The 72,089-nt window shown below is 43.0% G+C and overlaps 1 pseudogene; it reads left to right on the top strand.

Annotated features, from left to right (window-relative positions):
• Window positions 1-14,668: 14,668 nt before the first annotated feature.
• LOC117521202 lies at window positions 14,669-46,665 on the top strand (annotated as a pseudogene).
• Window positions 46,666-72,089: the final 25,424 nt, after the last annotated feature.

Genomic DNA, 72,089 nt, shown 5'->3' with positions numbered 1-72,089 from the left:
TGTGGATACTGAAGTCAGCATTAAATCAGCAGTTAATGAGTAACTGGTGTAACCTGCGTGTGCCAGTCAGAGGTTTTGATGTTTACCTGAGATAGATTACATTATTTTAGTGTTATGTATTCTGTATATTTTACTGTTTGTACACTTTTCTTTCTCTCTTTCTTTCTCTTGCTGCTGCTGCATTTCCGCAATTATTTATGACTAAAATGGAAACAGTTTTATTGATTTATGCATTTGTATTGAAGATTTTAAAAAACCAACCACTTGCTTTTGTTGAAAGTTATTCAAATCAAATCATCATCAGAACCATGCCATGGTTGTGGGAGGAAAAGTTGAAAATTGATTTGTTGAAAATTGATTTGTAATGTCTCAGTGGAATATTTGAGGATCACTTGCCATAAAATAGTCAAAAATCATTTTATAATCAGGTTATAGGTGTTTTGTTTGTATAGGTGTCTTGCTGCCTAACTACCATTTTTGTTTGAATAGGAATGCTAGCATCTTTTAGTTGACTGTGTCACATGTCTGTATGCATGAAATAATGTTTTCTAGCTACAGTGGGCGGCGCCGAGTGGTACCACCCAGCACTGCAAATTTACTCCCAGGTCTCGGGTTCAAATTTCCTGTCCCACCCAGCACAGATTTTCCAAAAAATGAACTGAAATGTTGCTGAAAAAATGTACCAATTTGGTGGTATTTCAGGCTTATAGTGTTGTACTTTTGTTTTATTTTGCAATTTCAACCAAATAATTAAATAAATAAATAAAACTTCATTAAAATGTTTCATTAAAATAATCCAGAGTGTCAGTGTCTGTAGATGCTGATACATTCAGAGTTTCTGGTTTATTTTACAGTTTAAAAGCTCCCATTTCCAAAACATTTGGACGAAAACTGCATTGACAGTGAGAGTGAGGAGGAGGGAGGGGCACGAGATGGCTTGCACGAGAGAGAGAGAGAGAGAGAGAGAGGGGAGTGGGGGCAGCCTCATTCAGCTCTTGTTCAAACAAGACTATTAGTGGTTATATTTTTTGTTGTTATTGTTGTTGTTTGTTAAAAATGTTGGGAAAAAAACTCTCATGGCAGAAAAACTCTGCCTGCTTCACTGGAGGAAAGACGACAGAAGAAGAGCAAATGCTATAAGTAAATAAATAGCAAGTGTAGTGCAAATGCAGGCGAAGTACTGTGGTGTCTCATGATACCTGGCTCTGACAGGTGCAACAGATCAATCAGTACAAAATGATAAACGATATCCCCACTTGGTCAGTGATAAGACTAGTCAATACCAATCAAACCGTATCAGCTGCCAACTACACATGGTCATATTACTTAACCACCTTGAATTACAAAGAGGAAAAAAAAGACATTTCTATACAGCTTAAAGGTGTTTACCTTAGTGTCAAAGCCGTCTGGGGCACTGACGTTCACTGGGACATTACAAATCAGTTGTTGAGATATTTGGTTTTACAGAACAGAAGACAATATAATGAAATTTTGTCTAATGTACTGCTTGCACATAAACTGGAGTCTGATAAATTGGTTTGCTGATATAGGCTAAAAGAAGCCTTTCACGAATGTATGTTATTTTTGCCCATATTTTTTTCATGGTATTATTTGCAATAACGATATAAATGATGATCTGAAGAAAATACTGCCATTGATTACACTCACCTGCAACCAGAGTCCACTGGATTTCTATAAAGAATTTGTGTGAGGTGGAAATGGGTGATACCATTGTTGAAACTAAGGATGGGGCCAATCCAATCCAGTATTGGTATCGGGGTCCAATACCAACATATTTCACGGATCAGAAATTTCCAATGTAACCTGCAGAGATTTTCGATCTATGAGTCATGTCTGTGCTTTAATGTTGTCTACTGAAATTACTCCACAAGTGATTTTTCTGCCAGCTGCTCTGCTAGCTGACTATAAACTGTGGAATGGATTTCCGGAACGGAGGCGTGTCTCAATGAGACACACCACCGTTCCGGAAATCCATTTTACAATTTGCAGCCAGCTAGCAGGCGAGCATTGAGCAGCACGGTGGCTAACCAATTTTTCATCACAATGCGTCTGCTTTGTGTAAATATTTTACACTAGAAACACTGCAAAGCAAGACAACAATGCGCAATGTTTACGAAGCCATTGTACCAAGAGGTGGAAGCTCCGTCGCGACCTACAATACAATGAACTTAAACATTTGCAAAAGCACCACATTAAAGAAAGAGCATGAGGGATTTTTTTTAGCCAAGGAGCAGAAAGACTAACGGAGCTGGCAGGAATCACTTCTGGAGTCATTCCAAAAACAAAGTAAACTTCCACCAGACAACGTAAAAGCGTTAAGCTTTATCCAGGTCACCTTCAATGCCGAACCTCTTACTGGACTTGATTTGTGCTGTTCAGATGCACAGTATTTTATTGATAGTGCAAGTGTAAGATGTTTACACTTATTGCACTTTTCTTTTATTTCTGATATTTGACATTTAAAAACCTTGATTTGTTGTTGCTACAAGAGTCAGTAAATTGAGCTTTGTAGCTTCACAAGCAGTTAACTCTGGGAATAACTTGACAGAGGCTGTTAAGGTTAGGGACCAGGAAGTAGAATTAGTGAAATTCCAAAAACAGGCAGCCAGGACTCCAAAACTTTAGTGCAAAAATCACAAGTGATTTAATGAGGCTGATGGATACAAAAAAGATAAGCAGTCCACAAATACTGAGAGTAAATACTTAACAAAATATGAAAAAAGAACCATGAAAATACTCACTAAGACCGAATATGTAGACAATCGTCAAAGAAATAATGAACCCGCACTGAACCGAAAATCAGGAGTGGCTTATAAGGAAACACTAATGAGACGGCAGGTGTGGAAAATTGAAGACAGGAAAAACCAATATATATAAACGTGAAATAGCAAAACCAAAACACAAGGGGGCAGCAACGACACAAAATACTAAGAGACAAAGTACAAACATGACCTCAATGAGCAAGTGTGAATATTATCATGAAAAATAGACAATGGACTGAACACCAAAATAAACTGAGCTAAGACCACCACACAAAAAAACAGTAATGGAGATTAACAAAGACTCCGAAAACCCCACAAGAGAATATCCAATATTTGTGCACCGGAGGCGGAGACGTCAAAACATAATTGAAGGGAGAAATAATGAATCACAGCGAAACACAGAATCACGTGCAACAAGCAAATACAACACAGAGAACAGACTAGGTCAATCACCATGATAGACACAGGACTCACACGAAGATAGCTTGACCCACAAGACAAGGAGGAAAACGAGTGCAAGGAATACGTCCACTTCCACACATGAAACAGAGGAGATCCACAGACACACACACACACACACACAGAGTGAACTTGCAGGCACACGCAATACAGAGACACGCACGCTCATACATTCACCCAAACACACACACATGCAGAGGGGATTCACAAGCCAACGCAACCAACAGTAAGGAAGGGGCGTGCACGACCAGAGACCACTTACTGACAAGCAACAGAAGACACACCCACAAACAGGCGAACAGGAAGGCGAGTGCACACAAAGAGACACTGACACCTGACAGACGTGATACACACTATAAACGAAGAATATGAGATAAATAAACCGGATTCAACCTATACAGAAATACATCAAATACCTGGGACTGGACAGGACACAACAGAGGCAGTGATTCCCTTTAGCCTTTTCTGGCATATTTATTTAACCAACGTCTTGACCATGCGCTCTCTCAGTCATGGCAGGGGAGAAATTCTTCCTCGAACAATAAAAAAACAAAACAATAGAAGCCCCTGGCCCACAGGCTCACACTATGCTTTCGGTTTGTCCTGTAGCAGAGAAGACAAAAGGACACTTTTATCATTTGTTCAGATATAGTGCAATCGGAAGCGTTATTGTATTAAAAAAAAATCAGCAGCAGTGGGATTTGAGCGACTGCAGAGAGAAATGACAAAAATAATCCTTTTTGTTCTGGAGCAGACGCTACCACCTTGGTGAAAATATTTGGAACTGCTGAACCTGCTGCTTTGTTTGAGAAGGTGGTATGTCTTCTTTTTATGGATGGGACATTTTCAGTATCAATATGTTGTCCACTTGAAATGGCTTTCCAATAATATTTCAGAACTGTGGGAGTTTGTGTAATGGTGTATACAAAGGTGTAACCCCAGTGCAGAGAACAGCAGATTATTTGAGTCCAGAGTTCTTCATTGTTATACAGGTGACAATCCAAGGTCATTCACAGGGAGGCAGCAGAGGATCATGCAAAAACAGGAAAAAGATCAATAACTAAGAGTTCTCATCCCAAGTGATCACTGCAAAATGGCAAAAAAAAAAAAAGAAATCAGGAACACAGAACGGCACCAAAGATCTGCACCAGGAAGGCAAACCCTTGAAACACAACAAGGAACACTAGAAACATGGGGAAGAAATGCTTTACAATCCAGCGCTGGGATAAGACAAGGAGACACTAAATAAAATACATGAGACCTGGAATAGTGCAAAAGGAGGGCTCCAGAGGGAGCCAGAGACCAGAAAGAGACAGGGAGAGAGGATGTGAACCCAGAAACCAGAGAATAACACCAGAAAAAAAACAGTCCCGAGATACCAAAACGTAACCTATGACACTGGATTAAGGCCTGCCATTTGATTTGCCAAGTCCAGGACTTTCTACTTATTCCCCCCAGATCAAGTCCTTTGTTGGGCAGGTGCTGTGTTTTGATCATGTTCTTGATGCATAAAGTTTTTCAAATTAATTTGGATGCATTTTTCTGTAAATCAACAGGTAAAAAGCATTCCTGCTGGTTTGTGCATTCATTCTGCTGCTCCAGACATGACAGACATGATATCGTCAAACATTAGTGAGCCTTTTCCAGAAGCAACCATGCAATCGCAAACCATGGCACTGATGTCACCATGTTTTACAGATTATCTTGCATGTTTTGGATTACAAGCAGGTCAGGGCATGAGAATTCCCCAGGGATTCATGGATATCCAAGTCTGATGTCCTGCTGCAATCAATAAAAAAATGAAGTGTTATGAATACTTTCCTTATGCACTGTAATTACTACAACCCCAATTCCAATAAAGTTGGGACATTGTGTAAAATGTGAATAAAAACAGAATACGATTTGCAAATCCTCTTCAACCTATATTCAATTGAATACACCACAAAGACATGATATTTAATCATGTCCTCCGTTAATAATCCTCCGTTACTGCCCATCATTTCTGGAATAGGGAGTCTTATTGAGCCCCTTTCACAATTTGTTGATTTCTTTTTGGCAAAGTTTGTCCGCAAATTACCCTCGTATCTTGAGGACACCACTGATGTTCTAAATCTTATCAATAATCGAAATTGTACAAGTGATGATATCCTTGTGTCTTTGGATGTACAGTCTATATACGTGCATACCTCACCATGCAGGTTTAGAAGCTATTTCTTTTTATCTTGCCGAACGTCCCATTGATGTGCTGCCACCTTCAAACTTTTTGATTAAACTGGTTGAGATTGTTTTATCGAATAATTTCTTTAAATATTCAGACAAATATTATCTACAACTACAGGGCACTGCTATGGGGAGTGCTTTTGCTCCATCCTACACCTGTTTAGTGATGGGTTTTTGGGAAGAGAAATATATCTTTAGTACTGAAAATAACCCTGATTATGGCGTAGATACATTGATGACGTCCTCCTAATTTGGAAGGGCGCATATGATGAGTTACATCAATTTCTGAATTATATTAATTCCACTACAGATTATTTATCTTTTACTATGAACTATAATTCTCATTCTATAGATTTTTTAGACCTCATTATTTATAAGGATGTCAATAATTCTTTGCAATCAACTATCTATCGTAAACCTCTTAGTAGAAATACTTTATTGAGAGCTGATAGTAATCATCCACCCCATTTAGTTCAGAACATACCAGTGGGTCAGTTCTTGCGAGTTAGAAGAAATTGCTGTTCTACCATGGACTTTATGTTAAAAGCAGCCCATCTAGCAACTCTGTTTGAACAACGTGGCTATAGTAGAATTAACATTGACAAAGCATGGGACAGAGCTCTAAATACTGATAGTGCCTCTTTACTTAAGAAAAAATCTAAATTGTTTTTTTTCTACCAACTATACTCCATTTGCAGGAAGAATAAAAAAAATAATTTATGAATATTGGCACATTCTGAAGAGTGATCCGACACTTAAAGACATCTGTGCTGAACCGCCCAAATTTATATTTAGGTGTGCCCGAAATATTCGTGACAGACTTGTTCATTCAGATATGATCAGTCCCGCCTCAACTGCCTGGCCCTCCAGCTCACCAACAGGTTTCTTTAGGTGTGGTAATTGTGCACATTGTTCAAATTCTACTAATGCTTCATGTTTCTCCCATCCTCGCACTGGTAAGCAATATCCTATTTCTTCATTTATCAATTGTAATACCACTCATGTAGTATATATTTTAAAATGCCCCTGTGGCTTGGCATATGTTGACCAAACAAAACGTCAACTTAGATTACAGATAGCTGAACATAAAACAGCAGTCTGTACTTAGAATTTAACTTATGCCATGGCAAGGCACTACAAACAGGCCAGTCATGGCTCTCCAGCATCTTTAAAATTTTGGGGGATTGAGAGAATTTTAGTTCCACCCAGAGGTGGTGACATCATCAAAAAACTCATATGTAGAGAAGCATTTTGGATTTATACTTTAGGCACTTTGGAACCTTTTGGTTTGAATGAAGATCTAAAATTTACTTGTTTTCTTTAATAATTGTTTTTAGTTTGGTTTTAGGCATGTGTGTTTTGGGACAGTGTGTTTCTAATCATGAATTGATTACTAATTGAGTGAGTGTTGTGCCCTTTGAGTGATGGTCAGGCCCTTTTGAAAGCACCTGCTTCTTATTAGTATTTAAGCTGTACCATCTCTGTTTGTGCAGGACTCTGAGGAAGATGTGACTCTCACATCGAAACGTCAGTCCCTTTGAACATTTTTTTTCAGCACCTTATTAAAGACTTTTTGCACTTATTTCTGTGCTGCACCAGTTATTTCTTCTTTTTTACAAATTGGTCCTGCCTGGTTGCACCAGATTTGTTTGTGCTGTGCAGAAGCACGGTGAACTCTTTGTCTTTGCTTTACATGATATTCAATGTTCAAACTGATAAACTTTATTGTTTTTGTGAAAATATTTGCTCATTTTGAAATGGATGCCTGCAACACATTTCAAAAAAGTTGGGATGGGGCAACAAAAGACTGGGAAATTTCAATTTCAATTTATTTCCTTTATATAGCGCCAAATCACAACAGAGTTGCCTCAAGGCGCTTCACACAGGTAAGGTCTAACCTTACCAACCCCCAGAGCAACAGTGGTAAGGAAAAACTCCCTCTGAGGAAGAAACCTCAAGCAGACCAGACTCAAAGGGGTGACCCTCTGCCTGGGCCGTGCTACAAACATAAATTACAGAAATAATTCACAGAACAATTCACGGACAAATATACAAGAATTGCTGTTGCTGCACAGGACAGGAAAGTTGATGAATGCTCAAAGAACACCTAATTGGAAACAGGTGAGTGTCATGATTGGGTATAAAAGGAGCATCCCCGAAAGGCTCAGCTGTTCACAAGCAAAGATGGGGCGAGGATCACCACTTTGTGAACAACTGCATGAAAAAATAGTCCAACAGTTTAAGAACAATGTTTCTCAATGTCCAATTGCAAGGAATTTAGGGATTCCATCATCTACAGTCCATAATATAATCAGAAGATTTGCAGAATCTGGAGAACTTAGGTGCAAGGTGCAAGGTCGAAAACCAACATTGAATGCCCGTGACATTTGATCCCTGCATTAAAAACTGGCATCATTGTGTAAATGATCTTACCGCATGGGCTCAGGAACACTTCAGAAAACCGTTGTCAGTTAACACAGTTTGTCAATACATCTACAAGTGCAAGTTAAAACTCTACCATTCAAAGCAAAAGCCATACATCAACAACATCCAGAAATGCCGCCGCCTTCTCTGGGCCCGAGCTCATTTGAAATGGAGAGACGCAAAGTGGAAAAGTGTGCTGTGGTCTGATGAGTCCACATTTCAAATTGTTTTTGGAAACCATGAACATCATGTCTTCCAGACAAAAGAGGAAAAAGACCATCCAAATTGTTATCAGTGCAAAGTTCAAAAGCCAGCATCTGTGATGGTATGGGGGTGTGTTAGTGCCCATGGTATGGGCAACTTACACATCTGTGATGGCACCAACAATACTGAAAGGTACATCCAGGTTTTGGAGCAACACATGCTGCCATCCAAGCAACGTCTTTTTCAGGGACGTCCCTGCTTATTTCAGTAAGACAATGCCAAGCCACATTCTGCATGTGTTACAACAGTGTGGCTTCATAGTAAAAGAGTGCAGGTACTAGACTGGTCTGCCTACAGTCCAGACCTGTCACCCATTGAACATGTGTGGCGCATTATTAAGCGCAAAATACGAAAACGGAGACCCCGGACTGTTGAACAACTGAAGTCGTACATCAAGCAAGAATGGGAAAGAATTCCAACTACAAAGCTTCAACAATTAGTGTCCTCAGTTCCCAAACACTTAATGAGTGTTGTTAGAAGGAAAGGTGATGTAACACAGTGGTAAACATATCACTGTCCCAACGTTTTTGAAACGTGTTGCAGACATTCATTTCAAAATGAGCAAATATTTGCACAAAAACAATAACGTTTATCAGTTTGAACATTAAATATCTTGTCTTTGTGGTGTATTCAATTGAATATAGGTTGAGGAGGATTTGCAAATCATTGTATTCTGTTTTTATTTACATTTTACACAACGCCCCAACTATGGGGTTAAAATTGTCTCATTAATATTTGTAAATGCACACAGGGTGATCTACAAATAATAATTGATTTGCAAATGTGTTCACATATCCACAAATGCAAATTTCATATTGTTACTTGTAAATTGGCCTTTGCAAATAATGTATTTGCAAATATATAAAAAAAAAAAAATACATTTGTAAAACTGGAAATTGCATTTGTGAATTGAGTTTCAGCATTTGTGGATCACCAATTACATGCATTCATCGCTTTCCTCTGTGACATAATTTTGAGACATTCTTTTCGCGAAATCCACACAGATCCACAAACAAATTCCTACTGATTCGCAAATACACACTCACGCACACTGGATATCCACTAGATGGCAGTGTGGTTCCATTCATTGATGTGGCTGAAACTATATGCTCCCGGATGAGAGAAGACCTACATGATGACAGGTGTTTTACCAGAGCCTGATGCTAGCTAGGTGGCTCTGGTAAAACACCTGTCATCATTTTATACAACAACACATCATAATTTTAAAAAATAATTGACCTTGCAGACAATATCACCACATACATACCCATCCATCAGACGCCTCCATTACGGTAATGTGAAATGATTTATTCTGAAATGTAGGTCTTCTCTTATCTGGGAGCATATAGTTTCAGCCACATCAATGAATGGAACCACACTGCCATCTAGTGGATATCCAATGTGCATTTGCGAATCAGTAGGCATTTGTTTGTGGATCTGTGTGGATTTCGCGAAAAGAATTGTCTCAAAATTACATCACAGAGGAAAGCGATGAATGCGTGTAATTGGTGATCCACAAATGCTGAAACTCAATTCACAAATACAATTTCCAGTTTTACAAATGTAATTTTTTTTTTTTTTTTTACAAGTTAAGTTTTATATTTGCAAATACAACATTATTTGCAAAGACCAATTTACAAGTTGCAAATATGAAATTTGCATTTGTGGATATCTGAACACATTTGCAAATCAATGATTATTTGTAGATCACCCTGTGTGCATTTACAAATATTAATGAGACAATTTTAACCCCATACCCAACTTCATTGGAACTGGGGTTGTATATAAAATATTTAGATTTTCATTTCATTAATTTTATTTCTTTAATAGTTGCTTCATTAGTCAAGACTTTAATATGGAATACATTTAATTAAAAAAAACACTAAACTGTGTATTTTTCTTTCACTGCCGGTTTTATTCAGAGACTGCATTATGTTTTAATGTTTTATGAGATAGCCACAGCCTGTGATGGCCCATAAAATTTCTACAATCTTAGTGTTGAGTACTCCATGATTCCACTGGCCTATATGCACGTAGCACGTACTCTGTCTTCTGACACAAGTACACACACGACATGTTTTTGGACTAGAGTCGTAACTTTAGAAAATGTCTGTTCCTGGTTGAATCTGGTTTTATTGTATTTACTTTGTGTTTTGTTTTTTGTTTTTCCCAATACTTAGACTCGTTTTTATTGTCATTCAGTAAAAACATCACAGATGCTGCAACAGAAACAAAATATCGATGCACTGCACAAATAGATAAAAAACAGAATAGAAGTCCAAGGTGTGTGATAGTGATAAATAGGGTATAAAAAAAGCCAGTGTGTGAGCCTGCCTTTAGTGGGAGAAGGCCACTGAACTCTGGCATAAAGAGTGCAAAGATGAGTCAGAGCTTTGCATCCTGTGATAAACTTCACAGCGATGTGGTGCACAGTAGTCCGTGCAAACATGTATCAGAGGCATGCATATACAGTCAATCGCTGTAATTAAGAAAACAAGAGGAACATTGGCTCCGCTAGTTTTTTCTGAAGACAATTGAAACAAGACCTGATCCTAAAATTAAAAACCCAGTTTAAGTCTTAACTTCATTGGTTTCTAAACTTCTGAATGTTCCACTGAGTACTGTGGGCCCATAATGTGTGTCAGGTCTGGACGACGGATTCGGCTGGAAGCAAATGCAGGACTCAAACATCTGGCTCTGTAGGTAAAAGCAGTTTAATAGAATAGTAAACGGGGTCCGGTACACAGTAAAGCAGTCCAACAACAGTAACACAATCAGAATCATCAGGCAGAAGGCGTGGTCTAGGATACAGGCAGGTAGTCGTAACACACTTGAGGCTAGCAGGTCGAGAATACACAAACAGAGCTGGACAGAAGGCACAGGCGCATCAATCTGGCAAAGAAATGAGGCAAATTGAAGAGCTTATATACACCCAGGTGATGAGGTGCAGATTGAGAGCAGGTGTGTGTGGAACGCCCCAGAAAGAGGGTGTGGCCAGGGAGAAGGAAACGCCCACCACCAGGAGACAGAGACAGACCCAAGCAGGAAAAACCCCAGCAAGAGACAAAACAAAATCAAACCAAAACCAGGAAAGCAGCAAACAGAACCCAAAGCCTGACAATATGAAAGGGGAAAGAACATCATTTTACCATAAATTGGCCAAAGAATTATCAGAAGAGTTGCCCAAGAGCCAGGGGCTGTTTCAGAAAGACCTGGAATTATCAGGTAAATGGTTTCAAAGAAAACAATAAGTAATGCACTCAACCGCCATGGCCTGTATGCACGCTCACCACGCAAGACTCCATTGTTAAATAAAAAACCATGTGGAAGCTTGTTTAAAGTTTGCTGCACAACATTTAGACAAGCCTATGAAATACTGGGGGAATATAGTCTGGTCAAGTGAGATTCAAATTGAACTCTTTGGATGCCATAAATACCACTGTATATTACCCCAAAAGCACCATACCAGCAGTGAAGTCTGGAGGTGGGAACATCATGGTGTTGGGCTGTTTTTCAGCATATGTCACTGGCAAACTTCATATAACTGAAGGAAGGATGAGTGGGAAAATGTACAGAGACCAGGATGATGAAATTCCCACAGCAAGTAATCTTCCTGTATTGACACCTGTTTGGAAGGAGCTGCATCTACTGTGTGATGCATCCCAAATTTGTACATATTTGTGTGTGTGATATATTGATTTGTTTATTTATTTGTTTGTTTTTGTTTATTTTAATATTCTTTTTTTTTTTTTTCTATCACTGGCAGTTCTGGAGACTCAACAGCACAGATCTGGAACCTGAGTGAGAACTTCACAGGTGAATCCAGCCAGCTAGTTCTGAGGCACTGCATCCAGGAAGGTGCCCAGGATGTACCCAGTAATAAAGATGTCACCGCAGTAGAATGGAATGTGAGTTTGTTTGAACACTATAATATTGTATGTGCATTCCACTGAGTACAGTTCATATATATAGTAAAACTTGTGTAAACTGTCATTGTATAAACCGGATACTTGCACTCAATGGACAAAAGCAAAAGTCCCAATGATTTGGTATGTTTTTCCATGTAATAAAGACTGTATGTAATGGATATTCGCGCGCTTCGGCCAAAATGCCGTGTCCGATCCCAGTGCATTTCCATTAAAAACTCCTCCCATGTACTGGACAGAGCAGTCTGGTCATGCCCAGTCGCAACAGAGATACAAAATTAAGTTCAACATTGACACTTGCCATTTCGAGGAAAGTGGGTAGTGTATTTCCTGGATTAAAAGCCTGGGTGTTAATTTTTTTTCAAATCGTGCTCAGACACAGCACCTAAACAAGGCAGGCTATAATTCAAGGCTAGTGATTATCAACAAAATGCTGCTTGTTGCCTGCACTGTAATATGGTATTAAGTTTCACACATATCCCTGGGTGTGACAAACCAAACCGCTTTAGGTCAGAGCCCTCTCCATAGCCTCACATGCACCTGCTAAATGACTGAGACCACAAGGGCTGTGATTACTCACTTTTACGTTTTCACTCCTTCCTCTCCCGTCATAGTTTAACAGGTTTTATAGTGTCTCCGCTGATTACGTTTCGATCGTGGATCAAATTTATTTGGCAGAAAATTCCGCAAATATGACCAACTTTACAACAAGGAGTCAGAAAAAGACGGTCAAATGACCTGCAATTGATGGAGGAAATTGTACATACCATACCGTTGGCTTGGAGGTTGATGATTGTATAAAGAAGTGGAGCTCGTGGAGGGACAAATTAATCCAGAAAAACCTGCTGTTCCTACTGTAAATTGCATAAAGACGTGACGTAGAACTTTAAAACAGTCACGCGCACATTGACGTCAGTGCATGGCCATGGAGTTAAAGAGCTGGAGAAGCATAAATTAGGCTTTAGGGTTTTAAGATACCACTCCACAGTGGACTTAGACAAAAGAGTGACTCAGCCAAAAGCAATCTTTTTAATGCACATAATGCCTGGCACTGACGTTTTGACCCATTGAAGTTTTGACCCATTCATTCAATGAGGCAGGCCCCTATTCAAGGTGAGTCGGTTAATCAAGGAAATGCGTATGCCTGATTGGTGCTGGGGATTCCCCATAGATTGCTCGGCGCCTCCTGACTGTAATTAATCCGTTACATACATGTAACAGATTTTGTCCGTTTTATACATTTAGCGAATGTTGTCTGTTTTATTTGTACAACGGAATTTTGTCCGTTTCATGCAAATAGCGGATTTTGATTATAAAGGATAAAATTCGCTGGTTCACCTGAATCCATTGTGTGTGTGTGTGTGTGTGTGTGTGTGTGTGTGTGTGTGTGTGTGTGTGTGTGTGTGTGTGTGTGTGTGTGTGTGTGTGTATATATATATATATATACACAAATATATATATATGTATATGCTAGTTAGCTGTAAGTCAATTTTTACATGAATTTTAAAAAAAAATCTTGATCGTCTTATGGTGCGTTTACACAGGCAAGATGCATTACGAATATCATATTTGCGTCATTCCTGACACATACCTGACATTCTTAATGTGACTTAATGCATCTGAATAGGTTTCTTAATAATGCGTGTTGGTGCGTGATTTTTGTGGAGCATGTTTTTGGTCGTCAAAAAATCTTCAACAAATGTCAGGCACTACCCTCATTTCGCCTCATGTCGTGGAGGTCGCAACTGAGCATGTTGATCCGTCTTGATTAGTGATGATCCTTAACATAGTGTGACAGCGTTCTTCTCTGACACACGCACAATTAAACCCTGCTGCACCACATTCAGTTTCATTGCTGCAGTATGCTGAAAAAGGACAGTGACACCAAGTCGGCTAAAAGCCTTGTTCCAATGCTCCTCAGTGTGCTCCTGCAGGTGTTCCACCTGCTGCATGTGCCTGATGTTTGGGAAAATGAGCAAGACAAGAGCCGTGTGGAACCACACATCTGGCTCTGTCTGTCTCCTCCTCCTTTCTGCGCCGACTCCATGACACAGAGCCCAACTAAGCATGCAGTCACAAAGTTATTTTGCTGTGGATTTTAAGGAGCAAACTGGAGGGATCTGAATTGTTCAGCAACTGACAGTTGGATTAATATGGGGGTGTGTGTGCATGTGTGGAGACAATTAGCCTCATTCACAACGTGACAGAACTTAACGATGCGCTGTTATGCGCAATAGCGCACAACAACGTGGAACATTATTCTTGAGCATGCGTAATGGTTGCTGATAATTCTCCAGGAACATGTGCCATTAATCGTAACACGTGGTAACAGGTTGCAGCAGTTCCTGAGGACACCTGATGCCTCTGCCTCAAATCATCACATTCGTGATCAGCGGCCAAGAATGTAAACTTCGTGGCATTCGTGACTTGTCGTCGTTATGTGTAAACGCAGCATTAGGCAGCTGCCCAGGCTAACTACACCAAAAAAGGCTCTGTTAAAGCAGAATATACTTTTTGGGAAATATAGTAGTCAACCTTTAAAAACAATGTAAATGCAACTAAAAACAAGGTCATGCAAGATTTCCACAGCTAATGAGAAACGTCTTTGCTAGAATATGAAGAAAGGATGGTAAGTCTCCGAGCTGTTCCACCCCATCACTTTGTAAAGATCTGTGCATGTTCATGTAGCAAAATAAATGCTAAAAAAAAACCTCTGAGCTTTAATTTGGATTAAAGTTTGGTTTTTTTTTTTTATTAATTTATTAATTAATTTATTTTATATTTTCAGGTAGCCTGGCCGGTACTTTAGGACAGCATAAGGGTCCAATATTTGCACTCAAGTGGAACAAGAAAGGCAACTTCATCCTTAGCGCTGGTGTTGATAAGGTAAGTTGCATTAATTTTTAGCTTTTTTTTTTCTTTCTTTCTTTTTTTTAACCTGTTGAAAGATCGTGAGAACTTTGCTTATAAAGGCTCGTTTTCGCTACTCTTCTGTTACATGCACGCATCTAGACTGACGTGCCTGTTTGCTCTCCTTTACCATTCACCGTCCCATCTGGGAGTCTAGTAAAGCCTAGGTCCCACCGAATAATGAAGGATGAATAATGAGCCACGCAGCATGATTTCTTTGCTACGAGAGGGTTTTTTCAACTATCGTGGTAGGTTCATGGCTCTGAGTGGCTCTTAGAGGCATTATCTTCAGTTAACGAGGCTCCTCTCTAAGCGTGGCGCTAATTTCAAGAAGTTCAAAATTTAGCAACAACAGCGTGGCGCAGTTTGTGTTCGAGTTACTGCGACAACCCAGGCTTAAGACACCATCTTCCTCACTTCTGAGAGATTGCCACAATAACCATCCCCCACTAGGGGCAGCGCCACATACAGTACCATAAAGTGCACTCTAGGAGTTTTCAGCCTATCAGTGTAGCATAACGTCTTATTTCTGTGTGCTGAAATTCTGCAAGGTTTTTTTTTTTTTATGTTCAAAGTAAACCTTGAACTACCTCATTCTCTTTGCTATTTTCTCACAGTTCAAGCCCACAGTGTCTCAGAAATGGTGCACTGTTATGAGATGGTGGAGGTGTGAGTCAGTGCACCAAACATTTTGACTTCTCCTTTTTTGTTTGAGTTCATGTCAGTGGATCCGGTATGGATTTGCATGATGTTTACACAGGATGCCATTCTGGCACAATTTCAGATATACAAGGTTCAAGTGGCCTTGAACTGGGAACCTTCTTGTTGGGCTGCAAGCTTAGTGGTTAGCACTGTTACCTCGCAGTGAGAAGGTCCCAGGTTCAAATCCAACCTTTGAATTCTTCCGGTGTGGAGTTTCCATGGTGTTTCTTTGGGTTCTGTCTGGTTGCTTCGGCTTGCTCCCACTTCCAAAGACATGCAGGTTAGCTGAACTGCTGACTCAAAGTAATCGTAGGTGGGAAGAGCCCCGCTGTGACCAATAACCGGGGTTAGAAAATGGATGTTTTAAAAGGAGTCCAAGATAGATTCATTGACTTTGAAATATCATGTTGTCATACTTGACTTGTATTAAGAAAACTGAATGTAGAAGTTGTGATTTGTATTTTATTTATTTATATTTACTTACTTAAGTTGTATTTAGCTGGTCTGCTCTGTGTAAGCCTGATCCCATCAGCAGTGAAGCTAAGCAGTGCGGGACCTGGTTAGTACTTGGATGGTAGACCTCTTTGGAACACCAGCGACTGTGTGTGTTTCTCCAGGTTACACTGGAGTTGCGTCAGGAAGGGCATCCGGCGTAAAACTTGTGCCAAATACCAATGTGGATCTGGCTGTATCCGCTGTGGCGACCCCGAATGAAATGGGAGCAGCCGAATGGACAACATTTAAGTTGTGTTTAGTTTGTCTGATTACTTGTGCCTTTTGAAAAGGGAGGCACTGTGTAAACAAATGGTTGTAATTCCTAAATGGTTAATGTAATATTTTTGTTAAACCCCTTGAATTAAAGCTGAAATTATATATTACAGGCATATTTTGAGTGTTTTATTTCAACTCCATTGTGGCAGAGAAGCAAAATTACAAAACATCTCACAGTCCAAATACTTATGGTCCTGGTTTTGTGTAACTTTATTTTAGGATCTGCATAATTAAAAATGACCGACAGACACAAGTTAACTGACCAAAAATGTGACTTAATGCATCTGAATAGGTTTCTTAATAATGCGTGTTGGTGCGTGATTTTTGTGGAGCATGTTTTTGGTCGTCAAAAAATCTTCAACAAATGTCAGGCACTACCCTCATTTCGCCTCATGTCGTGGAGGTCGCAACTGAGCATGTTGATCCGTCTTGATTAGTGATGATCCTTAACATAGTGTGACAGCGTTCTTCTCTGACACACGCACAATTAAACCCTGCTGCACCGCATTCAGTTTCATTGCTGCAGTATGCTGAAAAAGGACAGTGACACCAAGTCGGCTAAAAGCCTTGTTCCAATGCTCCTCAGTGTGCTCCTGCAGGTGTTCCACCTGCTGCATGTGCCTGATGTTTGGGAAAATGAGCAAGACAAGAGCCGTGTGGAACCACACATCTGGCTCTGTCTGTCTCCTCCTCCTTTCTGCGCCGACTCCATGACACAGAGCCCAACTAAGCATGCAGTCACAGTCCAAATACTTATGGTCCTGGTTTTGTGTAACTTTATTTTAGGATCTGCATAATTAAAAATGACCGACAGACACAAGTTAACTGACCAAAAATCACTTATAGAACTTTTGTGTGACTGTCTGTTGTTCAGTGTTGCCATCAAGTGTATTTAAGGTTAATGACATGCTGTGTAAACTGTGTTGATGTTAATAATACTGGAATACGACTATGCAGGAATAATAAAAAGATGAGGATTTGTTTGTTTATATGTTTTTCTGAGAAGTTGTACAAGTTATTCATGGCAACCTGGTGTGACTTTATTATTTTCAAATGTGGAGAAACACATGCAATCTATATATTTTTTGTGTCTACATATTGATTTTGTGACATGACTGAAGGCAGTTGTGTGGAAATGATCCAAATATCTTTCTTTTCACAGACGACAGTTATTTGGGATGCCCGCACAGGAGAAGCAAAGCAACAATTTCCCTTCCACTCAGGTGAGTGACAGTCGTCAGTGCGGTCAGGAGTTCCCGTAGTCCATCTGCTGATTGGCTGAACACCCGGTCCAACTGGTGACTGGCTAAACTCTTCTGACCCTGTTTATAATGTTTGCACAGTGGTGAGAAATGGAAAACATGCAGAACGGCTATACACTGTGACCCAGTTTGGCTCAGGTGCATAAATATATGGACAGTGACAATTTTTATTATACTTTTGAAGGTTGTGGGGAGTTTTTTTGTTGTTTTGTTTTGTTTTGTTTTTTTAGCCTAAGGTATATGTACATTTATCTAAGGAATTATAGCTTAAAATCAACTGGTTTGTCTGTTTCTTTCATTTTTAAAGTCTCTGTTGTGGGCTCATGGTCACTTGCTGCTTGTTTGTGTTTTTTCCCCAGTTATTAGTGTTGTATTTTGCATGCTTTTGTTTTGTAATTAACACTTTTTATGTGAGTCTCGTCACTGTGGGGCCTCGTGTTTGTGGTACTGAACACATCAGTAAAACGTAGCATTGTGGGGTAAGGAACAAGAGAAGATGAGGGAAAATGTGTCCTCAAAACGGCAGAACTGAAAGTATGAAGTTAAAATAATGTCTGAAATCAATACTGGATAGGTTTCAACTCTAAGTTTGAAAATTCACTTCATTTTTGAAGGATTGTACAACCCCAATTCCAATGAAGTTGGGACGTTGTGTGAAATGTAAATAAAAACAGAGTACAATGATTTGCAAATCCTCTTCAATGTATATTCAATTGAATACACCACAAAGACAAGATATTTAATGTACCGTGTGTGCTCAGGAACACTTCAGAAAATCATTGTTAGTTAACACAGTTCGTCACTACATCTACAAGTTCAAGTTAAGACTCTATCATGAAACGCGTAAGCCATACATCAACAACATCCAGAAATGCACCCGCTTTCTCTGGGCCTGAACTCATTTTAAATGGACAGATGCAAAGTGGAAGTGTGCTGTGGTCTGATGAGTCCGCATTTCAAATTGTTTTTGGAATCATGGACATCGTGTCCTCTGGGCAAAAGAGGAAAAAAACATCCAGATTGTTACCAGCACAAAGTTCATAGGCCAGCATCTGTGATGGTATGAGGGTGTGTTAGTGCCCATGGCATGGGCAACTTACAAATCTGTGATGGCACCATCAATTCTGAATGGTACATCCAGGTTTTGGAGCAACACATGCTGCCATCCAAGCAACATCTTTTCAGGGACGTCCCTGCTTATTTCAGCAAGACAATGCCAAGCCACATTCTGCACATTTTACAACAGCGTGGCTTCGTAGTAAAAGAGTGCGGGTACTAGACTGGCCTGCCTACAGTCCAGACCTGTCGCCCACTGAAAATGTGTGGCGCATTATGAAGCGCAAAATACAACAACGGAGACCCCGAACTGTTGAACAACTGAAGTTGTACATCAAGCAAGAATGGGAAAGAATTCCACCTACAAAGCTTCAACAATTAGTGTCCTCAGTTCCCAAACTCTTATTGAGTCTTGTTAGAAGGAAAGGTGATGTAACACAGTGGTAAACATACCACTGTCCCAGCTTTTTTGAAACGTGTTGCAGGCATCCATTTCAAAATGAGCAAATATTTGCACAAAAACAATAAAGCTTATCAGTTTGAACATTAAATATCTTGTCTTTGTGGTGTATTCAATTGAATATAGGTTGAAGAGGATTTGCAAATCATTGTATTGTTTTTATTTACATTTTACACAACGTCCCAACTTCATTGTTCCCAAATTCCCAAATTGGAGTTGTAAAATGTTTTGACTGACAGAAAAAAATCAGGTCTCTGTGATCATTATTTTAGATTTGTGGGGTTTTTTTTGTTGTTGTTGTTGTTGTTCTACATCTCATTTTACAGTGTTTAGAGTTTGGAATTTGTCACTGTTCTCCTGTTCCTCTTGTGCATATTATTTTGTTTTCCAAGATAGAAATGTTGCAGAGGATTTTTATATCTTGGAAAACAATTCTGAGTTCTTGAAATTTGAGTTTTCAAAGGACCAAAAAAAATTGGGGGGAAACGTCTGTAAATATATTCACATTCAGGGTGCAAGCTGCACTTTTCAAGATCACAGTATATTTCTCTCGGGTTTGAAAATTTTTAGCCAATGTGTTTGTAAGTTTATGGGCTTAATTTTCTGTGCAAACCGGGAAAGATGTCTGTATTCAGAACTAGATTTTACTATCAATGTGTCATTTAGCAAGGCGACTAAATTCTCATTTTTTAATCTGTAATAAATTTCTTGAGTCAGTATTTAATATTGAGTTCACAGAGTAGACTGTAGGATCTCTATACTCATTCTCTCTACTTCTTCTACAGCACCTGCTCTGGACATTGACTGGCACAGCAACAACACGTTTGCCTCCTGCAGCACAGACATGTGCATTCATGTGTGTAAGCTGGGACAGGACAGGCCTGTCAAGACCTTCCAGGGACACATGGTAAGACAGGTGTCACTGGACAAGATTCCATCCACCAAATACCCAAATAATTTTTGGGTTCACCCCAGCAGCTCCTGGGTGGACCCAGCACCCTGTAAATCCCATTAAAAACATTTTGTAGTCACCTTTTCTCAATCTGATTGGTTAATCGTGTGAGATTTCAGACCATAAAATATCACGTAAACGGTGGCAAAATATTAAAACCGAGAGCAACAGAAACTAAAGCAGCGAGGATGATGCCGAACTGCATGGATTTAATGGATTTAACTAGATTGATTGATGGATTTACCGTGGATTTAACTCAATGCAGCTGACAAGATGGAGAAATCTGTGGGTCTGCTCACAGAATTTCCAGTTTGGCATGAAGACACTGTTGTGACGATAAGCTTTGACGAACCGACCACACCCTTTCACAAGGATTGACCGACCGAATTACTTACAGAAAAATAAACCGTCCAAACATTGGAATTGGATTAGAATGGGAATAACCCCCTTGTGTCTGATGATTTGTGGACGTTAATGCTGGATCACGGTCGCAAATAGGTAAAAGTCAATTTTCGACTGTAAAATCCAGAGTTAATGTCCGCAAATCATCAGACAACAGGGTTATTCCCTGATTATATGGATATTAGAGGAACTCTTGCCTCCTCCAGAAAAAAAAAGTTTTAATGCTGCTCCTGATCTAAGTTCAGCAAATCACAAGATAGCATCCTAAAACAGCATCTTTACTTCCCAGTGACATCCCTGTAATTCTAGTAGAGGATTTGATTGATGAGTCAGTGGCCCTATCAGCTTTTGTTTAGCCATGGCAACAGGCACCACTTCCCATGCATATGTGTGAAATGACAGCTGTGTCACTAAGGAATGAATGCAGGGCTCAACATTTCCATTTGCCCCCTGGCCCAGAAGCGATTTGTCCATGCGTGCATTGAACAGGCTCATTCAAGGGAATATAGTTCCATGTAATTTCCCCCACTTTTTTCCTCCCCTCCCTCATCTCCACAATTTTTATTAATATAGCATACATCAGAATCCATTAATGCTTCCCACCCAAACAGTTGGTGTTGGTAATGCACCATGTTGGTTTGCAAACCGCCAATAAACTCAAAAGAAGAAGTAGAGCGTGCATTCGGCCTTTAGCTGTTACCGATCTTCAGCGATGTTCATGAGCATCTTTAAATTCTTGGTGCAGGAAGCTGCAGGAAATGAAGAAGACACAAACAGAACAGAACACTTTGAATGAATGAAACTCTAATATGTTTAATTACAACCACCCAAACCCGGACAACAGCCCGGAAAAAAAGCAGTTGTTTTTTTTTTTGTTTGTTTGTTTTGTTTTGTTTTTTGCATGGACTTTGAGAACTGATTTAGGGTAATTTTGGGGTGCTGAATCTGAATCTGTGCTCAGATTTCCTCTATCACATCACGTTTTTTGCAATCTGCATGTTCCTTATTGTGGGTTACACAAAGGTTGCTCATTCACTTACGAGTTTGGCGCCACTAATCATGCACAAAACTAAGAAAAAAATTCTGTTGTGCCTTACATGTTATGAGCATAATGTTCCTGATTGTATTTTTCAATATATTTCACTCGTTTAGTATTTGTATATGCTTAAAAAGGGTGCAAACATAAAAGTAGTTTTGGAAATGCATTCTTAAGGGAGTAGCTGCCTTCCATTGCAAATATTATTCCATACACATTGGGGAAAAGTATTTGATCCACTGTCAATTTTGCAGGTTTTCCCACCTACAAAGAATGGAGAGGTCTGTAATTTTTATCATAGGTACACTTCAGCTGTGAGAGACAGAATCTAAAAAAATCCAGAAAATCACATTGTATGATAAATAATTAATTAGCATTTTATTGCATGAAATAAGTATTTGGTCACCTACCAACCAGCACAAATTCTGGCTCTCACAGACCTGTTAGTTTTTCTTTAATAAGCCCTCCTATTCTGTGCTCATTACTTGTATTAATTACACTTGTTTGATCTCGTTATCTGTATAAAAGACTCCTGTCCAAGGCTCCAACCTGTCCACCATGGCCAAGACCAAAGAGCTGTCAACAGACATCAGGGACAAAATTGTAGACCTACATAAGGCTGGGATGGGCTGCAGGACAACAGGCAAGCAGCTTGGTGAGAAGGCAACAACAGTTGGTGCAACTATTAGTAAATGGAATAAACACAAGATGACTGGCAATCTTCCTCAGTCTGGGATCCATGCAAGCTCTCGCTTCGTCTCTGAGAAAGCCCAGAACTACACGGGATGACCTGGTCAATGACCTGAAGAGAGCTGGGACCACAGTTGCAAAGATTACATTAGTAACACACTACGCCATCATGGTTTAAAGTCCTACAGGGCCATCTAGATCAGGGGTGGGCAACTTGTTCCAGAAAGGGCCAAGAGGGTACAGGTTTTCTTTGCAGCCATTCCACCAGGTGATTTCACTGATTAACTAATTCCATCTGCTCAAAGTGATATTAATCAGTGAAATCACCTGGTGGAGTAAGTGGCTGCAAAGAAAACCTGCACCCTCTTGGCCCTTTCTGGAACAACTTGCCCACCCCTGATCTAGATGAACCAGAGGAGGCATGAGAGAAGGTCATGTGGTCAGATAAGACCAAAACAGAGCTTTTTGGTATCAACTCTACTCCCTGTATTTGGAGGAAGAAGAAGAATGAGTAAAACCCCAAGAACACCATCCCAACCATGAAGCATGGTTGTGGAAACATTAAACTTTGGAGGTGCTTTTCTGCAAAAGGGACAGGACGACTGCACCGTATTGAAGGGAGGATGGATGGGGTCATGTATCGCAAGATTTTGGCAAACAACCTCCTTCCCTCAGTAGAAGATGGGTCGTGGCTAGGTCTTCCAGCATGACAGTGACCTGAAACACAGAGCCAGGGCAACTAAGGAGGGGCTCCGTAAGAAGCATTTCAAGGTCCTGGAGTGGCCTGGCCAGTCTTCAGACCTGAACTCAATAGAAAATCTGTACCAGATATTAAGTTCTGTTATTCTGTTGTATCAAATGCTTATTTCATGCAATTTAATTATTTAAAAATCATACAATGTGATGTTCTGATTGTATTTTTTTTTAATTCTGTCACTCACAGTTGAAGTGCACCTACAATAAAAAATTATAGACCTCTTCATTCTTTGTAGGTGGGAAAATTTGCAAAATCAACAGTGTATCAAATGCTTATTTTCCCCATTGTATGGGTGCTTAAACACAATGTAAATATCTTAACTTTCAGCATAAAATATAAGATTTTTAGAAGATATTGTTTTCATATCTCAAAAACGTGATATGATTGGGAAAAACTAACACCAGATACACATTAAACTCCCCCAAATTATCCAACATCTGTTGAAAAACTCCATATAAGAAAAATTGTGTTGACCAGTGTTATTATATTTTATTGTTTATATACTTATATTATTTCTATACTTACATACTATATTCTTCTATTTTGTCATTAAATGGACCACAATGAAAATGTGTTTTCACTTTCTTGTGTCATCCATGTATTTTTAGGGTATATACAATTATATTATGTATTTACATTCTGTGTTTTGCAGTTGTGAATCTTGCACCGTCTCGTGGTCCGTGACTCACGCAAGAGGTCGGTTTCAGCAGAGTTCCAGTTCAGGGCACAATGTAATCACTCCTCCTGAAGTATAGACAACAAGAAGAAGTTTATCACAGGTGCTACACCTCCTCTAGATAACCCTCTCAACTTGAGAGAACGTGTCATCATAATCGCTTGTGAACTCGCTGAATCAGTGCCATTCACATCCTTGCTGTGCCATTGTTTACATGCGCTGTGAGATGCAGGAACTCTGCTGGCACCGCGGTGTATTCTGGGAAGTGCAGGGGGATTATGGGAAACGTTAAAATGCCGAATTGAACTCACAAAATAAAATCACGCACGCACTCATGCTTTTAATATAAAGATGATTTACTGCCCCCTGCTGGAATGGTGAGTTAGTCCAGAATGTAGTCAGCAAAGTTAGGTAATAGCCATAGTTTCTCCCAAATATATTAGTCCTATCAATGTTCCATGTTGGTGCTGGTTATCCTTGACCTAAAATACATAAACAAGCAAGTTGTAACCTAATGGCAATTTTGTATGTTCGTTAATTTTAGCCTTAGAATGCAAGAAATTGCGTCAGAATTTAAAGATTTCAGCTGCTGTATTTCATGTTGCGCATGTATGCCTGGGGCAGTAATTTGGTGGGGCCAGTAACTTCTCAAAGTTACAGTGGCAAAAAGTGTTCAATGTCTAGCCCTCGAATGGGTGAACCTGAAGACAGAGAAGTCTGTCTCTGTTGTCAGGTAAAATCCAAAATGAGTGGAGAGTGAAATGGCAACACAAAAAGAAAGCCAGGCTCTTGTCAAACAGAACAGTAATTTATAATAATAATAATTATTATTATTATTTAAAAAACTGTGGTGTCTGGAGAAACCAGTAGGGGGCCTCAGCCCCTATAAACCTGGATCCGCCTCTTGCGGAACAGATGCTGTTAGTGTTGGTGAGCAGGGATGAGCAGCAGGTTGATGTGCTGTATATGCAGAACTGTAATAAAATTTTTAAATGATAAATGGACTGCATTTATATAGTGCTTTTCCATCTGCATCAGACATTCAAAGCGCTTTACAGTATTGCCTCACATTCACCCAATGTGAGGGTGCTGCCATACAAGATACTCACTACACAACGGGCGTAACTAGGGGATTAAGGACCTTGCCCAAGGGCCCTTAGCGATTTTCCGGTCAGGCTGGGATTTGAACAGAGGATCCTCTGGTCTCAAGCTCAACTCTCAACTCAAGCTCAAGATGCAGCCTTTTTCCTGGAAGACCCACACAGCGCTATTTATCACAACAAAAACAACTTTGCAAGCATCACCACCACCAACCACTGCAAAGCAATCAAAGGCAGTCTTTGCACTCTCGAATCCAAAACGCGGCACTGCTTTTACGCAGCTCTTCTCCATGAAAATTTCAAATAAAATAATTGAAACAAAACAGCCACACTGGCCAGTTTTGTCAGTACTGAAGTTGACCCCTTAAGTGTGTGTTAATTCAGATCGTGCGCTGGACTCCAGTGGGAGGCGACCCGTGTGTGTGTGTGTGTGTGTGTGTGTGTGTGTGTGTGTGTGTGTGTGTGTGTGTGTGTGTGTGTGTGTGTGTGTGTGTGTGTGTGTGTGTGTGTGTGTGTGTGTGTGTGTGCGCGCGCGTGCATTAGCGTGCATGCATGCGTTAGTGTGTGCGTTTTTGGAGCCTAAAGCGCAAATGGCCTCCTTTTCACCCTCCACAGTCTTCCTCTTCCTCAGCGGGGGCGCTGATTCAACCTTCATCCATGCATCCATTTTCTTCCGCTTTATCTGGAGTCGGGTCGCGGGGGCAGCAGCTCAAGCAAAGCCGCCCAGACCTCCCGATCTGTCATCTTTTATTTTTTTTGTCTTCTAAACTTGTTTTATGTCAAACACTGCACTAGATGTTGCAGGGGTGAAAGTTTCTCTTCCGATATGTACCCCTGCATACCAGCTATATAGGACAGTATATCTCTTCCCAGTATGGCGTACCACTGTGTTCCAGCATACTTTCACGTCTGCTCTCCGCCTCAACTCATTTCTCTTCCACAGGATGTGGAAAATTGTGTGAAGCTGCACTTTGTTTTGTATGATGGTTAGGTGGAGTTGTTTTAGTTTGTGTTTTGTTTTTCTCAGTTACAGTACCAGTTTTGACACAAAATACTCACAATTCTCTGTCAAAATGGACAATATTGGTGCCAAATCCCCCCCCAAATCTCAGCAATTTTACATTTTATTGCTGTTAAGAGACTGCATATTTGGCAATATCACAGTAGTTGCAGAGTGGTGGTACAGTGGTCTCTACTTTTTGCCTCACTCACAGGAAGAAGGTTGTGGATTCAACCTCATGCATACATTTTGTTTGTAGAGTTTTCATGTTCTCCCCGTGTGTGTGTGTGTGTGTGTGTGTGTGTGTGTGTGTGTGTGTGTGTGGTGTGTGTGTGTGTGTGTGTGTGTGGTGTGTGTGTGTGTGTGTGTGTGTGTGTGTGTGTGTGTGTGTGTGTGTGTGTCTGTGTGTTAACAGAAGTTAATTAATAAGGGAGATGTTTGGTTGTTTCCTGAAATAATCTTTTTTCTTCTTCTTCTTCTTTTTTATAAAATCTATAACATTAAGTTAAATCCTGTTTGCCTAAATATTTGTGATTTTTGTCATCATTCTTGAACCTGATTGTTTAAACTTGAGGCCAACTGATTTTTCAGACATTTTAAAAGGTTTTCTTTCAGTTGATACAAAGGCCCAGTTTTAAAAAAAAAAAGTTTTTCATCCTTGACATCAGAAAAAAAAAGTCATGAGGGAGGGTGGATTTTTTTGTTTTGTTTTGTCTGATGCGACGAGAGGATTTTCTTTAAAAAAAGATGTGAAATTTCAGCTGCAGTTTGCCAGAAGGCACACGGAATAGAATGTGTCAGCACAGAGCTACAACTCCCTGAGGAAAAACTGACCTTGTAACCGTTGTTCTGAGCATCCAAGCTACCTCTATTGTGCAGTATACCACATGCACACTGGCTGTAAATATCACTCATGGTCGCCTCGGGGGAGAACGCTCACCCTGTACCATTCAGCTTTTTGGCTTTATCGGCAGTCATCCTTGTGTGTGTGGTTGTCAATGGTAACAAGTGGCAAGTTGTTGCCAAGTGCACATTTCTTTGGTATTGTTGTTATGAGTATATACTGTATATTTATGTATGTATACATTCATTATTTTTATGGTATAAGGCAGGGGTAGGCAACCTGTTCCAGAAAGAGCCATGAGGGTGCAGGTTTTCTTTGCAGCCACTGCAAAGAAAACCTGCACCCTCATGGCTCTTTCTGGAACAGGTTGCCTACCCCTGGTATAAGGGGTGGGTATTTATAAGTTTCACTTCTCCCTACACCATTTCAGTCACATTATTCATCTGTGTGCCGAAAAAATAAATTCATTCATTCAATTTCCAGGCCCAGCTCGGTAAACTTTGACCATCTTCGGTTAAAGCATACTCGCCACCTAGCAGATGTGCCAGTTCTTGCACCCAGCTGTATCAAATGAAATTCCCCAAAAAAATAAAAATAAAAATTGATGCGGGAAAAGATATACATAAATTGTATGAAGTTTGTATCTGTTTTATCTGGAACTTGTAAGTAATGCATGTGACAGTCAAGCCAGATATAAGATCCTTAGTAAATTTGTACAATATGTAACTTATATAAATTGGGAACTTAAAAGAACAATATATGACGGTAATTCCACATACAGAATCCTTAGTAGATATGTGTAATATCAAACAAGCACAACACATATCAAACATACAGATTTAGTACTGGAATTGATGTAACTTTTTTGTGTGTGTGTGTGTTTTTGCTTTTAAATGTAACTTTTTATTTATTAAATTATTTTAACTTGCCTGTTTTTGTTGTGTACAGCGCTTTGGTTGTTGGTGCATTTTAAAGTGCTTTATAAATAAACTGAGATTGAGAACTTCTTGTAAGTTTTTTTCCATTTCTTTTCCATTGTTGTGTGGGCCGCTGAAGAGGAGGTACTGCTGGCCCACCACCACCAGATGGCGCCCTGCTTGGAGTGCGGGCTTCAAGCACGAGAGGGCGCCGGAGCCACTGGGAGTGACAGCTGTCACTCTTCATCAGCACCAGCTGTCACTCAGCCAACTCATCACCATCTCCATAAAGGCCGGACTGCGACTCCACCTCCTCGCCCAGAAATCAACTACCAATCAGGTAATTTTCTCTGCTGAACAAAACCTTGTGTAATAGTCTGAACTTCTTTTGCAGCCGTTTTCCTGTGGTGATTCCCTTATCCGTGGGATTGGCGTTTGGTGTGATCAGCGACGGCTTCGCTTCACACCCCAACCAGATAAGTGGTTAGACAGGAGCTGCACAAGTGTGTGATTGGAGGTGGAGGTGCTCCCTCCTTACCGAATACAGACTGTGGGATTACTGAGTGTGCGACCTCACACTCATCAGGACTGTCTCTGTTCTCTGCCAGCAGTACCGGGTCTGACTGCTGAAGACAGCGGCCACCTGGGGCGCAGGGCTTGGCGGCTCCGGTGTTCTTCAGCTCCGTTGGCAGTGGAAGCTGTGTGGGATCCGGCTCTTCTCTCGCCAGGCGTCTTCTATCGTCAAGCCTGCCCACACGTCACCTGGTGTATGATTGACAGTCGCTATATTGTTATTGTCTGTACGTCGTTGTGCAATTCACAACATTAAATTGTTACTTTTGGCTTATCCATTGTCCGTTCATTTACGCCCCCTGTTGTGGGTCCGTGTCACGACACTTTCACAACATCCATATGGGAAACTAATGTTTTTTTGTTTGTTTTGTTTTGTTATGGGGCCTAAATGACTCCTTTATTATCTGTTCCGAAGTAATAAACCTTTACTTTGAGGTATTTCATTCAGCAGAAATTGCTTAAAAACACAAATGATAAACTATTAAAGCAAAGAAGATCCTAAATATAAAAACATTGTTTGCATTACAGCCACTTGCTGTAAAATTAATTCACAGCTTCATTTTGGTAGTAAATGCTCTTGATGGACAGTAAAATCTGACATTAGCCAGACGATGCACACTTATGTTGACAAAACGTTTATGAGCTGATAATTCTAAATTGTCATCTACCTGTGTACAATTGTAAGACGTGCTGTTTATAGTTGTTTTCCTATCGTTGATGTTTGCTGCAGAATGAGGTGAATGCCATCAAGTGGAATCCTATGGGCAGCTTACTGGCTTCCTGTTCGGACGACATGACACTAAAGGTAATGTGCCCACATCATGTCCTCTTCCTATTTAAATAGGTTGATGTCTGTCAAGTTAACAGCTGTTTTGCTTCTCAAACATCAGCTGTGTCATCCCTTCACTGCTGTGTATTTATTTATAGTGGCTACTGCAAAATGACAGCAACCTGATATTTGTTGCTGATGTTCTTATAGCATGTCCTATTTAGCTAAATTAACAGGAATACTGGACCCATTGGTTGTGTTTTGGCATTAGAAAAGTTTGATCCAGTCTTGTTGGTATTTCACTGGTTCTGTGGTCCAACATAAATGATCAAATTCTCACATACAGTTGTGGTGAGAAGTTTGACGTGAATATCTTCGTAGTATGCGGTTTTCAGTGGTTTTGTGGAACTGACATTTGAAGGCACCATCTGGCAAACATCCACATTTTTCACCATTTTCGGACATTTTATGCACGAAATTAATAAAATAAATAAATAAATAAAGGTTTCTGCAAGCCAACTGCATTAAAAATTCCAAATAACTTCATTCCCATAATGCTTTCCCAGTGATTCACAATGCACATTGTTGGGCGCATGCATAAACTGTTTATATACTGGACAAACCCTCTGTGGCATCGCCCAAAGGTTTTTTGAGGAGCTTATTTGAAGCTCAGATAGTGCAGCTCCTGGTGTTGCCATGTTGGCAGTGGCTGAACCCAACTCAGTCCTGGCCATCCCATAAATGGATAAAGGGGTGGAGAGTAGGAAAGACCTTGTGTGACCTTGGCAGGACAAATGAAGCACAAACAAGTTACCAAGCAAGCTAAAGTTAACAGACTAACCTTGATTTGGGTGTTCTATTAAAGCATATTTTTATGGACTGGGCAGTGGCTTTCATAATGGGTGGCTTGAGTGCAGGTGTTAAAAATTATGGCCGGGTTATTGCCTCAGTAACCATGAGGTAACTGTGGAGCTAATATGTGCTAACATATAAATTAAATAACATCAAAAATTTCACTTGATGGAAATACTGGAGCACAGACTTCTTAGATCGGTGTGAGCAATAGTCTGCCACATAGGGCCAAGATGGTGCAGGTTTCCCGGGCAAATGATCACGCCAGTTGCTCATTTTATTAATGAGCTTATCCCTTCAAATTAAAGTCCTGATCATCTGTGAAATCAACTGGTGAGGTGATTCAATCATGGAAGGAAAACCTGTACTGTCTTGGCCCTTCATGCCCACCCGTTTTTGATTGTTCCTGTTCCATTATGATAATTAACTGCACACGCTATATTGGCTCAGATATTTGTAATAAAATGCACAGAAAAGACAGACACAGTTGGTGCACAACAACTAGCAACCATTGCTAGCGGGCTCCAGTGTGAGCAGATACAACTAATGGTTTCCAGCCCAAAAACTGTTCCAAAACTGCCCAAAATATTTGAGCAATGTTTTGTTCAGTACTTTAACTGTCAGACCAGTCTGATTTTAAAAAAGCAATGCACCCGAGCCAAAGCTAACATAAAAATTCTGCTCCGCCCACAGCTAATTAACTCTGTCAGATATGCTCAGCCAATGAGGAGCTTGGAAACACCAAAATAATGATGTGTGAGTAGAGCTGAAAACATGATGGACAAGTGCCCTCAAGGAGCATAATACTTATATAATTCTATTTATCTGTCTATCTCTATATCTATCTATCTATATATAAATATAAATAAAATGTTCAAATCCGTATTTCTCTGGGCCTACGTTTTACTATAGTTCTGGACTAGCTTTAATTGATGAGCTATATAAAAATAAGTTTACTGAATTTAACTTTTCTGCTTAACTAAAATGGAAGTAATATCTTTTTTAATTTAGTGTCTAAGCTCGGGCATTGCTGGGTCTGTTTTTTGGGGGTTCTCCCTTTCAAATCAGGTCAGTTAGGATGAGGAAAGCCAAAAATATGAAAGTGATTACAGCTCTTGTAGTTAATAATATTATCAAACAAATATGAAGGTTGTGATATCATTTCGGTTAAATGCAAAGAAAAGGTGAAAATGTGCAAAAGAAAATCCAAATACAGCACACATTAAGCAGTACAACTAAATTTTGGGGGGGGGCATAGCAGTGAAAAAATAGCAATCAAAAACCCTCCAGAATGCATCCCTGGACATCAAAACCCAAAACTTGAATAAATATTTCTCATTCCGCTCACCAGTGCATCATTTGACTCAACGGTGCGTCTCTGGGATGTGGAGCATGGGGTGTGTATCCACACGCTCACCTGCCACCAGGAGCCCATAAACAGCATGTCCTTCAGCTCTGATGGCAGGCACCTCGCCAGCGGCTCCTTTGACAAATGTGTTCACATTTGGAACACTCAGGTTTGTGACAAATAAAGCGACTCTACACCAGCACACATTCACGAATAAATTCACTGCCATTCATTCATTTTCTGACACTTTTCCGGATACTGGTCACAGTGGCAGTAGACCAGGCAGCTCATCCCACACATTCCTGTCCTAGGCCAAGTGCTCTAATGGTTTGTTTACACTGCTAGTTCATAACAGATTTAAAGCATATCTGATTGAATCTAATCTCACTGATTCACTGACCACATTATATAAGACAGGTGACCAGATCCAATTTCTTTGTCCTCACTGCAGTCGTCTTCCGCCATCTAATCCACATCGGTTGCTATAGTAGTGAAAGTCACACACACAGCACGTCACATGAATGCTGTTCAGTGTGTAAATGCTGCAGCTACAGCGCTGTGGTTCACAGGAGGTGGATTCTAACCAAAGTTGATGAGTTTATTTTTTATAGAATCAGGGATGCTTATTCGCTGTCTTTGGACAGTTTTCCGTCTTTTTGTAAATTCTTGCCATCTGAAAGAAATGCAGGGCAGTGAAAACTCCACAGATCCGCAAAATTCCGCAGATTTCATCATGGGGGGGTTAGTGTTTTACTCTGTAATCGTGACTGAGTTTTTAAAATGTCTATTGCAAAGTGTTCTTTTTTTATGACATTGTGCAAGTTTTATAAGACAGGGGTGGTCTGCAGACACTGATCTGTGTGTTACAGATATATATAAGTGTCCTCAGATCCGTGGAGTTTCAAGGAGAAAAAAGCCTGGCTGTTGCGACAGTTGTCATAAAGCGAGACTGGTTGGTTGCTGCAGTGACACATTTTGTCTCCTTTGCGAAGCTCGCAAAACTTTAGAGCGCTAAAGTTTTTAAAAGAAGACTTGTGCAGCATGTCTGTCACGGGCCGATGTCAGAGAGAAGATGGCAAGAAAGACTTTCAAAAAGTCTGATAAGGACAAGAATCCGTGGAATTGTCGCTAGCTTCATCAACACACCTGAAAGATAAAAGAAATGGGAAAAGTGAATTTTTCTCTGGAAAATAAACATTGTGCTGTTCACACAGAATTTTAGACAAAATTATGTGACTTTTTTCATTAATCTTTCATTGGGCAAAAAGACTGTCTGAATGAATTTACACAATGTAAATGAGTTTTTATTAATATAGACTTTTTTCATGGGAAAAAGACACTGTGGCTTTGAGTGGATTTACAGGAATTTACACAAGAATATGTGGCTTTTTTACTATAATGTATGTTATTTTACCATATTTTGGGCTCAGACTGAGATGAATAATTTAAACAAATAACATTTTTTGTTGTGAATTATTGAATGAATAATAGTAATCGAGTGGCTTCATTATTATGATATATCTCTTCACCTAGTCTGAAAGCAGTTATGAAATTTATAACGTTAGTTGAAAGTTATGATTTTTAATTGCCTAGTCTTTGAGCCCAATCAAAAACAAACTAAATAAAGTTTATCAAGATTTAGCTATATTTGTAAACTATTGTGTTATAGTCTGTAGATGCTCCTACAAGATGGCACAACATGCATTCAAAAGCCACATGTGCCATACTGCATGAGATCACAAGAGAACTTTAACAGCTGTTTCAGGTGTTGGGAAAGTGTAAGTACACGGACCCACAACAGGGGGCGCAAATGAACGGACAATGGAATAGGTCAAATAACACACTTTACTGTTGTGAATATGCACAACAAGTACAACAGATTACAATAATGGACAAAGTCAAATTCACACAGGTGTCGTGTGGGCAGGCTCGAAGATAGGAGACGCCTCTCCAAAGTAGAACCGGAATCACACGGTTTCCTCCGCCACCAGACCCCGGGAATACTGGAGCCGCCAAGTCCCGAATTCCCAGGTGGCCACTGCCTCCGCGTGTCGGACCTGGTACTGCTGGCGAGGAATAAAGAACAATTAAAGGAGGGCGCGTTCGCACCCAGGAATCCAAATGGCAGGTAAGCTGCCTCCACCTCTCGTTGGAAAGTTCTCTCAGAGTAATGCACAAAGTCACAAAGATCACTGTCAAACAGTTAGCTGAGTACGTTACCTTCTCGGTAGAAACGATATCTCGGCAAAGAGGTGGAGACGTCGTCCTGCTGATATACTCCTGCCGATCAGATGATTGGTAACAGCTGTTGCAGGTGATGCGTGACAGCTGTCACCCTGGCTGCTCCTGTGAGGCGGCTGCGCCCTCTGGTGCCTGGAGTCCGCACTCCAGACAGGGCGCCCTCTGGTGGTGGGCCAGCAGTACCTCCTCTTCTGGCGGCCCACACAACAGGACCCCCCCCCTCAACGGGCGCCTCCTGGCGCCCGATCAGGTTTGTCCGGGTGGCGGCGGTAGAAAATCGGCCAGGAGGGCCGGGTCCAGGATGAAGCTCCTCTTCACCCAGGAGCGTTCTTCAGGTCCGTACCCCTCCCAGTCCACCAAATACTGGAAGCCCCGGCCCATCCTACGGACATCCAAGAGCCGGCGCACAGTCCAAGCCGGCTCGCCATCGATGATCCGGGCAGGAGGTGGTGCCGGACCGGGATTACAGAGGGGTGAGGTGTGATGGGGCTTAATCCGGGACACGTGGAAAACGGGATGGATCCGCAGTGAGGCCAGAAGCTGAAGCCTCACTGCGGCTGGACTGAGTACCTTGATGATCTTGAACGGACCGATGTACCGGTCCTGCAGTTTGGGGGAGTCCACTTGAAGGGGTATGTCCTTTGTAGACAACCACACTGCCTGCCCTGGCCGGTACGTAGGGGCTGGGGTCCGCCGACGGTCTGCATGGGCCTTCGTCCTCATCCGGGCCTTCAGCAAGGCAGAACGGGCGGCACGCCACACCCGACGGCACACCGACCTCTCCCTCAACCACCGGAAACAAAGGAGGTTGGTACCCCAGACACACCTCGAAAGGGGAGAGGCCGGTGGCTGCCGACACCTGGCTGTTATGGGCGTACTCGATCCAGGCCAGATGGGTACTCCAGGCCGCCGGGTGCGCGGCTGTCACGCAACGCAGGGCCTGCTCCACCTCCTGATTGGCCCGTTCTGCTTGCCCGTTGGTCTGGGGATGATACCCGGATGAGAGACTCACCGTGGCCTCCAGTTCCCGGCAGAAGCTCCTCCAGACTTGCGAGGAGAACTGGGGACCACGATCCGAAACGATGTCCGATGGTATCCCATGCAGCCGGACGACGTGGTGGACCAGGAGGTCCGCTGTCTCCTGGGCCGTCGGGAGCTTCGGGAGGGCCACGAAGTGGGCCGCCTTGGAGAATCGGTCCACTATCGTGAGGATGGTGGTGTTGCCCTGGGACGGCGGGAGGCCCGTGACAAAATCCAGGCCGATGTGGGACCAGGGGCGATGGGGCACGGGCAGCAGCTGGAGCAGTCCCGAAGCCCTGCGATGGTCAGCCTTGCCCCTGGTGCAGGTGGTGCAGGCCTGGATATAATCCCGGACGTCGGCCTCTAGGGACGCCCACCAGAAGCGCTGCCGGACAACTGCCACGGTTCTTCGCACCCCTGGATGACAGGAGAGCTTAGAGCCGTGACAGAAGTCCAGGACTGCAGCCCTAGCTTCTGGTGGGACGTAGAGTTTGTTCTTCGGCCCAGTCCCGGGGTCCGGGCTTCGTGCCAGGGCCTCCCGGACGGTTCTCTCTACGTCCCAGGTGAGGGTGGCCACGATAGTGGACTCCGGGATGATGGGTTCTGGTGGATCCGACAACTCCGTTTTGACTTCATCTTCATGTACCCAGGACAAGGCATCCGATTTCTGGTTCTTGGTCCCGGGACGGTAGGTGATCCGGAAGTCAAAACGGCCGAAGAACAGTGACCAGCGGGCTTGCCTGGGGTTCAGCCGCTTGGCAGTCCTGATATACTCCAGGTTCTGGTGGTCAGTGAAAACTGTGAATGGCACGGACGTTCCCTCCAACAGATGTCTCCACTCTTCAAGAGCCTCTTTCACCGCAAGGAGTTCTCGATTGCCAACGTCATAGTTCCGTTCGGCCGGGGTCAACCTGCGGGAAAAATAGGCACACGGGTGAAGGACCTTATCGGTCCTCCCGCTCTGGGAAAGCACAGCTCCTATCCCCGAGTCTGAGGCGTCCACTTCAACCACTAACTGGCGACTAGGATCGGGCTGCACCAGAACGGGTGCAGACGAGAAGCGTCATTTCAACTCCTTGAACGCGGCATCGCAATGATCCGACCAGGTGAAGGGGACTTTTGGTGAGGTCAGGGCTGTCAGGGGGCTAACTACCTGACTGTAGCCCTTAATGAACCTCCTGTAAAAATTTGCAAAGCCGAGGAACTGTTGCAGCTTCCTACGGCTAGTGGGTTGGGGCCAGTCTCTCACCGCCGCAACCTTGGCCGGATCAGGAGCGACGGAGTTGGGGGAGATGATGAACCCCAGGAAGGACAAAGAAGTGCGGTGAAACTCGCACTTCTCGCCCTTCACAAACAGCCGGTTCTCCAACAACCGCTGCAGGACCTGACGTACATGCCGGACATGAGTCTCAGGATCCGAAGAAAAGATGAGGATATCGTCTAGATATATATGAAGACGAATCGGTGCAGGAAATCCCGCAAGACATCATTAACCAATGCATGGAACGTCGCGGGGGCGTTTGTGAGGCCGAACGGCATGACCAGGTACTCAAAGTGACCTAACGGGGTGTTAAATGCCGTCTTCCATTTGTCTCCCTTCCGGATCCGAACCAGGTGATACGCATTTCTAAGATCCAGCTTAGTAAAGATTTTGGCTCCATGCAGGGGGGTGAACACGGAATCTAATAATGGCAACGGGTATCGGTTGCGAACCGTAATCTCATTCAGCCCCCTGTAATCAATACATGGACGAAGTCCGCCATCTTTCTTGCCCACAAAAAAGAAACCTGCCCCCATCGGGGAGGTGGAGTTCCGGATCAGCCCGGCAGCTAATGAGTCCCGGATGTAGGTCTCCATTGATTCGCGCTCAGGTCGTGAGAGGTTGTACAGCCTGCTGGACGGGAACTCAGCGCCTGGAACCAAATCAATGGCACAATCGTACGGATGGTGCGGGGGAAGGGTGAGTGCCAGATCCTTGCTGAAGACGTCAGCAAGATCGTGGTACTCAACCGGCACTGTCGTCAAATTGGGAGGGACTTTGACCTCCTCCTTAGCCTGGGAACCGGGAGGAACCGAGGATCCTAAACACACTCGATAGCAGGTTTTGCTCCACTGAACCACCACTCCAGACGGCCAATCGATCCGGGGATTGTGCTTTAACATCCATGGGATGCCCAAAATCACGCGGGAGGTAGAAGGAGTTACAAAAAACTCAATCTCCTCCCGGTGGTTTCCAGACACCACCAGAGTTACTGGTGGTGTCTTGTGTGTGAGTAAAGGGAGGAGGGTGCCATCTAGTGCCTGCACCTGCAATGGCGTAGGAAGCGCCACCAGAGGGAGCCCTACCTCCTTTGCCCATCTGCTGTCTAGCAGATTCCCTTCTGACCCTGTGTCCACCAGTGCTCGGGCTTGAAGGGTTAAATCCCCGCTCAGGATTGTGACTGGGAGTCGTGTGGCAATTTGTGTGTGTCTCACTTGAATGTCTTGACCCCCCCTTAGCCCAGTCTCTAAGGGCGAGTGTTGACGTTTTGGCCGTTTGGGGCAGTCTCTGTGTGTGCTCTGTTGAGCTGCAGAGAAAACACTCTCCACGGATCAGCCTCCCATTTTGGCCCTGTGCGTTTCCCTAACAACGTCAACAGGGGGAGCTGTTGCCCCACAAAGCGCTGCGGCTGTGGAGCGTGGGGAGGGCGGCCCCTTTTCGAACCCGGAAGGGAGAGGGGCGGCGCGTATCCGGTCACGTCCTTCGCCTCGCTCCCGACGGCGTTCCTCTAACCGATTGTCTAATCGTATAACGAGATCAATAAGCCCATCTAAATCCCGCGGTTCGTCCTTGGCCACCAGGAGCTCCTTCAGGACCAACGACAGTCCGTTTACGAAGGCGGCACGGAGGGCAGTGTTATTCCAGCCGGACCTCGCAGCCGCGATGCGGAAGTCGACTGTATAGACAGCTGCGCTCCGGTGCCCCTGTCTCATTGACAGCAGCACGGCTGAAGCGGTCTCTCCTCTATTTGGATGATCGAACACTGTTCTGAACTCCCTCACAAACCCATCATATGTCAGAAGGAGCCGTGAATTTTGCTCCCAAAGCGCTGTAGCCCAAGCGCGTGCCTTGCCGCGAAGCAGATTAATTACATAAGCTATCTTACTAGCATCAGTCGCGTACATGACGGGACGTTGTGCGAAGACGAGCGAACACTGCATAAGAAAGTCCGCGCACGTCTCCACACAACCTCTGTACGGCTCCGGAGGGCTTATGTATGCTTCAGGGGATGGTGGGAGGGGTCGTTGAACGACCTGTGGAACGTCACTGTTACGCACAGGATCGACAGGAGGGAGAGCCGCAGCAGCGCCCTGACGGCGCGCTTCCACCTGCGCGGCGAGAGCCTCCACCCTGCGGTTAAGGAGGACGTTCTGCTCGGTCATTAAATCCAACCGAGCCGTGAAAGCAGTGAGGATCCGCTGCAACTCACCGATCATTCCTCCTGCGGACGCCAGTGCGCCCTGTTCTTCCATTGGCCGTTCAACAGCCGGTTGACGCCCCACGGGGTCCATGACGTTGGCCGAGATATCCTGTTGGGAAAGTGTAAGTACACTGACCCACAACAGGGGGCGCAAATGAACGGACAATGGAATAGGTCAAATAACACACTTTACTGTTGTGAATATGCACAACAAGTACAACAGATTACAATAATGGACAAAGTCAAATTCACACAGGTGTCGTGTGGGCAGGCTCGAAGATAGGAGACGCCTCTCCAAAGTAGAACCGGAACCACACGGTTTCCTCCGCCACCAGACCCCGGGAATACTGGAGCCGCCAAGTCCCGAATTCCCAGGTGGCCACTGCCTCCGCGTGTCGGACCTGGTACTGCTGGCAAGGAATAAAGAACAATTAAAGGAGGGCGCGTTCACACCCAGGAATCCGAACGGCAGGTAAGCTGCCTCCACCTCTCGTTGGAAAGTTCTCTCAGAGTAATGCACAAAGTCACAAAGATCACTGTCAAACAGTTAGCTGAGTACGTTACCTTCTCGGTAGAAACGATATCTCGGCAAAGAGGTGGAGACGTCGTCCTGCTGATATACTCCTGCCGATCAGATGATTGGTAACAGCTGTTGCAGGTGATGCGTGACAGCTGTCACCCTGGCTGCTCCTGTGAGGCGGCTGCGCCCTCTGGTGCCTGGAGCCCGCACTCCAGACAGGGCGCCCTCTGGTGGTGGGCCAGCAGTACCTCCTCTTCTGGCGGCCCACACAACATCAGGTCCAAATTTAGTCCAAAGAATGCACCACAAGGCACTTATATTCTCAAAATTTCCTGGTGGCAGCGATCTCCCCCAGACTCCCCCTTATTTTTCCAAATACCTACAGTGTTGGAGGTAAGTTGCTGTCTTGAATATTGTAGATGAATCACAGTGCTGTCTTATTTTCCTCCTAAGCATCCATGTAGAATTGATACTTTTAAGTTTCTATATGCTTTCTGGTAACAATTTAATCAGCCAAGCCAGCCATTTGAAAAAAGACATGCAAACACATGCACACAAAAAAGTCCAAAATGAACATGCACTTCACTTAAAAGGCATTAACAATGGGAAATGATGTTGACAGATTCAATGACAGCTGACTCTGCTGGGTAAATGCACAAACATGACACCTGTTTGTGTGATGCATGCGCAAGTCTCGTGTTTCACGGGTCTTGTGAATCAGTGCATGCATTTGACACGACATGCATTGTAATTTAGAGGGCTGCATTGGGATTGGATCCCGCTAGGACCCAACGCAAACATTGCGGGAGCAGGCGGTCAGAACTTTGCTGTGGGCAGGAGAGGGTGACCAAAAATAAACACTGCCGAAACAGAAGCAACAAGATGACTCAGTTAACAAAGGAGAAAAGTGTAACATACAGTAGTGTTCAGAATAATAGTGCTATGTGACTAAAAAGTTTAATCCAGGTTTTGAGTATATTTCTTATTGTTACATGGGAAACAAGGTACCAGTAGATTCTCACAAATCCAACAAGACCATGCATTCATGATATGCACACTCTTAAGGCTATGAAATTGGGCTATTAGTTAAAAAAAGTAGAAAAGGGGGTGATCACAATAATAGTAGTGTGGCATTCAGTCAGTGAGTTTGTCAATTTTGTGGAACAAACAGGTGTGAATCAGGTGTCCCCTATGTAAGGATGAAGCCAGCACCTGTTGAACATGCTTTTCTCCTTGAAAGCCTGAGGAAAATGGGACGTTCAAGACATTGTTCAGAAGAACAGCGTAGTTTGATTAAAAAGTTGATTGGAGAGGGGAAAACTTATACGCAGGTGCAAAAAATTATAAGCTGTTCATCTACAATGATCTCCAATGCTTTAAAATGGACAAAACCAGAGACGCGTGGAAGAAAACGGAAAACCACCATCAAAATGGATAGAAGAATAACTAGAATGGCAAAGGCTCACCCATGGATCAACTCCAGGATGATCAAAGACAGTCTGGAGTTACCTGTAAGTGCTGTGACAGAAGACACCTATGTGAAGCTAATTTATTTGCAAGAATCCCCTGCAAAGTCCCTCTGTTAAATAAAAGACATGTGCAGAAGAGGTTATAATTTGCCAAAGAACACATCAACTGGCTTAAAGAGAAATGGAGGAATATTTTGTGGACTGATGAGTAAAAATTGAGTAAAAGGCGAACGGCACGAATCAGCGCCACTGCTCCGACTGAAGCACATTCCCACTGCACTACACCCCAGCGACGCCGATGACGAACGGTCAAAGGCCCGCTGAGGCTGGAGTGGAACCGGGAATCAACTAAACATAAACAACAACCCTGAACCCCCCCGGTGCAGAGGTCTCCCAGGAGACACCCAGCGTAACCAACCTGCACCACCCCACACACTAAAGACAAATGGTACAGAAGTGTGTTAGGTCGGGGCTAGGGGACAGGGAAATAAAAAGAAAAAAACGACCCAACCCACTAACAGAAAATAAAAAACTACAAATAATAAATAATACCTGGGTCCAGAAGAGCTCCAACCGGCCAGTCTGTCCACCCAACCAGGACACTGACAGTGCCTTAACCCACACAAAGACAAATTAACACCCGATACAAAAACACCCCATACTAAATAAAAGAAACAGACAGACCAACAAAAAACTAACGATTGGTCTACATCGTCAAGTGCAGAGAATGGAAAAAAAAAATGTATTTTCCATTCTTTGGACCTAGACGGTAATGTGGCTCTGTCACCAACAGAGGGAGCCAAAGTGCCAAATAAGGGAGTCCCCGTGGTGACCGAGTAAAAACTAATACACATTGCTTTACGTGACAGCAGATTTTGACATGCAACTTAATGTGATAATACCTCCGGAGGTAATACAACAGGTGTTGGGGCCACCTGCACGGGAGGAGACGGGGCTACTGCCGTAACAGCGGGATGCAACGCGACCCAAGCTGTAAACTCCGCCATGCACGCGCCAATGCGCACAACCCGGGCGGAGAGCACCCGCAACTGATCCCGGATTAACTCCAACATCTGCTGCAGCCTTCCCGGTCAAAAATACCGTCTCTGCTACAGCTGGTCCATTTTTAAAAGGCCAGAGACTACTGTTATGTGTCGGACGCGGGCGGAGAACTGACCCAGCGTTTGACAGGACCCAGCATAAAAGAAGCAGAGCACGGTTCAAAGGAAAACAAGTTTTAATTAACATAGTGTATTAAGTGATAATAACCCAAAAGTCAACGGTCTGGCGAGGTGGAAAAACGGCGCGCTTCCAGCAGCGCAAAAGGACCGGAGCCACAACAATTCTGGACCCAAGGACCCCGCCGACACCCCCCAGGTGGCCGCAACAAACCGAGTCTGTGAAAGAAGAAACCGTAAGGTGAGTCCAACACTCTCCACACAGAGAGACAGCTCAAAGGTGCACACAATCAGCAAAACACTTCCTGGCCTAAATGTAAAATCAGCTTCTCTCCCCGCAGGCACAGAACAACTCAGTTCAAAACTCCACTGCAGTAGAAGCTGATTTAGATGATTAGCATAGCATAACAGCTCAATATAACAAGGTGTGAGGGACACCAAATTTACTGACTTCATGAAAATCACAAAAACCAAAATACCTCAGGAAGTGTGCTGAAGAGCGTGAGACCTCACCCAATCGTCTTTCACAGACCGTGGCGTCAAACCTGGAGCGGTCTCTGTGTCCGTAGTGGTGAGATTGTTCTCCCAACGTTGATCTCACACGTCTGGTCACAAAGTCGAGTCTCTGGCAAATACACACTGTATTCCAGGTTTAAATGCAACATGCTCTGATCAAGACAGATGCACCACAGCTGTGAGTCCTGATCAACTGCACATGATAACAAGCCACAGGTGATCAGGGTGAGGTCCTCAAACTCAGCCCCACGCCAGCCACTCAGTCCTGAATGCATACCACCTGGTGGGAGAAACAGAAAAAACAAAGCCAGCCAAACACCCCAGCCCACAACACTACTATTATTCTGAACACCACTGTATGCGTGTCCACAGGCTACTTTCATCTTAATAATTTAACAGGAGCAGCGGACATTACAGGAGAGAACAGAGAGAAACACAGACACAGAGCAGCGAGTCTTTGTCTCTCTCACTCTCTGTGTCACAGCCCAGTGAGTTATTGCATGCTCTTATATGCGCATGCAGTAACTGAACTGTCCATACCATACCAACTTTATTTATAAAGCACCTTAAAACAGCCAGTGCTGACACAAGGTGCTATACACTACAAACATAATGCATATTAAAGCACAATATCATAAAAAGAACCACAAAATAAAACTAAAATGCAATTAAAAAATTATCAAACTAAGCTTTGTTGGTGTCAAAAGCCAAGGAAAAAAGAACACTGAAACACTGTCACATGAAACTGTCTTTAAACTGAAACAACCAAATAGTAACGCTATTCCTCATCAGTGCATCAAAAGACATACAGGCCAGAGGTTCAACAAAAGAAACAATCCCATGAATTTCTTTATTAATAGCCTAAATGACGCGTTTTCTCCCACGGGACGGGCGAATACACCAAATCAATGCATCTCTATTATTGTGCTCTCAGCGTTTCGCGGGTGCGGGCGGGACTGTAACACACACTTTGCGTGTGCAGGTGAGAATGGTCAGAATTTCAGCGGGAGCTGGTCGAAGAATATACAACCCCTGGCAATAATTATGGAATCACCAGCCTCGGACGATGTTCATTCAGTTGTTTAATTCTGTAGAAAAAAAAGCAGATCACAGACATGACACAAAACTAAAGTCATTTCAAATGGTAACTTTCTGGCTTTAAGAAACACTATAAGAAATCAGGAAAAATAATTGTGGCAGTCAGTAATGGTTACTTTTTTAGACCAAGCACAGGGAAAAAAATATGGAATCACTCAATTCTGAGGAATAAATTATGGAGTCACCCTGTAAATTTTCATCCCCAAAACTAACACCTGCATCATATCAGATCTGCTCGTTAGTCTGCATCTAAAAAGGAGTGATCACACCTTGGAGAGCTGTTGCACCAAGTGGACTGACATGAATCATGGCTCCAACACGAGAGATGTCAATTGAAACAAAGGAGAGGATTATCAAACTCTTAAAAGAGGGTAAATCATCACGCAATGTTGCAAAAGATGTTGGTTGTCCACAGTCAGCTGTGTCTAAACTCTGGACCAAATACAAACAACATGGGAAGGTTGTTAAAGGCAAACATACTGGTAGACCAAGGAAGACATCAAAGCATCAAGACAGAAAACTTAAAGCAATATGTTTCAAAAATCGAAAATGCACAACAAAACAAATGAGGAACGAATGGGAGGAAACTGGAGTCAACGTCTGTGACCGACCTGTAAGAAACCGCCTAAAGGAAATGGGATTTACATACAGAAAAGCTAAACGAAAGCCATCATTAACACCTAAACAGAAAAAAAACAAGGTTACAATGGGCTAAAGAAAAGCAATCGTGGACTGTGGATGACTGGATGAAAGTCATATTCAGTGATGAATCTCGAATCTGCACTGGGCAAGGTGATGATGCTGGAACTTTTGTTTGGTGCCGTTCCATTGAGATTTATAAAGATGACTGCCTGAAGAGAACATGTAAATTTCCACAGTCATTGATGATATGGGGCTGCATGTCAGGTAAAGGCACTGGGGAGATGGCTGTCATTACATCATCAATAAATGCACAAGTTTACGTTGATATTTTGGACACTTTTCTTATCCCATCAATTGAAAGGATGTTTGGGGATGATGAAATCATTTTTCAAGATGATAATGCATCTTGCCATAGAGCAAAAACTCTGAAAACATTCCTTGCAAAAAGACACATAGGGTCAATGTCATTCCTTGCAAATAGTCCGGATCTTAATCCAATTGAAAATCTTTGGTGGAAGTTGAAGAAAATGGTCCATGACAAGGCTCCAACCTGCAAAGCTGATCTGGCAACAGCAATCAGAGAACGTTGGAGCCAGATTGATGAAGAGTACTGTTTGTCACTCATTAAGTCCAGAGACTGCAAGCTGTTATGAAAGCCAGAGGTGGTGCAACAAAATACTAGTGATGTGTTGGACCATTCTTTTGTTTTTCATGATTCCATAATTTTTTCCTCAGAATTGAGTGATTCCATATTTTTTTCCCTCTGCTTGGTCTAAAAAAGTAACCGTTACTGACTGCCACAATTTTTTTTTCCTGATTTCTTATAGTGTTTCTTAAAGCCAGACAGTTGCCATTTGAAATGACTTTAGTTTTGTGTCATGTCTGTGATCTGCTTTTTCTCTACAAAATTAAACAACTGAATGAACATCCTCCGAGGCCGGTGATTCCATAATTTTTGCCAGGGGTTGTAGTCCTGTGCAGGGCTCTACTGTGATTCAGGCTTGAGGTGATGTCTGAGTGTTCTGTTTTGGAGGTGAATTCAAGGGTTACTTTTTGCTTCTGTGTGTGTGTGTGTGTGTGTGTGTGTGTGTGTGTGTGTGTGTGTGTGTGTGTGTGTGTGTGTGTGTGTGTGTGTGTGTGTGTGTGTGTGTGTGTGTGTGTGTGTGTGTGTGTGTGTGTCCCTCACCCAGCTGCTCAGAAGGTAACAAGAGAGTCACCACAGCTCCCATCATATAAATTCACAAGGGAAGCTTTACGTGGTATGTTTGGAATTGCATTACAAACTACCTACAGATTTGGAAAAAGATGGATGACATCCATCTTTTAATTGTCCAGATGCAGTATGAAATCGGATTCAAATCGAACACGCACATAAATCAAATTTTTACTGGCAGTCTCAACAAGGCCTAGCTCTTCTTGGGGGAATCCAGATGCATTCCCAAGCCAACTTGGAAATATAATCCCTCCAGCATGTCCTGGAGCTTCCCCAGGTTCTCCTCCCAGTTGTACGTTCCTTGGAGACCTCCTTAGACTTCCTCACCAGATACCTGAACCACCTCAGCTGGTTCCTTTCAATATGAAAAAGCAGTGGCTCAACTCAGGGTCCCTCCTGGATATTCAGGCCTCTCACTCTGTCCCTCAGTTGTTCACCCAAATACTTGACATAGGAATCTCATTTCTACCACTTGTATCTGTGACCTGGTTCTTGTGGTCTTTACCCAAAGTTCGTGGCCAGAGGTGTGGATAAGAGCATAAGTCAACTAGTAAATCCAGAGTCTTGCCTTCTGGCTCACCTCTTTCTTCTCCACAGTCTGTTACAGCATCTGTAGAACATCAGATGGAGACCCAATCCATTTATTGATGTCATGCTTCTTTTTACCCCCACTCATGAACAAGGATCTAAGATACTTGCACTGCTCCACCTGGGGCAGTAACACTTCCCCTAAGCCATAGGGAACAATCCACCCTTTTCCAAAAGAGGACCATGGTCTCAGATTTGGAGGTGCTGATCCTCCTCCTAGTCATTTCACACTCACCCCAGTGTGCATCAAAGGTCACTGTCTGATGAGGCCAACAGAACCACACCATCTGCAAAAAGCAGACTTATAATTCTGAGTCCACCAAACTGGACACTTTCCAATCCCTGACTGCTCTTTGAAATCCTGTCCATGCAAATTACAAACAGCATTAATAACAAGGGGCAGCCATGGTGGATTCCAACACCCACTAGGAACAGGTCTGATTTGATGCCAACAATACAGACACAGCTCCTACTTTGCACATGTAGAGATTGAATCACACATTGCAGCGGTTTCGGTACCCTATACTCCTGCAGCACCACCTTCCACCCCACACCAACAGGACACCTTGTTGGACCCGGTCATATGCCTGTTATAAGTCCACAAAACACATGTAGACCAGTCATACTCCAAAGCCTCTTCTAACATCTATGTGAATGTAAAAATCTGGCCCACTGTTTCACAACAAGTACAGAACCTGCATGGCTACTCCTGAATGCAAGTCAGTCTAGGTCTCCTTGCTATCACACTGGCATAGGCTTTCCCAGGTATGGTGAAAAGTGCAATTCCTCTATAAGTGGAACATACTTTTCAGTCCCCTTTTTTAAAGATAGGAACCACCCCAGTTTGCCAATCCAGATTTCTTGCAACACTGTATAGGCGTGTCAGTCATGAGAGACCAACAATATCCAGAGACTTCAGCATCTCAGGGCAGATCTTGTCCACTCCTACCGACTTATCACTGAGGAGCTTTTGAACAATCTCCGTGACTTCTGTTATGGAGATGGCACCAAATGGACCTGAGTCTTCCATCCCTCCACATTTACGACAACACTACTTAATATGACATCAGTCAACACAATGAGAAAGACAGTTTATCTTGGTTCGAAAATGCTGCTTTCTATTACTAAGTGTGTGTGTGTGTGTGTGTGTGTGTGTGTGTGTGTGTGTGTGTGTGTGTGTGTGTGTGTGTGTATTCAGACAGGTGCTTTGGTCCACAGCTACCGAGGGACAGGAAGAATCTTTGAAGTGTGCTGGAATGCCACTGGGGACAAAGTGGCGGCCAGCGCGTCAGATGGATCAGTGAGTTTTCTGCCTGACGTCTCTGACAGATGCACTTTGGAAGCCTTTGTGTTATATCTGCTATCAGGCCAACATCCCAGGAGGTCTGTGGATCAGCCACATGATGTTTGATGCATGTGGTTTGAGCCTCTAAGATGCTCCTAGTCAGAAGGTCACGACTGGTTTAAAGAGCTTAACTTATGACACAAAGTTTCATAAACATTTCATATTTGAGAACTATCTTTTGTTCATAAATGAGTAAATCTGAAAGTCTGAAACCTTAAAGTAAATGACAATCTCTGATTTTTTTTCTGTCAGTGATTCAATCCATTGGCTTCTAGTTTATTAAACCACTCACTGCTATAGAACAGAAATCGGTTTCCTCATAAACTGTTTCATCACACTGTCAGAACATAAACAGTTAACAGTAAGACAGCATCACTCTGTCACTGAGTGACTTAAAGTGAGTCACTCATTGACAGAGTACCACCTTGGCAAATGTACTTTGAGATACTTTTGTCACCAGTTTGCTGGAGCTCAGTTTACAATCTGAGGAATCAGAGTTAGGCGGACCAGCGGCGGCCACGGTATTCTTTGCAAACGACCTGCGTCTTGTCAAGTTTCCCATCTTTTTTAAAAAGCCGAAGTATCTTGAAACGCCTGATTTAAATGGTTTAGGTGCATCAAAAACCTCTTCCAACCGCTTGCTGCTGTTCTTGCATGACCTCCATGTTTGTTGTGGTGGAAATGTGCTTTCTGGCTTCTGTCCATGTTCAAAACACAACGCGAAGCAGTGATGGTGTGTTCATTGTGCCTCGGAAAAAATCAATGCAGGTACACAGTGAGCAATGCATCACGATTTCACCTGTCAATTGAATCATTGCACACTGAATGAATCCATACACTTGCATCGCGCATGTTTGTATCTAGATACTGTTCGTATCGATTAATCTCCACATGCCTAGTCTGCTGTGACTCATGTTGGAGTGATATATACAGGCAAGTGGTTTAAATAAATAAATATCTTGTTCTGGGCAAGTGCTCCTCAACATCATGTCCTGACCCTTCATGCCCACTCCTGAGCTAGACAATTCAAACTTGGATAGATAGTCTGTTCCAAGAGCACAGTGACCCCTCATCAAAGCTGGTTGTGGAATGGATAAGACAGGTTAACATTAAGCATTTAGAATAATATTTCCAAAATCATGACCCAAACATGATCATAAACATCAGCAAGCAAACCAGCAAGTTTAATTGAATGCTACTAATTCTGGCAGGGTGAGTGATCAAATATCCAACCAGAATTCTACAGGAAGCTTGCTGATGGTTACCACAAGTGTCTGGACAATGTGAAACTTGCTAGGAGCAATCAACCAAATATTGTGTGTTATGTATTATTTTAACCCTATGTGTAATATCAGAGATCCTACTCAACACCCGTGCATTAAAGTCTTGTTCCTTTAAAGATGTATGTTATAATATAACACAATGTTATAATGCCCTCGGCCATATGAGCATTGTGTTCTTTATAATTTGCAGTTGCTTAATTATTAAGATCCTATTGTCTTACATACAGTTTGTACATGTTCAAATCAAATTATTATTTGTCATGTTGAGCAAATCAAGGAATATTTGGAGATCATCCTCTGTGCATTTACAAATTTAACTCCATAGGAAGTCCGTCTGCAGAGGTGTTATCAGGTTCCAAAAACAGCGTTTTCAGTTTTAGTGTTTATTGTTTATTTAGTGTTTATTAGTGTTTAAGTGTTTATTTTTCACTAACTTTTACATAATATATGACACAGAGGTTATATTTACACACAAACAAAACAGAGTTTTGCAGCTTGCTACCAGCCTATCATTCAATCAATCAATCAATCAATTTTATTTATATAGCGCCAAATCACAACAAACAGTTGCCCCAAGGCGCTTTATATTGTAAGGCAAAGCCATACAATAATGTGACTTCAGTCTACCATGTTGCCCCTGGTGTCAGAGTTGTACTTCATATTGTTCAATATTCAAGTGCACTAAAAGACAAACACAGTTTGACAAATTATTATCTCAAGCTTGACTTAGCAATTGAAAGGATTATAGCAAGTCATGTTTCAACAGTATTGTTCAGTATTTGAATGGAGCGATAGTCATACAGCCTGCATCTGTCTTAGAATTAAATCAAATCAAATCAATTTTATTTATATAGCGCTAAATCACAACAAACAGCTGCCCCAAGGCGCTTTATATTGCAAGGCAAGGCCATACAATAATTACGGAAAAACCCCAACGGTCAAAACGACCCCCTGTGAGCAAGCACTTGGCGACAGTGGGAAGGAAAAACTCCCTTTTAACAGGAAGAAACCTCCAGCAGAACCAGGCTCAGGGAGGGGCAGTCTTCTGCTGGGACTGGTTGGGGCTGAGGGAGAGAACCAGGAAAAAGACATGCTGTGGAGGGGAGCAGAGATCAATCACTAATGATTAAATGCAGAGTGGTGCATACAGAGCAAAAGAGAAAGAAACACTCAGTGCATCGTGGGAACCCCCCAGCAGTCTAAGTCTATAGCAGCATAACTAAGGGATGGTTCAGGGTCACCTGATCCAGCCCTAACTATAAGCTTTAGCAAAAAGGAAAGTTTTACGCCTAATCTTAAAAGTAGAGAGGGTGTCTGTCTCCCTGATCTGAATTGGGAGCTGGTTCCACAGGAGAGGAGCCTGAAAGCTGAAGGCTCTGCCTCCCATTCTACTCTTACAAACCCTAGGAACTACAAGTAAGCCTGCAGTCTGAGAGCGAAGCGCTCTATTGGGGTGATATGGTACTATAAGGTCCCTAAGATAAGATGGGATCTGATTATTCAAAACCTTATAAGTAAGAAGAAGAATTTTAAATTCTATTCTAGATTTAACAGGAAGCCAATGAAGAGAGGCCAATATGGGTGAGATATGCTCTCTCCTTCTAGTCCCTGTCAGTACTCTAGCTGCAGCATTTTGAATTAACTGAAGGCTTTTCAGGGAACTTTTAGGACAACCTGATAATAATGAATTACAGTAGTCCAGCCTAGAGGAATTAGTTTTTCAGCATCACTCTGATGAAGATTTCTCACAGTATTACTAGAGGTCAGGGTAATGCCATCCAGAGTAAGGATCTGGTTAGACACCATGTTTCTAAGATTTGTGGGGCCAAGTACAATAACTTCAGTTTTATCTGAGTTTAAAAGCAGGAAATTAGAGGTCATCCTTGTCTTTATGTCTGTAAGACAATCCTGCAGTTTAGCTAATTGGTGTGTGTCCTCTGGCTTCATGGATAGATAAAGCTGGGTATCATCTGCGTAACAATGAAAATTTAAGCAATGCTGTCTAATAATACTGCCTAAGGGAAGCATGTATAAAGTGAATAAAATTGGTCCTAGCACAGAACCTTGTGGAATTCCATAATTAACCTTAGTCTGTGAAGAAGATTCCCCATTTACATGAACAAATTGTAATCTATTAGATAAATATGATTCAGACCATGCAGCGCAGTGCCTTTAATACCTATGGCATGCTCTAATCTCTGTAATAAAATTTTATGGTCAACAATATCAAAAGCAGCACTGAGGTCTAACAGAACAAGGACAGAGATGAGTCCACTGTCTCAGGCCATAAGAAGATCATTTGTAACCTTCACTAATGCTGTTTCTGTACTATGATGAATTCTAAACCCTGACTGAAACTCTTCAAATAGACCATTCCTCTGCAGATGATCAGTTAGCTGTTTTACAACTACCCTTTCAAGAATTTTTGAGAGAAAAGGAAGGTTGGAGATTGGCCTATAATTAGCTAAGATAGCTGGGTCAAGTGATGGCTTTTTAAGTAATGGTTTAATTACTGCCACCTTAAAAGCCTGTGGTACATAGCCAACTAATAAAGACAGATTGATCATATTTAAGATCGAAGCATTAATTAATGGTAGGGCTTCCTTGAGCAGCCTGGTAGGAATGGGGTCTAATAGATATGTTGATAGTTTGGAGGAAGTAACTAATGAAAATAACTCAGACAGAACAATCGGAGAGAAAGAGTCTAACCAAATTGCGGCATCACTGAAAGCAGCCAAAGAGAACGATATGTCTTTGGGATGGTTATGAGTAATTTTTTCTCTAATAGTTAAAATTTTATTAACAAAGAAACTCATGAAGTCATTACTAGTTAAAGTTAAAGGAATACTCAGCTCAATAGAGCTCTGACTCTTTGTCAGCCTGGCTACAGTGCTGAAAAGAAACCTGGGGTTGTTCTTATTTTCTTCAATTAGTGATGAGTAGTATGATGTCCTAGCTTTACAGAGAGCTTTTTTATAGAGCAACAGACTCTTTTTCCAGGCTAAGTGAAGATCTTCTAAATTTGTGAGATGCCATTTCCTCTCCAACTTACGGGTTATCTGCTTTAAGCTGCGAGTTTGTGAGTTATACCACGGAGTCAGGCACTTCTGATTTAAGGCTCTCTTTTTCAGAGGAGCTACAGCATCCAAAGTTGTCCTCAATGAGGATATAAAACTATTGACGAGATAATCTATCTCACTCACAGAGTTTAGGTAGCTACTCTGCACTGTGTTGGTATATGGCATTGGAGAACATAAAGAAGGAATCATATCCTTAAACCTAGTTACAGCGCTTTCTGAAAGACTTCTACTGTAATGAAACTTATTCCCCACTGCTGGGTAGTCCATCAGAGTAAATATAAATGTTATTAAGAAATGATCAGACAGAAGGGGGTTTTCAGGGAACACTGTTAAATCTTCAATTTCCATACCATAAGTCAGAACCAGATCTAAGGTATGATTAAAGTGGTGGGTGGACTCATTTACATTTTGAGCAAAGCCAATCGAGTCTAACAATAGATTAAATGCAGTGTTGAGGCTGTCATTCTCAGCATCTGTGTGGATGTTAAAATTGCCCACTATAATTATCTTATCTGAGCTAAGCACTAAGTCAGACAAAAGGTCCGAAAATTCACAGAGAAACTCACAGTAACGACCAGGTGGACGATAGATAACAACAAATAAAACTGGTTTTTGGGACTTCCAATTTGGATGGACAAGACTAAGAGACAAGCTTTCAAATGAATTAAAGCTCTGTCTGGGTTTTTGATTAATTAATAAGCTGGAGTGGAAGATTGCTGCTAATCCTCCGCCTCGGCCCGTGCTACGAGCGTTCTGGCAGTTAGTGTGACTCGGGGGTGTTGACTCATTTAAACTAACATATTCATCCTGCTGTAACCAGGTTTCTGTAAGGCAGAATAAATCAATATGTTGATCAATTATTATATCATTTACTAACAGGGACTTAGAAGAGAGAGATCTAATGTTTAATAGACCACATTTAACTGTTTTAGTCTGTGGTGCAGTTGAAGGTGCTATATTATTTTTTCTTTTTGAATTTTTGTGCTTAAATAGATTTTTGCTGGTTATTGGTGGTCTGGGAGCAGGCACCGACTCTACAGGGATGGGGTAATGAGGGGATGGCAGGGGGAGAGAAGCTGCAGAGAGGTGTGTAAGACTACAACTCTGCTTCCTGGTCCCAACCCTGGATAGTCACGGTTTGGAGGATTTAAGAAAATTGGCCAGATTTCTAGAAATGAGAGCTGCTCCATCCAAAGTGGGATTGATGCCGTCTCTCCTAACAAGACCAGGTTTTCCCCAGAAGCTTTGCCAATTATCTATGAAGCCCACCTCATTTTTTGGGCACCACACAGACAGCCAGCAATTCAGGGAGAACATGCGGCTAAACGTCACTCCCGGTCCGATTGGGGAGGGGCCCAGAGAAAACTACAGAGTCCGACATTGTTTTTGCAAAGTTACACACCGATTCAATGTTAATTTTAGTGACCTCCGATTGGCGTAACCGGGTGTCATTACTGCCGACGTGAATTACAATCTTACCAAATTTACGCTTAGTCTTAGCCAGCAGTTTCAAATTTCCTTCAATATCGCCTGCTCTGGCCCCCGGAAGACAATTGACTATGGTTGCTGGTGTCGCTAACTTCACATTTCTCAAAACAGAGTTGCCAATAACCAGAGTTTGTTCCTCGGCGGGTGTGTCGCCGAGTGGGGAAAAATGGTTAGAGATGTGAACGGGTTGGCGGTGTACACGCGGCTTCTGTTTAGGACTACGCTTCCTCCTCACAGTCACCCAGTCGGCCTGCTTTCCCGGCTGCTCGGGATCTGCCGGAGGGGAACTAACGGCGGCTAAGCTACCTTGGTCCGCACCGACTACAGGGGCCTGGCTAGCTGTAGGATTTTCCAAGGTGCGGAGCCGAGTCTCCAATTCGCCCAGCCTGGCCTCCAAAGCTACGAATAAGCTACACTTATTACAAGTACCATTACTGCTAAAGGAGGCCGAGGAATAACTAAACATTTCACACCCAGAGCAGAGAAGTGCGGGAGAGACTGGAGAAGCCGCCATGCTAAACCGGCTAAGAGCTAGTAGCTGCGCTAAGCTAGCGGATTCCTAAAAACACACAAACTGAATAATGTGTAAATAATTTAGAGGTGATTCAGCAGAGGGAGTGCTTTAGTTAAGGCACGTGAAGATTACACTGTGAAACAAATCGTTATCTAGTTAACTAGATCAATCTAACTGCGCAGATTAAACAGCTAACAGATACAGCGAAACACCGCTGTGCTCCGGAACAGGAAGTGATACAATACCGCAGTGACAGCCAACCACCAGTAGAGGCAGCGGGAAGAGCCTATGACATAACCATGCTAACGTCCACGGAATGTCTTGTAAATAAGTTCAGAGGTGTTATTGGGTTCCAAAAATAGTGTTTTCAGTTTTAGAAGTGCTTGTTTCTCGTCAGCTTTTACATAATATATGAGAAACATGCATATAAACACACAAACCGAAGCGGTTTTGGAGAGGCCAGCTACTGACATCACAGTGCAGCTCTACTCTAATTGGCTGTCACCCCCGCCACTCAAAAACAAAGTGAACAGATTGAAACAGAATGTGACATTTTTACCTCTTAAAATAGGTCCAAGTTAGCCATCTTTGAACTTGTCCAAGATCTGTGTCCCCAGAATGCTCCCTGTGAATTTGAAGACCCTGGCAGTAGTAGGACTGAACTTACACTGAACACAGTTGGACGGACACAAGCCTTCGCAATACCCAATGGCCATATTTGATGTTCTTGGGTAAAAATCAGTTCTACCTTAGAAGAAAAAGTTTCAGAGAACTCACTGAAAGCCCAGTCTTGCCTCAACATTCATTGTCCGTGATGAGTGTATGTAAATTTCTGACCACGACTGTGTAAGAAAGTGTTTGTCTCAGAATCGGTTCACTTTCAGAGCCTGTTAATGGAGCAGATATGTAAAAAAAATTGCCCAAGATGTTCACATCTGGCAGAAAGTATGCAAATTTGCATATACAGAATCTTTGAAGTATGCTGATTTCAGATTTTTTGCCAGATCCAAGCACTTTTCCCAAGGGATCAGAAGTAACATGAGAATTAAAGACGACCATTGACGTTCATTAGGTTCATTAGATTTCATACTCCAATCTTTGGCACGTCATCACTTTTGAATGTCACTAGGACAGTTTGTCAGTAGGAGTCAGGATAGCTCAGTGGTTAGAGTGTTGTTGTCTGTGAGACCATTTTATCTGCCTATAGAACTTCCCCAAATATTTTTTAACAGTTGTGTACATCTTTCCCAAAGCTGACATCTAAACTGCTTCTGATGTCATCGTGTCAGTAGTTCAAAGACTACAATCTATCTCTCCGGATGTCCCCTGTTTCTTCCTTGGTGATGTCAAACGTGTCAATTGTAAAAAGACGCTGAGAGGTTTCACCCAGTATGTCTCCTGTCCCACTCGGGGGAACAGAATATTGGATCTCTGCTATGGCTCTGTTCAAGGAGCCTATATGTCTGTTGCTGATCCCCCTGTAGGGTTTTCTGATCACAGTGTGGTGCATCTTCTCTCTGCATACAGGCCTGGGCTGCATAGAGACAAAGTGCAGGCTCGTGTGGTTCAGGTGTGGAATGAGGAGAGCACTTTGGCCCTGCAGGGTTGTTTTGACTGTACTGACTGGTCTGTTTTTCAGGAGCAGCAGCATTGATGAACTGACAGATGCTGTATGCAGTTATATCTCCTTCTGTGTGGACACTGTGATCCCAACTATGACAGTTGTTTCTTATCCTAACAATAAGTCTCGGATATCTAAAGGATTGAAACATCTGCGGTGATATGAAGGCATATGCCGAAATTAGGAAGGCTGTACCAGCTGAAATTGTTAAGGCTAAATTTCAGTAGAATAGTAAAACTGAGGCCAAATTTAGTGAATCTTATCTCAGATCTATGTGGGATGGTACGAAACTAATGGCAGTGTTGTGTAAGTGTAGGAACACGGACCCACAATAGGGGGCGCAAATGAACGGACAATGGAGGAATCAAATAACACTGTTTTTACTGTTGTGAAAAAAGGCACAACAAATACAACCGATTACAATATGGAGATTGAGTCTAATTACAACGGTGTCGTGTGGGCAGGCTCGACGATAGGAGACGTCTGTCCAAGTCGAACCGGAACCAACCCGATTTCCTCTGCCACCGAACCCCGGGAATACTGGAGCCGCCAAGTCCCGAATTCCCAGGTGGCCACTGCCTCCGCTCGTCGGATCCGGTACTGCTGGCAGGAAACAGAAACAGTCAGGTGTGGATGCGGCTGCACCCAGCAACACGGAGGGTGGAGAGTCCACCTCCACCTCTCGTCAACAACAATCAAGAAATGTAGGAAGGTGAGTACTTATCCGAACGCTGTCTGGTAGTCAGCTGTCCTACAGATAATCACAAGAACACAATTAAAGTCACACGTATGTGTAGGCTGAGTTGGTTACCTCTTTGGTAAGGCGATATCTCGGCAAATGAGGTGGAGATGCCGTCCTGCTGATATACCTCCTTATTGATTGGGATCAGCTGTCTCCAGTGATGGGTGACAGCTGTCATCCTGGCTGCTCCCGTAAGGCGGCAGCGCCCTCCGGTGCCTGGAGCCCGCACTCCAGGCAGGGCGCCCTCTAGTGGTGGTGGACCAGCAGTACCTCCTCTTCAGCGGCCCACACAACAGGCAGACCTGCATAAAGGCAACAACACTGTGTTTTTAAATGGTTTTAACTCTGATATGATGTTAGGTAATGAATTAAATAGCTTTTATATGATGTTTTCTAACAATGATTTTAATGCAGAAATCAGTCATATGAGGGAGAATTTGGTCAGTGATTCCCCTGCGTTTGATATTGACGTGTCTATGGTCAAATCATTATTTAAACAAACCAAGGTTAGGAAAAGCCCTGGCCCTGAAACATCAGTGGTCAAGTCCTTAAGTCTTGTGCTGGTCAGCTCAGTGAGATCTTCAAAGTGATCTTCACTCAGTCACTCCAGATGCAAACAAGTGCCAAAGATTTTGAAGCACTCTACAATCCTTCCTGTGGCTAAGTGTAAGAACCCTAAGGTCTTAAATGACTTTCGACCTCTAGCTCTTACCTCCTTGGTGATGAAGACCCTTGAGAGGTTGGTTAAGCAGGAGTGACTGAAGCAGGTGGAGGAACAGGTTGATCAGCTCCAGTTTGTTTGGTGTTGAGAGGTGTTGAGGATACAAAACGTACATTGTTAAATTTCCTTTATAAACATCTGGAAACCTCAAAACCCATGCTAGGCTCCTTTTTATTGACTTCTCTTCAGCGTTCAGTACTATTCAGCCCTATCTGATGGCTGAGAAATTTCAGGCTGTTTTTAACTTGAAGCCTAACTTAATTGGTTGGATATTGAAATTTCTGTCCAACAGGTCGCTGTGTCTTCGGGTTAATGGTGTTTTATCCTCAAAAGCTTTTTCTTCCACAGGTTCTCCACAGGGCTGTGTTTTGTCATTGTTGCTTTTTATCTTATATAGTAATGATTGTAGGAGTAAATATGAGACTAGGCACTGTGTGAAATTTGCAGACAACACTGTCATAGTTAGCCTTCTGAATAATGAGGAGGAGGGGCGTGGCCCTGTAGTCGATGATTTTATTGCTTGATGTGAGAACTTTTATCTGTCCATCAATGTTTCTAAGACAAAGGACATGATAATTGATTTTCGTAGATCACAGCACAATGTCTCACAAACTGTTATTCAAAACAGTGATGTTGAGATAGTGGACGAGTACAAATATTTAGGAATCATCATGGACAGCAAATTATCCTTTGAGAGCAACACAGATGCTGTCTGCAAAAAGGCCCAATAGAGACTTTTTTTTTTTTTTTTTTGGATTAAGATGAAATTATTCAGCGTGTGCGGGACTGTGATGACTATGTTTTATCGGTGTTTTATTGAATCAGTCCTAACATTTTGTGTGGTGGTGTAATACGGTAGTCTTCCAATGATCAGCAAGCGTAAGCTAATAAAGCTGGTAAACGTGGCATCTAAAGTGGTCGAGGTACCACTACCACAGCTACAACATATTTATGATAATCGGGTCAGAGGAAAGACAAACCAAATTTTGAACTGCCCTGAGCACCCACTCTTTGGGGAGTTTAATTTGCTCCCCTCTGGCCATCGTTTTAGGCTACCTAACCTAAGGACTAGTCGTGCCAGGGATTCTTTTATTCCTGTGGCTATCAGGAATTTGAATGCATTGGACTGACTTTTTAAAAAATTTTACAGGATTTTTAAATATTGTACTATTTAGTTTTTATTCCTGTCCATGTTTATGATGACAGTTTTTAGTTTTGTATTGTTCATTGGCTTTTGTCATTGGTTTTTGGGGGAAGGAGTGTTTTTATTGTTGAATGTCTTGTGTTGTGTGTATAATTGCTGTGGGCGGCTGGTGATGGTGCTCTGTTGTAGATGTGTTTTGGACATCCTGTTGCACTCTAAATTTCCTTTTTAAGGATAAATAAAGTGAAACTTGAACAATTTTCAGGTGGCTGTTCCTATGTGAAAGGCTTGTTAAAGAGTCTATTTCAGGTTGTTGATAACATAATATTTTTGAAGGCAATAGAAGCTTTGGATAACAATAGGCCTGACACTCTTCTTTCCAATAAATTCTTAACTTGTGTTTGTTATTTTTCAGGATTTGTGGTGCTGGTATCTGGTGGCGGGTGAAATGTAGCAGTAGCATTAAATTAACTTTATTATGAAATAATAACTAATGTATTAATTATTATATATTAATACCTATTATTAATTCAGCATATCAAAATACCCTTGTGTACCAAAATTCAGCAACCTGTGTGTCCAAGATAGTGATGATGAGTGTTTCAACATAGCAGCCATATTGGAATTCAAGATGGCAGCAACCCAATGGTTAAACCTCTTGGATCCGGCAATTTTTGAATTCAACATTTGTATGCAATATTTCACACTTTCTACCAGAAGCAAACATCTTTTTCACATATCTGCACCACTGTATGAAAGAAAACAGGTATCAAAGGCCTGTGTCACATGAGCAGGTCACAGTTGGACCAGTGCCCCTTGGAGTTTTATGGTTGCCTTGCCAACAAAGGTGTATTACCTGTGAGTAGTGACAGAGTCATCATTCTCAGTGGTTCCCATGCTGCAGAGACACCATGTACAGTTCAGTTGATGTTGTGGGAGGAACTTTAAATGTTAAGGTGCAGTAGAGGTGAATCTTCACATGCTTACAGTCAGTAACTTCCTCACTGTGGGTGAAAATGAAACTGTGTACGTGTGTGCTGTTGGAGATCTAACACTGTGTGGCTTCTTGATTTTCCACGTGTGTGTATTAGACCTGAGGAAATGACACTCGCTTTGGGGAACTGTTACCTGACTGTACATGAGCACAGAAACAACTTGACAGAGTGACCCTGCCTGTCCATCACGCTGCTTTAGTCCCATCAGACACCAGCCTCCTGTTCACCACACGTACAGGCCAGTACGGAATGACTGTGTAGTTCTAGCCAGTCTACAAGAAGAAAGCAGCCCTCTGTGGACCCATTGTATCCCAAAATACCAAGTGGTTTTGTTTTTCTTTGGTAAGGAATTCTTTTTGTTCTCTAATATGTGCATATTTCATATGTCATCATTTGGTGTCCTGTGGACACAGTTGTTTAGAATTTGGGGTTTTCAGATGTTTGTATATTTTGTATTACACAAAGCAAAAGACACAAAAATCTATGTTGGTGCTTTTTAAGGTTCAGGATGCTCACTCAGATGTTTAATGGTTTCTAAGGTTTGCTGGCTGTGTTGTTAGCCACAAGCTGTTTTCCTGCCGTGTTTATGTGGAACTTTTGACCGCCAAAATTGGGTTCTCTCATGTTAGGTTCTCCACCAGCTGGCCACCACATTTGAAACATCTCGTACATGCAGCACAGTTGAAGTTAAACCATTATGAGGCCATAAATTATTCCTGTTTCGCCCTTTGAAGATTGGTTGCTGGTTGTTTTGACTGCAGTTTGCTGTCTGACCAACATTTTTTCTTGTATGTCCAGAATTCAGTTCATTTTAATGCCCCAGTTGTAGCTTCTAGTAAGTGCTCACAGCCCAAAATGTTTTAAACATTTATTAGAAAATGTGGTCAAGGCCAGTTAAAGAGAAGTTCAACATTTTTATCCCCCTGGTGTGAAATACGGGAGGATATTGCGAGCAGCATGTCCATCCAGCCGTCCATTTTTCGCTTGTTAGCACAATATCACAAGAACCAGTTGACCAGTTTCATTCATATTTGGCATAAGGGTGTACTTGGGTGTTCCCCAACACCAGTCGATTACGGTGGCCTTAGGGTCAATTTCAAGGTGACAGTGAGATATTCAAGGTATTGATATTGCTACCCTTGTTATCGTGATATCTCAAGAACCAGTTCACCAATTTCTTTCATATTTAGAGTAAGTTTGTACTTGGGTGATCCCTGACACTCATGTTGAATATAAATTGAATCCGTGCAATATTGATAGAGAACGCAAACACAGTTACATGATAATCGGCTCTGTGATTTGATGACAAAGGGCACACTGAAAACATACAAAAGTATTTCTTGTTACCACTGAACAGGTAAAAATGTCATTAAAAGTGACTTTTTTTGGAAGACCGACGTCAGCAGTTGTCTTGTAATGTCCTAGTGGTGAGCAGTGCCACAACACGGGTTGGAGGTAATTGAACAGCCTATAATTTTTTTGCACCTGCGTATAAGTTTTCCCCTCTCCAATCAGCTTTTTAATCAAACTACGCTGTTCTTCTGAACAGTGTCTTGAACATCCCATTTTCCTCAGGCTTTCAAAGAGAAAAGCATGTTCAACAGGTGCTGGCTTCATCCTTAAATAGGGGACACCTGATTCACACCTGTTTGTTCCACAAAATTGACGAACTCACTGACTGAATGCCACACTACTATTATTGTGAACACCCCCTTTTCTACTTTTTTTTTTACTAATAGCCCAATTTCATAGCCTTAAGAGTGTGCATATCATGAATGCTTGGTCTTGTTGGATTTGTGAGAATCTATTGAATCTACTGGTACCTTGTTTCCCATGTAACAGTAAGAAATATACTCAAAACCTGGATTAATCTTTTTAGTCACATAGCACTACTATTGAATTAATTAATTGGCGGTAGTTTTTTGTTTTGCGGTAGGGGATTTGACAACTAGGTTGTTATTCTCCAGTTAATCGTCAGGTATGGGTCAGTGATTTGGAAACTGCAGAGTGGCTCTTTTTGAAGTTGGCGTAAGTCCCCTGGAGGCAAAGCTGCTGCCAAGCACCTAATGTTCAGCCACACACAATGATGTTTTTGGCTTCTGTTTCATTGCAGACAGTATGAACTCAAGATATTTCATGTTTTGTGTGCAAGGTGCTGAACTGGACTTCAGGAGCAGTTTAGGGATTAAAGACCTTTCCCAAGACCCCTTAGTGGCCACATTGTACACACATTACAAAGTCATGGCTGCAGAAGAGGCTATGGATGTCACGATTTTGGCCGGCTCTGGGCTTCAAATCTAATTTTTCCTCCTCCTTTTACCCACCATCTGCCCCAGCTCTGTTTTACTAGTTATTTATCATGGGTTTATTGCATTCTATTTTGCTTTGCTACTTTGTCTCTTTGCTACTTTTATACTTTAGCCATTGTCCAGTTCTGATCTTCTTTTGTTCAGCCAGTTTGTGTTTCCATTGTTTATCATTTGTTATATTATCTGTTGTGCTTTGGTGTCAGGTTTTATCACAGTCTGTTTTACTTTTGGTTTGTTTTACCAAAAGTAAAACAAACTAAGAGTGTTTTTATTGTTGAGTGTCTTGTGTTGTTTCTTAATCAGTTCCAGTTCAGTTTTGTCTTGGTGTTTATCGCCTGGTTTGCTATTGCATTATTTTCTGTCCCTGATTTCCATTTTAGCTCTGTTCTGTTTTTGCCATTTGTTTCCACTCCGCACATCCCATCATGTCTTCGTTCCTCATCTCACGCCCAGTTATTTATGTTCACTTAGCGCCCTGCACCTGCCGTTATGTTTTTCCTCACTTTGATTCCGTGGTCCCATTTCACTCCATCTCTTGCACCAGCTCACGTGTCTTTGTGTATTACATCACTTCAGTTTGTGTACGCCCCTCCTCACAATCTTGTCTGTGCATTATCTTTGTTCACTAGCCCCGCCCCTTCTAGATTGTTCCTCACATGCACCTCCTTTACACCACCTGCTCCTTGCTTCTCACTAATTAGTCCACATGTATTTTAACCCCACAGTCCTTCACTTCCCCACCAGATTGTTGTCTTAGTACACTCTCCAGCCTTTATTCTCAGTCTTGATTTTGTCTTGCCATGTTCCAGATCCTGCTCTGTTGTTTTCGACCATGCCTCTTGTCTTGTCCCAGATACCGGTGTTTGCTCGTGCCTCAGAACCCTGCTTGTTTATGACTGCGTCTCAGCCTGATCCTGCTCGTACCTCTGCCACGCTGACTGATTACATGTGTACCAAACCTAATGCTGGAATAAAGACCATGATTTCTCAATCACCTAAGCTTAGTCTGGGAGTTTGCATTGCGGGTCCAGCCGCCCCTGGTGCTGGGCTGCCGCCAAGCCTGACAATGGATACCTGCCTGCAGCCCTGAACTGTTCCCAACAGAGAATGTGTGTAATATTTTGAAATTAATTATGCATCAACAATAACTCTCTACTATTGCACAACTTAAGATGTGTTTGCAGGAAAACAGTGACACCTGAAAGGCTTCATTGCTTGTTTCCTCACTGCCAAAGCATCTTTTAATTGTTGTGAGAAGGATGAGGAACATTACAAAGTGGTAAATGCTTTAATATCACAAATTTTGGGGAATGTGTTCAGGCCTTAAATGCAGGAATGGATATACAGTGCATCCGGAAAGTATTCACAGCCATTAACTTTTTCCACATTTTGTTATGTCACAACCTTATTACAAAATGGAATAATCCCCCCCCCCCCCCCCAGAATTGTACTCACAACACCCCATAATGACAAATTTATTAAAAATAAGAAACTAAGAAATCTGTTGTGTGGGCCGCTGAAGAGGAGGTACTGCTGGCCCACCACCACCAGATGGCGCCCTGCTTGGAGTGCGGGCTTCAAGCACGAGAGGGCGTCGGAACCACTGGAGTGACAGCTGTCACACATCATCAACACCAGCTGTCACTCATCACCTTCATCCTCCATAAAAGCCGGACTGCAACTCCACCTCCCTGCCGAGAAATCAGCTACCATTCAGGTAATTTTCTCTGCTGAACAAAAACTGAATAATAGTCTGAACTTCTTTTGCAGCCGTTTTCCTGTGGTGTTTGCCTTATCTGTGGGATTGGCGTTTGGTGTGATCAGTGACGGCTTCGCTTCACACCCCAACCAGATAAGTGGTTAGACAGGAGCTGCACGAGTGTGTGATTGGAGGTGGAGGTTTTCCCTCCTGGAGGATTCAAACACCGGAGGATTGCTGGGTGTGTATTCACACACCCACCACTAACTGTTTCTGTTTCTGCCAGCAGTACCGGGTCTGACTGCTGAAGACAGTGGCCACCTGGGGCGCAGGGCTTGGCGGCTCCGGTGTTCTTCAGATCCGTTGGTGGTGGAAGCTGTGTGGGATCCGGCTCTTCTCTCGCCAGACGTCTTCTATCTTCGAGCCTGCCCACACGTCACCTTGTGTATAATTGACAATCCACAATATTGTTATTGTCTGTAATTCGTTGTGCGATTCACAACATTAAATTGTTACTTTTTGGCTTATCCATTGTCCGTTCATTAACAGGATTTCTCGGCCAATGTCATGGATCCCGAGGGGCGTCAACCAGAGCTTGAACAGCCAATGGAAGAGCGAGGTGCACAGGCGCCAGCAGGAGGCGTGTTAGGTGAGCTGCAGCAAATTCTAACCGCTTTCACTGCTCGGTTGGATTTGGTAACAGAGCAGAACGTTATTCTCAATCGGAGGATGGAGGCTCTCACCGCCAGGGTGGAGGCGCGCGATCAAAGCGCTGCTGCAGCACCTCCTCCTGCTGGTCCCATGTCAGACACAGACGTTCCACTGGTCGTTCAACGACCCCCCCCACCGTCCCCTGAAGCATACATAAGCCCTGCAGAGCCGTACGGAGGTTGTGTCGAGACGTGCGCGGACTTCCTAATGCAGTGTTCGCTCGTCTTTGCACAGCGTCCCGTCATGTACGCGTCAGACGCTAGCCGGGTGGCTTATGTCATTAATCTGCTTCGAGGAGAGGCACGCACCTGGGCTACGGCGCTCTGGGAGCAGAACTCACGGCTCCAAACATCATACGCTGGGTTTGTAAGGGAGTTCAAACAGGTTTTTGATCATCCCAACAGAGGCGAGACCGCTTCGAGCGTGCTACTGTCAAAGAGACAGGGGCGCCGGAGTGCAGCCGAGTATGCAGTCGACTTCCGCATCGCGGCTGCGAGGTCCGGCTGGAATACCGTTGCACTCCGCGCCGCCTTCATAAACGGACTGTCTCCGGTCCTGAAGGAGCATCTGCTGGCTAAGGAGGAACTGCGGGATTTTGACGGGCTTGTCGACCTGGTTATACGCTTAGACAACCGCTTAGAGAAACACCGTCGGGAGCAGGGCGGGGGGCGTGACCGGGCACGAGCCGTCCCTCTTCCTTCCGGGTCCGAAAGGGTGCCGTCGTCCCCACGCTCCACAGCCAGAGGGCCCCGTGTGGCAACAGCTCCCCCTGCTGACACAGCCCGTGACATTGGTTGTGTCTGGGAATCACAGGGAGGAGATTGTGTTTTATGTAACACCTTCTACCTCCCGAGTGATTTTGGGTTTTCCATGGGTGTTGAAACAATCCCCGGATTGATTGGCCGTCTGGGGTTGTGATGCAGTAGAGCGAAACCTGCCACCAGGAATGTTTAGGATCCTCGGTTCCACCAGGTGTGACAGCTAAGGAGGAGGTCAAAGTCCCCCCCAATCTGATGGCGGTACCGGAGGAGTACCACGATCTTGCTGATGTCTTCAGCAAAGATCTGGCACTCGCCCTTCCCCCGCACCGACCGTACGATTGCGCCATCGATTTGATCCCGGGCGCTGAGTATCCATCCAGCAAGCTGTACAACCTCTCACGTCCGGAACGCGAATCAATGGAGACCTACATCCGGGACTCCTTAGCTGCCGGGTTGATCCGGAACTCCACCTCCCCGATGGGCGCGGGTTTCTTTTTTGTGGGTAAGAAGGACGGCGGACTCCGTCCATGCATCGATTACAGAGGGCTGAACGAGATTACGGTTCGCAATCGATACCCATTACCCCTGTTGGATTCGGTGTTCACGCCCCTGCATGGAGCCCAAATATTCACCAAACTCGATCTTAGGAATGCGTACCACCTGGTTCGGATCCGGAAGGGAGACGAGTGGAAGACGGCATTTAACACCCCCTTAGGTCACTTTGAGTACCTGGTCATGCCGTTCGGCCTCACAAACGCCCCCGCGACGTTCCAAGCGTTGGTTAATGACGTCTTGCAGGACTTCCTGCATCGGTTTGTCTTCGTATATCTTCGTATATCTAGACGACATACTCATCTTTTCTCCGGACCTTGAGACTCATGTCCAGCATGTCAGGTCCTGCAGCGGTTGTTGGAGAACCGGCTGTTTGTGAAGGGCGAGAAGTGTGAGTTCCACCGCACTTCTTTGTCCTTCCTGGGGTTCATCATCTCCTCCAACTCCGTTGCCCCTGATCCGGCCAAGGTTGCGGCAGTGAGAGATTGGCCCCAACCAACAAGCCGTAGGAAGCTGCAACAGTTTCTCGGCTTTGCAAATTTCTACAGGAGGTTCATTAAGGGCTACAGTCAGGTTGTTAGCCCCCTGACAGCCCTGACCTCCACTAAGGTCCCCTTCACCTGGTCGGATCGGTGCGAAGCCGCGTTTAGGGAGTTGAAATGCCGGTTCTCCTCTGCACCAGTTCTGGTGCAGCCTGATCCTAATCGCCAGTTCATAGTTGAAGTGGATGCCTCTGACTCAGGGATAGGAGCCATGCTGTCCCAGAGCGGGGAGTCCGATAAGGTTCTCCACCCTTGTGCCTATTTTTCCCACAGGTTGACCCCGGCTGAGAGGAATTATGACGTCGGCAATCGGGAACTCCTGGCAGTGAAGGAGGCTCTTGAAGAGTGGAGACACCTGTTGGAGGGAGCGACGGTGCCCTTCACGGTTTTCACGGACCATCGGAACCTGGAGTACATCCGGACCGCCAAGCGGCTGAACCCCAGGCAAGCCCGCTGGTCACTGTTCTTCGGGCGCTTTGACTTCCAGATTACATTCCGCCCCGGGACCAAGAACCAACGATCGGATGCCCTGTCCCGGGTGCACGAAGAGGAAGCCAAGGACGAGTTGTCGGACCCAACAGAGACCATCATCCCCGAGTCCACTTTCGTGGCCACCCTCACCTGGGACGTGGAGAAGACCGTCCGGGAGGCCCTGACACGGAACCCGGACCCGGGGACCGGCCCGAGGAACAAACTGTACGTCCCACCAGAGGCCAGAGCTGCGGTTTTGGACTTCTGTCATGGTTCCAAGCTCTCCTGTCATCCTGGGGTGCGCAGAACCATGGCAGTGGTCCAGCAGCGCTTCTGGTGGGCGTCTATGGAGGCCGACGTCCTGGATTACGTCCAGGCCTGTACCACCTGTGCCAGGGGCAAGGCCGACCATAAGAGGACTTTGGGACTCCTCCAGCCCCTACCGGTGCCTCACCGCCCCTGGTCCCACATCGGCCTGGACTTTGTCATGGGCCTCCCGCCGTCCCAGGGCAACACCACCATCCTCACGATAGTGGACCGGTTCTCCAAGGCGGCCCACTTCGTGGCCCTCCTGAAGCTCCCTACGGCCCAGGAGACAGCAGACCTCCTGGTCCACCACGTCGTGCGTCTGCATGGGATACCAGTGGACATCGTCTCGGATCGTGGTCCTCAGTTCTCCTCCCAGGTTTGGAGGAGCTTCTGCAGGGAACTGGGGGCCACCGTGAGTCTCTCGTCCGGGTATCACCCTCAGACAAACGGACAGGCAGAGCGGGCTAACCAGGAGCTGGAGCAGGCCCTCCGCTGCGTCGGGTGCGCTGCGTAACCTCCGCGCACCTGACGGCCTGGAGCACCCATCTGGCCTGGATCGAGTACGCCCACAACAGCCAAGTGTCGTCTGCCACCGGCCTCTCCCTGTTTGAGGTGTGTTTGGGGTACCAGCCCCCATTGTTCCCGCTTGTGGAGGGAGAGGTCGGTGTGCCCTCGGTCCAGGCCCACCTCAGGAGGTGCCGCCAGGTGTGTCGGACCGCCCGTTCTGCCCTGTTGAAGTCCCGGATGAGGGCCAAGGCCCATGCAGACCGCCGGCGTTCCCCGGCCCCTGCATACCAGCCCGGGCAGGAGGTGTGGTTATCGACCAAGGACATCCCGCTGCAAGTGGAGTCACAAAAACTCAAAGACCGGTTTATCGGACCATTTCCCATCCTCAAGGTCTCCCGGTTCCTCCCACTGAAAAACATCCCCACAGCATGATGCTGCCACCACCATGCTTCACTGTAGGGATGGTGCCTGGTTTCCTCCAAACATGACGCCTGGCATTCACGCCAAAGAGTTCAATCTTTGTCTCATCAGACCAGAGAATTTTGTTTCTCGCAGTCTGAGAGTCCTTCAGGTGCCTTTTGGCAAACTTTTAGTAAGGAGTGGGTTCCGTCTGGCAACTCTACCATACAGGCCTGACTGGTGGATTGCTGCAGAGATGGTTGTCATTCTGGAAGGTTCTCCTCGCTCCACAGAGGAATGCTGGACCTCTGACAGAGTGACCATTGGGTTATTGGTCACTTCCGTGACTAAGGCCCTTCTCCCCCGATTGCTGAAATTAGATGGGCGACCAGCTCTAGGAAGAGTCCTGGTGGATCCAAACATCTTACATTTACAGATGATGGAGGCCACTGTGCTCATTGAGACCATCAAAGCAGCAGAAATATTTCTATACCCTTCCCTAGATTTGTGCCTCAAGAAAATCCTGTCCGGTCAAAAATCCAGTCGACAGACAATTCCTTTGCCTTCATTATTTGTTTTGTGCTTCATGGCAAAGGTTGTGAATCCTTATGTACACGTTACTTCTTATGCCTGGTTCACACAGCAGGATTTTAAAATTATCTAGGTTTCCAAGACCTGAGAGACCACACACGTGGAAATAAAAAATCATAGATCTAACAGGTTTGATCATACAGTGTGTGGTGTTCAGCCACATGGTGAAGTCAACACACCACACATGAACAGATTTCACACACAAACATTCCCAGCTCAGACAGGAAATCTCGCAAATTCTCTCGAGATTAAATGTGACTTCAGTTTAAACAAATGGAGATAGTTTGTGGACTATTTAAAACAGCGGGGAAAAAACAATACAAAAAGAAAAGGCATTCTTTAAAGGAGTGGAGACAAGCACGACCACCGGACTTCTGGTAAGTCAGAACAGCAGTTTTGATTTTATTTTCCGCTCCATACGTCCGTCACCTCACTTTCTGATTGGCTACACATCACATTCAGCAGGCTACGTGCTCGTTTGTGGTCGGGGGGACACCACACACGCTGCAATATCAGGCCAAGACAATCCAACATGTTGAATATCCCAGATTTGCGATCGGAGTGCTCCTGACATACTTCTGAGCAGATCAGAGCGTTCTTAACACACCACACACGGCAGGAATATCTGATAAGGCTATCTTTAGTGTCATCATGATTGCGGGGCATCCTTAAGATTGTCAGGAGGGGAAGATCAGATCCGATATCAGCCTAGTTAACTTGTCGTGTGACCCAGGCTTTAGTTTAGTAGTAGTTAGTAGAATTTTGAAGGAAAAAATTAATCATTTTTAGAATAAGGCTGTAACATAACAAAATGTGAAAAAAGTGAAGCGCTGTGAATACTTTCTGGATGGCCTGTATATAATAATAAATTTAATTGTTACCGCACAAAAAAATGTAATACTTTGGTTCATACTGTCTCCAATGAAAGTAAATGTCAATGTTATTTGCATTTTCCATATCGTCCCAAATTTTCTGATTTGACTTTGTGACTCATTTCTGCACTTTAGACTAAAAATGGAGAAGCAGGGGTTTTTTTATGCTGATGCTGATCTGCAAAGTGCATCATTTTGTCAGCATTGTTAGGATGTATAGTGTCCAGCTCCTCAGGTTACAACAAACAGTACCACCTTCATGGCATTCCAGGTGTGATCTATCATAGCAACCATAATGGCTTGATACATTATATGTTGGTTGTTGAAAGGTATTCGAAGACCCTTGAATGTTTTTTCAAGATTTTTGTAATTCTGATTCATTTGTAGCTATATACACAAAATGGAACACAAAGATGAATCTGGAATTATAGTATGATACATTGTATAAATATTGTGTTTGTTTGTTTTGTGGCTGTATTTTGCAGCCTGTTCATCTGACTGTTATTATTTCTCAGATTTCAATTTCCAGAATAAAATTTATTTTAATAATATCAGTGTGTCTGCATAAAATTTTCATGCCACAACCTTAACTGTATTTCTTTGTTGGAGTTCATGCCTAAATCTCTGTGTGATTATCAGTAACCCTCAACAAAGAAGACACACTGTTCTGTTCTTAAGATAAGACTTTATTGATCTCACAGTGGAGAAATTCACGTTACGTCAGCTACTCGCACAAGATGAGTGCGAGTAGAAGAAAATGTGCATCAAACAGCGTGTGCAAAGATAAGCAATAATAATATTTGTAACAATACAATAGAATAAGAAAATGAGGTATAATATATATAAAGTGTATATGCATATATAAACATGGTTGGAATTAAAAAATGGGGGCATCTTATTTACAATATGTGAAGTGGAAAGTGGAGTTTAGATGTGATAAGGTGACACTAGTGCTAGAATTTGTAAACAAGTTATTGCACATGATTTGTGGACATATTATTGCATGTGGTTATTTCAGTGTTATTGTACAGTCTGACAGCAGCAGGGATGAATGACCTGTGGTATCGTTCCTTCTTGCACTGAGGGTGCCTCAGTCTGTCACTGAAGGAGCTGCTCAGCTCCACTACAGTCCGGTGCAGAGGGTGAGAGGAGTTGTCCATGATGGATTTGAATTTGGCTGACACCCTCCTCTCAGCCACCTCCTCCAGAGAGTCCAGAGGACTGCCCAGGAGTCTGGACTTCCTGACCAGCTTCTTCAGTCTCTTTCTTACTCGCATCTGTGGTATTACACAAAATTTAATCAACAAATTTTCTTCAATGCTGGTTTTACCTGGAACCATGTGATATTGGATAAGTTTTAGATTAGAACTGCAACAATTAATCATTAATCTTCAACCTTTAGTTATGCTAAGTCTCCACAAAAAGGATTGTCTCAAGGCACAAATCTGTAATTGAGCTCAGGGCGGGGGCGGAGTTAGCCTATTTTTAGGGGTGCTCAAGCACCCCTAAAAATATTTTAAGCACCCCTAAAAATATATATATATGCTTCTATAATACTATTTTTTTAAACAACCTATTTCAAGCATTATGCCAAAATATGTATTACAAGAACACAGTAATTTGATCATCTCCCCTTCATGGGCAAATGGTTCAATCCACAAAGCGCACCTACATTCATCTCTCTCTCTGGCATGTGTTTGTGTCACGTGGTGCTGCTGCGGGTGGCGCTCATTTAGCAGAGGTGCTGTCCTGTGATTGCCAGGTGACTGTCACATTTGCGAGGTATTTATTCACATTTTATGTCTCTGAATGTGAAGAGCAAGTGCAACTTTCTGAAAAGTGCTTATTTTATTCACCTGGCTACCTATCGCAAAACACAGTATATTGCTCTACAAATTAGTGCGCGCTGTGCGTGATCAAATGTAAGATTGATTCAGTGTTGTCTTTTTTTTTTTTCTTCAACTAAATAATGGTGCTCGCCCTTCAATCTGTGTAGCTTCCATGAACAAATCACTCTCCTCCATCAAATACCAGGTACACAGATCTGACCTTAAATGCTTAGTTAAGGTCCTTAACTAAGCATTTCAGAATTAAGACAGTAAACTTTACCACAAAGTTTAATGCACAGCATGATAATAAGTGAATCATTTAAATTCCTGCTAAAAAGGCATAAATCATAAAACTCAATTTGTATTTTTATTTGTTGGCAGTAAGTGGCAAATCAAACCTGCAGTGCAGTGATGGATATCAGAGCATATTTTTCAAAAGCAAAAAAAAAAACCTTCAGGTGAGGTTTGTGCACTCTATAGACCTTATGTGATAGTAAATATGGACATTGAGAATAGCAAAGGATGGAAAGAGAAGCTAAGGGTAAATTGAATATGTGTATCAGACTGTGGAGGTGTCTTACTTGTGTTACTGGTGTTTTGGTATGAATTCTGACTTTTAAGTCACACTTTTATTTTTCTTACTTTTAAGGACTTCATTAGATCTTGCCTGCCCTTTCTATGCTTTGCTGTTAATTCAATAAATAATTCATATTCATATATTTCTTATCCTTAACACATTTATGTGCAGTGTACCATCTGTGTTCTCCATCCAGCCTTATAGTGGAGTGCTGCTGTAGCTGTGCTAAACCAGGTCCTCCTGCACACGGCACTAAACCTCACTGATCATAACAACTGCAACTACTGTAGTTTTATGACTTACAACGTGGATGTGCGTGCTGCCAGAAAAACCCGAGACATCAATCAGTTTGTAGAATAAATAAATGAATAGCCAAAACTAAAACACAATCTAAGTAATGCCTAAAACTGTCTAAATGTAATTGAAAAGTGATACCAGGGTGAGTGTTCTGTACTAAGTACTATGACATAATAATCTGTTAAGATGAAATAAAAAATCTTCAATAACTATAGGCTCATAAGACTAATATAAAAACAAGGATAATATACTTTACTCAGCCTCTGAATGCATATTTCAGACCTGCTCCTAAGTTGCAATTACTATTTGCCCTCACCACATTAGGAGATTAAATTATTTGTTATATAAACTGCACCAGAATGCAGGAATTTTATGTGTGGGCCGTTATCCATTGCTAATATGCGTTTTTTTTATCATTCTGACAATGAATGCAGCTTTTACAAGCAATGTTTTCACTCTGAAATCATGGGAAATTGTATTTCTGGACATAAACTGTGGACAAAGTGAAGCGCTGTGAATACTTCTGGATGCACCGTATGCATAGATGTCACATTTATGTGTATTTACAATATGATACAAGTAAGTAATGTCTCACAAAGGGGCTACGGGTAAATCTGGGGCTCTCAAAATGTGACACAGATAAATGGATGCACGCACGCACGGTGGGGCACGGCAACCTGGAGGGGACATTTTTAAGGCCATGTGCCTCAGGTTTGTCAAAGTCTAGGAGTAATATCACCTGAAATACATATTTTGCAAAATCAAAAAAATGAATGTATCAATAACTACGCAACTTTACACAACTTTTGTCAATAAAGTGTTATTCCTTTTACCTCAGTATATATATATACTTTGACAGAAGAAATTAATCAAAACAAACTGTAGCTACCTTTGGCTTATGAACCAGTTGCTTCAGCGTTTAAGAGCAAGGAAAAAGCACTTTCTATAGAACAATATGAAAAAGTTTCTGTATCAAACATGATAAGACATATTTGGTTTGACTGTACTCAAGCAATAAACAGTTTTCTGTTTACACATTGAGGCATTTTTACATACAAATAAGCCAAGGCAAATAAATGATTTTTTCTTTTTTTTTTAAATGTTCTTTGTCTTAGCAGGCCTCCCAAAACATGATTCAGAACCACTAATAAGGTCCTAATTCGAACACAGTGACTAAGGTCTGTTACTTTAGTAAGGTCTATAGCTCTAACAGCCTGTTCAGATCTGCAGCGGCCTGCGCTGTGCAATGCATTTACCTGCAGTGGCACACGGTGCTTTCGGTTTGATTGCACACTGTTCACATCCACTGCACATGACTGCGCACATGCACTGACCCCTGGCCGGGGTCCAGTGGAGGTGGACATATGTGGCATAACATGTCGGCAGGTCTTGCTGTGACGATCCATCTCCCAGCTCCATCAACCACAACCAGATGGTTTCAAATGCTGTTGTAGCAAGGGGAAGTCCAGATCAGAGGCGATTTTAGACTTTCAGTTTTAGGGGTGCTTAGCACATTTTTAAAAATTTTAAAATCTAGATGTCCAGAAATACATTTCCCATGATTTCAGAGTGAAAAAATTGCTTGTAAAAGCTGCATTCATTGTCAAAATGATAAAAAAAAAAAAAAAAAA

This window comes from Thalassophryne amazonica, chromosome 12, assembly GCF_902500255.1.
Source record: "Thalassophryne amazonica chromosome 12, fThaAma1.1, whole genome shotgun sequence".
NCBI lineage: Eukaryota > Metazoa > Chordata > Actinopteri > Batrachoidiformes > Batrachoididae > Thalassophryne > Thalassophryne amazonica.
Note: the sequence above shows the minus strand (reverse complement) of the source record. Positions and strands in the feature narration are given on the sequence as shown.